A 72,089-nucleotide genomic window follows, 5' to 3' on the forward strand; every position below is an offset into this window, starting at 1 on the left:
GATAGATACCGTGTTAGAGACGCTTTCTAAGTGGGAAGAGAAAGAGAAGGCGCAGCAGTGTAACGATAGGGAGGAGCTACAAAATACTGAATTGTCAGGTGAAGAAGCAGAAGAAATTCATGCTTATATTTACGATGAGGATGATGTGCTCTTATCTAAAGTGCTTGTGCAGGATGTTGATAATGTACTAATAGATTTAGGGCAGGAAGTAAGTTAGAATGTAGAGGGTAGCTGTTGGGGGTCGATGAACCCAGTAGCTGTGACCAGTTGTCCCTTGAGAAGGAAACCGACGATAATGGTGAAAGTGGTTTAGCTGTAACTAGTGTTATGCCCGGTCTGGAGGCACAGAATCGCTCATACTACAGTAATTTGGGTTATCTTCAGCGAACTAAATGTAATGAAGTCGTGCGGTGCTTCGATTTGAAATTAATAGACCGACTGGAAAAGGCAGCTGAAAATGTAATTCAGGAAACCCCTACACACTGTGACCTAAATGTAATGAAGACAGATGTCGATCACTTTAGTTGGAGACAAATCCAAAAGGAACTATTGGATGAGTTTGAGGAACCACCTGTACAACCTAGAATAAGCCACCCTTTAATAATAGTGAATGTGTTGGGTATCAATGTACGTTGTCTCTTAGACAGTGGAAGTGAGGTGAGTGCGATATCTCAGTCCTTCTTTGATGCATTACCTGGTAAAGACAAGCTTACAGTAATGAGGGTATCAGGACTAAGAATAATTGGTGCTACTGGCAAGGTGTCAAAAACGGTAAAGCAAGAAGCTTTGCTGCCCTTTAACCTTAATGGTAATTTAATTGATCATCCATGTTTAATTGTAAACAATCTAAGTATTGAAGTTTTAATTGGCATCGATTTCTTGTCGAAATATCAGAGTGTTGTTGACTTTGAAGGAAGCCAGTTAAAAATGGTCTTGCCAATAACCGGCGTAATTACAGTACCTTTTAGTGATAAACATGTAGTAACTAATGATGAAACTTGGGAGCTGCCTATACGAGTTCTGAAAAATAGGAGATATTGGGACGAAGGTGTTAATCTTAGTACAAGTAAGCTACAGAAGAATAAGAAGCAATTATTTTGAACAAAATAGAAGCTAAATTGCAGGAAATCGATAAAATTTCAGCTTATCAGAAGGAAGAACTGAGACAGGTTTTAAAAAGGCATCATAAGGTATTTTCAGATCGACGTGGCGTGGTCAAAGGTTATGAATGAATGCTGTAGGGAGGAGGTTGTTCTGTAACCTCTACACAGTGTGGCAGCTGTGCAGTCCCAGCTGTGTGAGACCTTCTTTCCCTTTCAGGTCTCACTCATTCTTCATCTTTCCTATCCACCTAAAATTTCGACCTCTTCTTTCCAACACATTAAATTTTCCGTTATGGTTACCAAGCCAATAATAAACTAATGAATGCTGTAGGGAGGAGGTTGTTCTGTAACCTCTACACAGTGTGGCAGCTGTGCAGTCCCAGCTGTGTGAGATCTTCTTTCCTTTTCAGGTCTCATTCACTCTTCATCTTTCCTGTCCCCAAAAATTTCGACCTATTCTTTCCAACGCATTAAATTTTCCGTTATGGTTATCAAGCCAGCATTAAACAATGAATGCTGTAGGGAGGAGGTTGTTCTATAACCTCTACACAGTGTGGCAGCTGTGCAGTCCCAGCTGTGTGAGATCTTCTTTCCCGTTTGAGGTCTCACTCACTCTTCATCTTTCCTATCCACCTAAAATTTCGACCTCTTCTTTCCAAATACTAAAATTTTCCGTCATGACTATTAAGCCATGAGTTCTGGAACCATTCTATCCACCGATTAGTGAAGAAAAATACCTAATGTGACAAACCTAACAGTGACGTAAACAATAGAGGAGTATGACGTAATTAAGATATAAATGTATTTGAGTAACAATTATGTTTAGAACCCTAGTAATATTATAAGTAGATAGTGTTGTGTTATTGGAAATGGTCCACCAACAATATTTAAAAAAGATATACAAATTAATGTACAAGCAGGATCTGAAGTGGTAGTGAAACCTAGTGTACGCATTAGAGCTAACTAAATAATAGTAAAAGGAATTGCTTAGTGTTACGAAAAATATGCAGACAAGTTGTAAGAATAAACTCACCTTGTGTAGCAAGGAATGGCAGTGTAATAGAATCGAACAGTGTTTGTGGTTGAGACGTGAAGGACACGTCCCTGAAGTATTTATAAGGTTGGAGCTGGCCATTATTTTGGTGTACTGTGTGACAGGACACACCTACATGTATTGAGGTTATGAGTTGGAGGCGTGAATGCGACCATAGGTACCCTTATGTTAGATGAGACAGAGCAGCTCATGGTGTCCTATAGGTTTAAGGAATTTAGCATTACGCTCGTCCATAATTACTTAATGCACTTTAGTGGTAGGTCGAGAGAGACTACCTGTGGTTTCAGCGTCCGATCGAGTGGAAATGGATTGCCACATGAGCAAACTAATCAGCTGCAATACACTAAAGATATGAAGTAAATGTGCTATCCTATGCTTTAAATATTAATAGAGTGAGTGTTAAATAAGTACATACACTAGCAACATAATTGAATAACATAATGACAGATGTGAAATATTATTTATAGCTCAGCATAAATACACTTCAAAGTAAGTAAGTACATAATTGCAGATGTGGAACTGACACAGCAGCAGAGGACCAATAAGTGGATTTAGTAGTCAACTAAACGTAGTGTGTTTTGAACACTCAGAACTGTACTATTACCACAAGTTACTCACATGTACAAAGAAGCTGAGAAAACTACTAATCAAATATACTCATACTATCTCTAAGAATAAGGTAATCAAAGAAGAGTCAGCTAAGTGAATAAAATACAAATGTATCAAGAATGTACCGAGCATTGGTTCAGTGTTCCGGCCCAGAAATGATAAATTGAAAGTAAATAGGATTCATGATTGTATGCCTTGAGCATAAATTTTCTCTAGTAAGTGACTAACGGCGATTTGAGACATTTGTTTACCGATTTTATGACAGTCAAGTAACCACGAGAGTAAAATTGAAAAAGTTCTGTTAACTTTGTTCCAGAAAAATATTGAAGGATAAAATGTATATATCCCCATTTCATTGTGACCCACCCATAGATATTAAGTGAACAGAGTCTGAGGCACTCTTTTTGTTTGTTCTACAGGACAAACCAGATAATGGCAGCCTGGTAGCTGCGTGAAAGCGTGGAGTGACTTGGACACAACTCACAGTGACCCCTCCCCTTTCCCCATGTCATTTAGAGTGGACTTGAAGGACGCACACCATAGCAACTCCCCCTCCTCTACCCTTGTAAATGGAAGTGTAGGACGCCAGCCAAAGCGGCTACAACCACATGTGTAAAAAATTATTTGTGAAATTTCCTTTCAGGTTTAGAAAAGACTGCTAAGATATAATCATCTGTTCATGTATCATGTTATTTTCTTTGAATTTGTGTATGTAAAAATGTATTTAATGGATTTAAGATTTTCATAATTTTACATATTTTTATGTGTTTGTTGTCTAAGGCAATATGTATGCCAAAGTGTTTCATTGACTTTGCTTAAATTTTGAGTAATAATGTTGCTTAAGAGGCAGTGAATATGCCCGCAATTTAAATAATTAATGTAGGTAATCAGTTTTCTTTTAATATTTCTACATGTTTACTATTCAATTTTAATTTTCATAGGAAGTTAAGTTGTACTCTTGCTTCCCTTTTTGTAATTAAATTTTTTTCATTCATTAACATTTAAAAACAAAAAATTTAAGTAGAGGGTGATGTAGGGAAGCAGCCTACTCACGCCGTAGTAAATTCACATCAGTCTTTCCATTGTGTGCCAGCCAGTCCGCTGCAACTAGCTCTGACGTCATAAATGTTGCGCAATACTTTAAAAATCAAGCAAATAACCTAAAACATTTCTAGCATGTCAGGAGTAATACTAAATTAATGTGTGTTGAATATCAGTTCGATAACTTTAGCCATTTTCGAAATTTGGACGTTTTTCTGTAAAAATCATTGGCGCAACAGAAAAGAGCTAGAGAGTTAAAAATTTATAATTGGAATCATTTTTCATAATTATTTAATAAAAACAGACTTCTGGATCTCACAATTTAAGATTTTAGTGGAAATTCATGATTTTCTGGTTTTTGTCTTAAAACTTAAGGAAGCAAGGTAGATTAAGTAGGCTAATAAATAAGGCTAGGATGTTATATTTAAGTAGGTTGGAGACCCGCTATAACTATGAAGATGTGGGAAGTTTCATTTGAATACCTATAAAACTATAGCGATAGCGTATCTCCAAAGGGCCAGTTCAGAGCTCGTCTACTGCGTGCAATGTAATTAAATTAATTCTATCGCCCAAAATATTTAACTTAGCCACGTCAAAATTTTATTATCAATACTTACCTGCGTGCTGAATGCACATTTAAATTGAGAGCTTCATCGGCCATCAGCAAGAGAAGCTATGATTTATTCAATGACTTAAAGTGGTGCATTACTAGCCCAGCGGCTAGTCGGGAGAGCCGATTTGATCAGGCGTTCCCTTAGCTGTCCGCACCGCGGCTTTATATATAAGAACGCTGCGCGAGGAAGAAAGGCCCCAGTTCTCTCCAGACGCTGAATAGCACGTCATCTGTGTCGGGAGTCGCGTCGCGTTGCGTCGCGTCGCTTCGGTATCATTGCTGCAAACAGCCTCGGATGCCGTATTAAGTTACTCGAGATACGCGTAACATGAAATCATTTTCGAGTGAGGTGTTAATTCTGGGATGACTTTAATTATCGATCTTCAGTTTGCGTATTGTCGTATTTTCACGTGCCGCCGCGGGACAGACATTCTACCAATTATTTAGCGTGGCATTTGATGAAACTAATCATCAAATTATGGCGAGCATTCATTTAAACATTTAATTTGGACATTTATAGTTGCATCAGCGCATTAGACTCTGAACTGGTCTGTTAGTTAGATTGGGTGGATTCTTTTGTTTTCTTCTGTGACTTTCAGAATACAGAACGTTTTTTTTTTTCACGACCGTTTTTGATTATAAATCCCGGACAATCTCCTAATTCCTCAGAGCTCTAAGCTGTAACTATAAGTGTATTCTCAGATGAAGTGGGCACTAGGAATTCTAATTACAGGCTTCACGTTTTGCTAATCACTTTCTGGTAGCCAATATTGTAGTTAGAGAGCCAGTGTTGAAAACGGCGAAAGACAGCATAAACAACAGCATAAATAATAGGAACATTTTTAACAACAATAATTCCACCCGCCGCCCCACATATGGTGCATCGGCCGGGAAAGTAAACTGAGTAAAAGTGAAAGTGATTTTTAACTATTCGGATTCACGAGTGAAATGCGACACGCAACTGAGCATAGAACAGTGAATGTGTTACGTGTGCATGTGGACGACGCAATTGGATTAACAACGCATCTGGATTGACGGAGCTGGCACTGAGTCTAGCGGCGCTGCCGGCATCGAGAGAAGCCAGTTTCGCCTCACCGCAGTCGTCCGCTGGAGCAGCCGGAGCCGCGCCTGCAGTTGCGGGCCACGCAAACACACAACAGCCATCGGCGTGCCGTCGGCAGTTCAGCGCGCTGTGTCGCATCAGTAATCCCGGTACGCCGCGCAGACAACGCCATATGTCGTGCAGAAGGAACTAAGTTAAGTGATAAGCTGTTAAAAATTGTACTAACCTGCACTAAAAGACTGGTGGAAATGGAACTGCCAGAAGAAACTGAGGTTAAACTTAGATCAGAACCTATGTCTATTGAGGGAACTGTAAATCCAGACAACGGTTCAAGTGTAAATATGCATGAAAGTGTTTCTACATTCTACAGAATTTTTATACAGCAAACATATTTTTTCTACCTGCCGCCCCACATATGGTGCATCGGCCGGGAAATGAAATGTTTCAACATTCAAACAGATTATAATATAACAACGTACTTTTCTACCTGCCGCCCCACAGGTGGAAACAAAACGACGCTTTCCGTCGACACTGGAAGTCGCATGAAAGACGTGATGAGCGATATTTATCTGGGCTGACTCCAGCTATACAGCGCAAAAACGAATGTGCAAATATCTGCTGAAACACCAGAGAAAATGTGCCTGACGACTCTAAGAGAGTCACTCATCTGACTCTGAAATCAACATGTTTGAAATGTTTTGAACATTCTTCCAGGTAAACAGCGATCTATTAATATTATAGCTTATTTCAATACGCACAGTAGTGATGGGATTTAAATAGTGTGTTACGGATATAATTGCAGATATTGTGATCATTGGTTCCTTAATACGTAACTGAGCCGTGGTAAAAATCGCTATTTTGAAGAGCGCGCCGCAGCGCGTAGTGTGAAGCAGTCGCCCTCCGTTTCTGGCGGTGGCGCCGCTGTGGCAATCGCAGCTTTGGTGTCTCCCTCTGGTGGGAAAGGTAGTCTGCTCACGTGCACTTAAGGGGCGCTATGAGCTCGCTAGGCGGAGAGTCTGTTCAGTTGGTCAGCCGGGTCAGTGCGGGGCATTCAGTGTCTGTCTGTCTGTCGTCCGGAGTGCTAGTATGTGTTAGGCCACCAGTCTCCTCGAGTTTGTTCAGACAATGGTCATTGGCGGTTGGATCGATCGGTTGGACGGTCGCGCACTGAGAGACAAGATGACTTGTCCGTCTTGAGCGTCGGCGCATGTGAGGTCGCCACGTCAGTTCAGTGGGCCGCGCCTCATAGCGAGGGGTAGTGGTTTCGCGGCCGACACGAGAGCAACAGGAGTCAACCCACGACATCGGTCTGGCCGGTGCGAGCTGCGACGCCGTGAGACGGGAGATCGGCGCGCCTTCCTGCTTCCGTTGAAGCGGCTGGCAGCGGACGGTTCGGGAGAGCGTTTTGGGGGTGCTGCGCCAGGTCTTGGCCAGAAATCGCAGTTATTAGAAGTGATTCATGATATGTTGTTTCAGTTACTTGTTAAATTCTACTTTTTTTCTTGGTCAGTCTCTCGTCCCCAGCTTGCTCGTCTGTCTCTCGTCCGCATTTGTTAGGCAGTTAGTGTTTGTCTGTCTGTCTGTCGGTCTGCCGTACGTTAATAGCTGCCTCTGTCATTCGGTGTTAACGAATTTATTGCTTGAAGTGTAACGGCGAATTCCTGAGATATGTTTTTAACCAGCCTATTATCTTGAGAGGCGGTATATGTGTAATGTAGAGCATATTTGTATATTTTATGTAAGACGGCATTTCATGGGTTTTTATTTAAAAGGTCATTTTAGTATATAAAGTTGCCACCCTTTCAACGTAAGAGTTCTTTTTATTTTTAAATCAAGTTGCACCTTCAGTGGCATGTTAATTTTTTTAATGTTAGTGTTTTGTACCATTTCCATCCATCCTACAGGGTGCATAGTTTATGTGCTTGTGTGAGTTGTTAAAATTTTTAGTTTAAAGTAATCTGGTGTGTTGCAGATTTGCACCAGTGTAGTTTTTTTAGAGGTTGTTGTGAGCGGTCGTGACTTCGGCCGTGTCAAAAGGGAGCGGCAAGGTTCTCAGTCCGAAAGCTCATACTGTCAATATTTGTTCTTTCTGCCTCTGAATAAATTGTAACTTGATATTTAAAGGGTGCTTTCTGATTATAATTTTAAATCTGTTTTAAAAAAGGGCTTTTAGGAATAAAATTTCCATTTGTTGAAAGAAATTTGTTTTCATCAGTTACCCACTAGCAACTACTTCTACGCTCACATAGTGTGATTAAATGTGTTAATGTTCTTGATGAATCGCTAGTAAATAAAGTAAATTCTTAAGAAAAGGTTTTGAAAGTAAATTCCCTGTTCAGTACCCACTTTAGTGGGTTATTTGTTTCTTCATTGCGTCTAACAATCTCCTCCCTATCACGCCACATATTTTACTCCTGGTGTTTTCTGCACAGTTGTAAGTGGACTGTCAGTATAGACGAACCGTTTTGGATCTACGTCATCACACTTCAACACCTGACCTGCTGCCATTAATCAATCATGACCTACTCTTGTCACATGTACTTGGTTGTAGTAATCAACCCCAAAACATACTACTCCTCATAGCTGTAATTATCAGTAGTGATGTAATGTTGTTCTGTATATTTTCTTCGATCCGGACACTCAAGGGTTTGTAAATGGTATAATGTCTGCTAAGGGTCTGGAGAAAATGATTAAGAAATTCGAGACGACAGGTTCTTTTGAAGCACAATGTGGCAGAGGGAGGAAAACAATCGATCCAACAGTAGTAGAAGATGTGACCACAGCAATTCACTAGGGGTCGAGCGGTGGTGTACAAACATGCAGAGCACGGGAATTACCGGGACTATGGACATGCACGTGAGCACGGTGCAAAAAATTCTGCGAAACATCCTGCATTGCTGTCCATACAAAGTTACTCATATTCAGGATTTGCTTCATGTTGACTTGCCAATAAGACAGGCGCTTGTTGTAGAACTTCCGGTTCGCATGGAAGTGGAAAATGAATGCCCATTTCCATCACCAAGGAGATGTCAATAAACAGGACTCCAGAATATGGGCAACGGAAAATCCGCTCCTACATCAGCCGGTACCGCTTCATTCTGCGAAGATAATTGTGTGGTGCGGGTTCACGGCATCGTTTACAGTAGCGCCATATTTTTTCGAAGAGATGGGTGTTGAGCATCCTGTTACCAGCACCGTCACTGGTAATCGTATAAGAGCCATTTGCGCACTACGTTCAAAAATGGTTCAAATGGCTCTGAGCACTATGGGACTCAACTGCTGAGGTCATTAGTCCCCTAGAACTTAGAACTAGTTAAATCTAACTAACCTAAGGACATCACAAACATCCATGCCCGAGGCAGGATTCGAACCTGCGACCGTAGCGGTCTTGCGGTTCCAGACTGCAGCGCCTTTAACCGCACGGCCACTTCGGCCGGCTGCGCACTACGTCATTCCAACCGTCCAACAGCGTGGATACTTGGATAGGATCATTTTTATGCAAGATCGCGCTCCTCCACACATTGTAGATCCAGTGAAGGCAGCTGCTGCAGAGGCGCAACACATTCTGAGCTCGACCGCTGAGATACTCCGATGTGGGGTGTGGAACATGCTGTTTCTCGATTTCAGTTTGTGGTAGAGAACGGTGGACAGCATACTGAACACTTCTTTCGCCACTCTAATGGGCTTATCTAACTAACAGTGCCACAAATGTTGAATGTCAAACTTGTGCGGTCATGCACATGGCACAGTACACTTGATTTAATGTGCAACTCACGCCCTGGTCATCTTATGGTGTTTCACCTATCGATTGTAGCCGAACCCATTTATGTTATGACGTTTACAGAGACATCTAATGGGAAAATTTTAGTTAATTTTTGTCTTTTACTAATGTTTCCCTCCTCTTATAAAATATTACATTCAAATTGGAAATTGTTCTGAGCAACGGTTCTCTGCTGAGTTTTGAAACTGGAACATTAAATTGTTCCTAGATACGCGACCATGTTGTACCCTGGAACATTGTTTCACAGTTGAAAAACACTTCTCAGATTAATTTTTTTAATTTAAGAAAAAGACTGCAGCACACGAAAAGTGGAATCCATAAGTTCAAAATGGGATAAGAAAGAACATTAAGCTTCTACCACAGGGCTGTCTTGAGGTATAGGTCTGAAAAGTATTCCAACACTCTCCCCTATGCATCAGTCTGTCTGTGTTAAGTCTCTTGCAGGTTACTACAGAATTTGTTTTAGGTAACGGTTTTCTCTTCGTTGGCTGTAAAACTACCTCAAATTTTCCAATTGCGGTGGTTGTTATGGCTCAACTATTCTTCGTTTTTATTCTGACGATTCTCACAGAGACATTGATATTGGTATGCTCATTCCTTTTTAAGTTCGGTGAGCACAAAGTATTCCTCAGAAAATATTTTCGTTACATCCTGATCAGTTCTGAACACGACACGTCGACCGAGCCTCTAGAGATGGGGCTTGCACGCGAGGTGCAATCAGAGCCTGACTGCAACACAAATCGCTGCAAGTTTTCCAGCACCTTGTGCCACGCGCGACGCCCTAGAAGGGCGTCTGGCACGGAAGACGGCGAGTCTAACAGGGATCCGCTCTCCGTAGCATAAGTGCTACTAAGAGCACATCTTCCGTAACGGTGCTGCTTGCAGTCATTGAAAAAAATGGTTCAAATGGCTCTCAGCACTATGGGACTCAACATCTTAGGTCGTAAGTCCCCTAGAACTTAGAACTACTTAAACCTAACTAACCTAAGGACATGACACACACCCATGCCCGAGGCAGGATTCGAACCTGCGACCGTAGCAGTCCCGCGGTTCCGGACTGCAGCGCCAGAACCGCACGGCCACCGCGGCCGGCGCAGTCATTGACTTAGACTTTCTTGGGCTTACCCTTAGAGTAGGATTTTTCCCGCATCTTTGACAATATAGACTTTGGTATCTGGACTTGAGTCTACTGACAATCGAGGAATGTTTTACTGCACGTACGACATTTATCCAGTTTGAACTATCTATTCTTAGCACCACTGTCAGTGTGTTTCATATCTCAAGAAATTCGTTTGAGAGAGCGACGAAAGAATTTTGGTATATCTTTTGCTTTATCCGCATATCGTTTTGGATACCAAACGATTATCAAAGTTCCTTGTAGGAGCGGGATGCAAATCAATGTTTTTTGAGATCGTATTTAAGTTATTTCTCCAAAACACTGAAAGAGCATGACGCAGCCAGTTTCACATCTTCGTCTGTGAGAGCTACATCCACAGTCCTAGTGACCTAATGTCTATTGGTTCAAATGGCTATGAGCACTATGGGACTTAACATCTGAGGTCATCAGTTCCCAAGAACTTAGAACTACCTAAACCTAACTAACCTAAGGACATCACACACATCCATGCCCGAGGCAGGATTCGAACCTGCGACCGTAGCAGTCACCCGGTTCCGGACTGAAGCGTCTAGAACTGCTCGGTTACCGCGGCCGGCTGTCTATTGGTAATTTTATGTTTTGCTCATCCTCATCTTTCAGTTTCAGTAACACCCGTCTCCACTCCGCGTTCGTTCAATAACTACGATGATTCCTTATCGATAGTTGCTCCTTTGCGTGTCTGTCTGAACTACCAAACTCTTACTTCTTTGTCCTCTATCCTAGCGACCTATGTAAAAGACATATTACTCATATAATATTCGCTATATTTCTTTCTTTAATTGTTGTGTAGAAGTTTTTATTTACTAACCTGTTTCTCTATACGTGCCTGTCTCATGGTCATATTTCTAGATTTATTTCTACTTGACCCCATTGAGCAATAGGTCATGTAGAAAAAACACATCACATCTCTGATAATTTCTAAGTTGTCTCATTTTATTGTTCCTTTCTCACAGTTGTTTTGTAATTGACCTACTTTTTTTGATTGGTGCTTTGTGATCAGACACTTATCTACAACCCACTTCGTTAGCCGAGATCACTAACGCACACCTACTCGGTCGCTCTCCACTCAGGTGTATCTGGTTCTTAGTGGTGGAAGAAATTTACACCACCGGTATTTGGCAGGCAAGCGGTGGAGGGTTGGTGCCGTGAAGGTTACGATTATGAGACTACTTTGCACCAGTGTCCCGGATTAAATTCGAAACCTCTCCACCTCATGTAGTGAGGGCATGTGGCACAGTTGATGATGATCTATATGTAGTATGGAGACATTAAGCCCAAGCGTCCATTAGGTGGTATTCAAAAGAAGTATGCTATACAATGGCACCTGCTTTCACCCACGCCCTTCTGTCGTCATCAAACCAAATTATACGTTCACCTATTACAGTCACCTAAGTTCAGCAAATACACTTAAAATATAATTATCAAACACCGCCTGGCAGAGGAAGTTGTTTATGTAGCTGGAATACCATATTCATTTAGGCCTACCCCTCGCTGTCTCCCAGGAAACAAAGCTATACCACTCTTTTTTTCCTTACTATTGGTAGAGTTACATATTGCTGTAGTAACTGTAATTATTTAATGCTATAACTGATCTTCTTCCGTATATCTTTCGAATTATGTGCTGAAACCTGTGACAAATCTTTTTCTTTTCTTCTCACCCAAATGCGCCTTCCGTGACTGCAAGTGTTTAGCTCTCTTTAGTAATTTAGACAACGTGGGAGCTCGAAACACCGAGCGAGTACATCGGTTAATTCACTGAACTCGAATTCAGTAAAAGTAAATTGAGAACCCCCTCATTCCATAAGCGCAGCCGAACATACGAATGAGTGTAGCAATATATGGCACGGGAAACTTTGTTTTCCATCCGTATCTGATCACGCGCAGAAACTCCATTGAAGTCGGTACCGTCGAGAGGTTCAGTTCTCACCTAAGTCCCTGTGTTGCACAGTTGCCGATTCCAGCAGAATATCCTTGTATCGCCCGAATGTTGACCAGAGCCTGAGAAATTACACTATGAGCGTCTGCCTCTGTTTCTAGCGACTTGAAAGTTTCCGGAAGAATCTGGAGAACAATATTCTCAGTCGTTTCAAAAAGTATTCCAAGCCACAAAAATAGGCGTGGAGAGGGGTGGGGGAAACGGCGGGGGTAGTGAGAGTGTGAAGGAACTTGGCCTTTAGCCACGAAAAAGTGAGTCTTCTTCTGGACGCAAGTTTATAAAATGTTTGTGTTTGACCTGACTTCTGGGCGGCAAGCGGCCGCGCAGTGCAAGCGCCGACACTTGGATTATTTTAGGAGTCCAGCTCACTTCTCGATTTAGGATTGTTGCACGTGTGAGGCTACAGAGAAAATTTAGAGCTTCTATTTGGAAGTGTGTTGATGCACGCTGCAGAGTTAACGAAATGATTATTTTTATTCGAGAACGGCGAGGGACACTTTGATGCAGCTTTTGTGAATTTGTCTCTTAGCTTTCGCTGCTTAGAGAACTGTTGCCGCTGCGTCGGAGCTGTGTTTTTAGTGAATATTCTATTGAATTAAAAATAATTGCTTGTGTCGCCTAGTTAATTATATAACCTCAATTTCGGGCCGGCCGAAGTGGCCGTGCGGTTAAAGGCGCTGCAGTCTGGAACCGCAAGACCGCTCCGGTCGCAGGTTCGAATCCTGCCTCGGGCATGGATGTTTGTGATGTCTTTAGGTTAGTTAGGTTTAACTAGTTCTAAGTTCTAGGGGACTAATGACCTCAGAAGTTGAGTCCCATAGTGCTCAGAGCCATTTGACCCATTGAACCTCAATTTCGGCTACATTTATTTACTCGCTGACGAACTCCGCATTCCCCGGGTATTCATTTTTCCATTTATCTATTAGAAAAGAAAACAAGAAATGAATGGTTATTGTAGCTTAATAACGTAAAAATTTCAATTCCATGTGTACGTGAAAAACAACTTTGAAATTATGAAACAGCTGTACAAAGGAAAATGCATAATGTACAAATGTCTAAGTACCGTATCCAGATTAAGAAACATAGTATGCAAAATACAAATTCTCAGTAATGTTCGATCAACTCAGAACCTGATTATAAACAACATTTCTAACTACTTGTTCAGGCAGCTGCATGCAGCTGCTTCACGTATCTGCAAAGGGGTTTTCTAAACGTCTGTATGCCGACGTTTTTTCTTAGCTCCGTAGACAGCTAAAGTGTTCGCCTACAGCCATCTGCACTTCGCAGTAGAAAGTTGTCAAAAGCGTTGCACGTGTCAAATTTCTCCTTAAGTCTACTCGACTGTAGCAGTGTCTTCGTAGTAGAGAATAAATGTATTAAAACTTAATGCGTGATTCGGCATTTTTTCACGCATGACGTCATTTCTCACAAACTATGTGTAAGCACCATGATATATTTTTTTAGGTGCATTTAGCGGCATTTGTGGATCCTATCTGCGAAATTTATTGTAAATATAGTTAGTAGCACAGAAGAAAAAAAATTTAAACTTCATGATTTAGGGAAATTTCTCACGCATCTCATTGATTATGATGTCGTATCTCCTGCTTTATGATAGAGAGGTGGTTGCTACTTCCACAGTGATTGTTGCCAGGCAGTAACAAGATATGTGTACTAAGTTTGGTTCAAATTGGTCCCAGTGGTTTAGGAGGTGATGTGGAAGACACACACACACACACACACACACACACACACACACACACACACACACACACACACTCGGACACACATAAATATATAACTTTTTAGAATATGTATCGATATCGCAGTTACCAAGTCACGAAAGAACTTTATAAGATTATCAATTTTAAAAAGAAGACCTGCTTTACAGCGACGTCTGCTCAGATTGGACAGAACCATTCATGAGTCGAAATCATATGTTAGCCTTCGAAAATACAAATATATTGACTAGAACAGAATGGTAGTCAGCCAGAGGAGATTGCGAAAGCAGTGCCCCTGCCTGCTGGAGGCTGTCAGTGGCAGAGGTAGAGGCAGAGGCAGGCAGCGGCCCTATCGATCAGACAGCTCGTTACCGGCCCAGGAGCGGCTGTCACCGCTGATGAAGTATGACCGCTATCGTCTGCAGGGTCACCGTCCCCGCCGCGAAGAAAGAAAACAGTCGCTCGGCGGCTGCCTCTCTGCAGTCCCACTTACCGGGTGCAGTCACAAACTGCTGCAACTCTCCCTGCTGTACAGCATCAATCAGAAGACTGTGTCTTATTCCAAACCAACTTCGGGGTAGGTGTCATAAACCTAATACAGCCAAAAGTTTTCAAAAAAGATACCCAGTCTATTAATATCAAAACCATTTCTATATCAAGAAAACTTTTCCATCACCTCGGTTCCGAGAGTTCCAGAATCTGTACAGAAAGCTGGAATAGAGATCAACATAAACATCATTTCCGTCCTTTTTATTGATCACGAAAACCACCCATTGCATTTTGTACCACCATACAGCGAAACACCGGTACGTCTAATACCCAGCAGCAAGTCCTTATATATTATGCATGCCTGTATACGTCGTGGCATACCATCCATAAGTTCATCAAGACACTATTGGTCCTGATTGTCCCACTCCTCAACGGCGATTCGGCGTAGATCCCTCAGAGTGGTTGCTGGGTCACGTCGTCCATAAACAGCCCATTTCAATCTGTACCAGGCATGTTCGATAGGGTTCATGTCTGGAGAACATGCTGGCCACTCTAGTCGAGCGATGTCGTTATCCTGAGGGAAGTCATTCACAAGATGTGCACGATGGAGGCGCGAATTGTCGTCCATGAAGACGAATGTCTCGCCAATATGCTGCCCACATGGTTGCACAATCGTTCTGAAGATGATAACGGGTATATTTTCATCGTGTAGAGCTACCCGTACTTAATAAATATTCAAACACGCTCTGAGAATATACTTGAACGGTTTATTAATTGGTATTACAGGAGAAGAAGCACAATTACTATAGGTAACTTGTAAACAACAAAAACAGTAACCAAGGAACAGAATAGACATAAAAACAAAAGTTAAAGCTCCAAGGAGTAGGCAACAACATTATTCAGCGCTCCAAGCGGCGGATTCAAACTTGGCGGTTTACGCCATTCATTTGTTGCCGTGCAGTCACTGAATTCGCGACACAACTGTATCTATGGATGGCGAGAACGGAACTAACGTGTGCGAACACAGCAGTGGACGTGAGTAGCGATCGCTACAGAAGCCCCCTTGGTGGAAGCAGAGCCTGGTGCGTCTTCTCTGAACCTGATGGGGAAGTGGACATGTGGGCGGGTGGTGCATGTAGGTTCTGCATCGACCTGTTGTGGTGGCGGTGGTGGAAGTCGAGGTGTTGCATCCGTCAGGCGTTGAACTCTTGACCATAAGGTGGCTGATGCCTCCCTGTAAGCCGGCTTCGCTCTGCTGAGAGACACGGTGGCCTCTTTGCCATTTACTATGATGACCATCGTGTGTGTGTGTGTCTGCGCAGGACGCGATGGTGTCCAGTATACGGGGCTGCAGTGGTAGCTTGACGCAGTCTGTACGTAACATAACGTGCGAACAACTTTCGATGTTGTTATGCACAAATGTTGTTGGACAACCACACCTGGAGGCCTTTGTGGATTTGATTGGCGTACATGTTCTCTAACTTGAGGCCTGTGTCGACAGATTCTCCTGGTAGGCGCAGAGTCTCGCCATAAATCAATTCAACTGCCGAGGACTCTATATCTGGTTTGAATGTGGCTCGTAGACCCAGCAGGGCTATGGGTAGTGCAGACGTCCAAGATGTCCCATGGCACATTAGCGCAGCCTTCAGCGTTCGATGCCAACGTTCAAGCATGCCATGCTGGTCGGATGATAACTGGTCGTTTTCTGATGGGCGTAGCCACAGATCTTCGCCAACTGTGTGAACAAATCTGACTCGAACTGTCGGCCTCTGTCGGTGGTGATATCGAGCGGACAGCCGAATCACGCCAGCCAGATTGATGTGGAAGCGGTAGCTAGTGTTTCCGAGGAGATGTTGTCCGTAGGTACTGCTTCAGGCAATCGCATATATCTGTCAGTCATTGTGAATATGTACCGCTGGCTATCCGATGGAGGAAGTGGTGCTACCACATCAAGATGAACATGGACGAAGCGTGAAGAAGTGTCCGGGAACTCTCCTATTGGGGGATGAACGTGACGAGTGATTTTGCAAAGTTGCCAAGGCTGGCAAGTTCTCGTTCATTCGCGGCAGTCTCTTTCTATCCCTGGCCACACGAACCTTTGAGACACTAGCCTGAAAGTCGACCGGACTCCTGGGTGGCAAAGATTATGCAAGGAATCGAACACTGGCCTGCGAAATGCAACAAGAACAAAAGGGCGTGATCGTCCATGTGACACTTCACAGTACAATTTCATGTTCTCGCGAGGAATGTCGACTTGCTGTAACTTGAGTGCTGCAGTGTCGTCAAGCAATATGGTGTGTAGCTCGGAATCTTCTTGTTGCGCGCTGGCAAGCGCTATCATGTCCACAGGCTGTGAGACACTGGCCACTCTTGAGAGGCGTTAGTGATGGCTTATATATGGCGCATGTCCGTACTGAACAGGCTAATAAATTCCAATTGGCTGTACTGTCGTGGAGAACAAGTGTTGCTGTTTTTCTTGAAGGCATATGTTAAAGGTTTGTGGCCGGTGTATATCACAAACCCTCGTGCCTCAACCTGTGGTCTAAAGCACTTTATTGCTTGATATATGGCAAAAAGTTCCCAATCATATGAGCTCCATCTTTGTTGTGCAGGTGACAGCTTGTGCGAGAAATAAGCCAGCGGCTGCCAGGCATCGTCCACCCATTGTTGGAGGGCTGCACCAATGGCTAATTGACTGGCATCCACCACTAATGCTAGTGGAGCTTCGAGCTTGGGGTGCGCCAACAGTGCTGCTTGTGCTAGGCGCGGTTTGTTTATTTAGAAAGCCGCATTCATTTCCGCGGTACACTGCACAGAACAGCCAGTGCTGCGATCAACGGCGCCTGTTGTTCGGCAGTGCGCGGTGAATGACGGCGGCAAAAATTGAGCATTCCTAAGTATCTGCGTAGCTCTTTTATTGCAGATGGCTTGGGTAATTGCAATATGGCTTCAATCTTCTCAGTGAGTGGTAATGAGCCTGATGAAGATATTCGATGACCCAGGAAATCGACTTGATGATGGCCAAACACATTTAGCTGTGTTTAACACCACGCCGTACTTCTAGAAAAGCTCAAACACTTCTCTCATGTTCTGGCGATGTTGCTCCTTGGACGATGAATACACTAACACATCGTCGAGATAGGCAAAACAAAAGTTCAACCCACGCAAGAAAGAATCGATGAACCTCTGCCAGGTTTGAGCAGAATTACGCAGGCCTAAAGTCATAAACTTGCTTTCATACAACCCAAATGCCCAAATGGCGTAATAATAGCGGTCTTTGTGATGTCCTCTGTTGCCACGGAAATCTCGGTGTACACTTTTGCGCAGTCTATAACACTGAATACAGTGGCTGCATGTAGTGCGTGGCTATAGTCTTTTAGTGGTGGCACTGGGTAGCGCGAGATGACTGGGTGTTGTGTGATGTCCTTAGGTTAGTTAGGTTTAAGTAGTTCTAAGTTCTAGGGGACCGATGACCATAGATGTTAAGTTCCATAGTGCTCAGAGCCATTTGAACTGGTTAGCGATCAGGCACGGTCCGAGAGTTGAGCGCTCTGTAATCGCCACACGGGCCCCATGCTCCTCCCTTTCTTGGGTACTAAATGCAGTGCAGATGACCATGGACTACTTGAGGGTCGGATGATACCTTCCCGTAACATCGTGTCGAATTCTGTTTCAGCAATGGCGAGGCGTCCTGGAGCCAATCGTCTCGGTCGGCAAGACGCAGACGGCCCCGTCCGTAGTTTTTATGTGGTGGACCGCATCGTGCAAAACTTGATGTGGCGCACCTGGAGCCCTCGTTAAGGTCGGGAACTCATGCAGCAGCGAGCGATACTCCTCGACTTCAACCTCTATAACCTTGATGTTGTATGTTCTGGCATCACGATAGTACCCAGTGGTTGTAAGTCCGGTAACATTGTCTATTAGGCGGGAATTCGCTACATCCGGTAGGAGCTGATAGTAAGCTAATAAATCGGCACCGATTATTGCTTCGGCCAAGTCCGCTACAGTAAAGTCCCATGTGAATTGACTGCTGAGCCCCAAATTCAGTTCTTCACACCGCATGCCATACGTCGCAATTGCTGAATTATTTGCGGCGGACAAGTTAATGCAGTGGGTGGCCTGCAACAGTGCAGTGACGCTCTGGGCAGGATAGTACGGTCTGACCCTGTGTCTGTTAAATACTTCCGGCCTGATACCCTGTCAGTAATGAATAGGCGCCGGGATGTAGTTGAGCATTCGGTGGCGCCTATGTCCGACCATAGGTCGGCCTGCTCACCAAATCTTCTATGGTACCAACAATTGGTCGGACCAGCATCTAATACAGATTGAGTCGAGGAAAGGCTCCTAGATCGTTTGCGGCTACGTCCTCTGTAGGGACAAGGACCTCCTTGTGACAACAGTCTGCCAGTCTGTGCGATCAGTGCATGAACGTTGGCGGACAGAGCATCGTAATCTACGCGTGAAACGGGAAGGGCCACGGACGCGGCACTTCCAGACATTGTCACAACACTAACCTGTTGGTCCAGAGCGATAACATCTTGGATTGGATAGCTCTACACGACGAAAATATACCCGTCAGTGGTGATTCGGTCGTGATCGGCGCTGATAAAACCGTTCCGCGACAAAATTGCTTACAGCATGGAATCGCCTGAAGTATCGAGACTGGCTGTTCGCCTCCCGCCGTTTTGGCCACATAATCCAGTTCTATGGTTCGCTCAGGTTGAGGCCAGCTTTTGCTATGCCGGAATTACAGCCGATGGGACTAATTTTGCATTAGTGGTGAGTCAGCTCGAGCTACGCTACGCTTCCGAAGTTCAAGATATAATCACGTCGGGCTCACCACTGACGGCTATATTGTCATCATGTAGAGCTACCCGTACTTAATAAATATTCAAACACGCACTGAGAATATACTCGAACGGTTTATTACTTGGTATTACAGAAAAAGAAGCACAGTTGCTATAGATAACTTGTAAACAACAAAAACCGTACCAAAGGAACAGAATACACATAAAAAGGAGCAAGGAAACAATGTTATTCAGCTCTCCAGGCGGCGGATTCAAACTTGGCGGTTTACGCCATTCATTTGTTACCGTGCAGTCACTGAATTCGCAAAACAACCGTCACTATGTATGGCGCGAACGGAACTAACGTGTGCGGACACAGCAGTCGACGTGAGTAGCGGTCGCAATAATGGCATTGACGTATCGTACAGCCATTACGGCGCCTTCCATGACCACCAGCGGCGAACGTCAGCTCCACATAATGCCACCCCAAAACAGCAGGGAAACTCCACCTTGCTGCACTCGCTGGTCAGTGTGTCTAAGGCGTTCAGCCTGACCGGGTTGCCTCCAAACAAGTCTCCAATGATTGTCTGGTTGAAGGCATATGCGACACTCATCGGTGAAGAGAACGTAATGCCAATCGTGAGCAGTCCATTCGACATGTTGTTGGGCCCATCTGTACCGCGCTGCATGGTGTCGTGGTTGCAAAGATGGACCTCGCCATGGACATCGGTAGTGAAGCTGCGCATCATGCAGCCTATTGCGTACAGTTTGAGTCGTAACACGACGTCCTGTGGTGCACGAAAAGCATTGTTCAGCATAGTGGCGTTGCTGTCAGGGTTCCTCCAAGCCATAATCCGTAGGTAGCGGTCATCCATTTGCCGTTGTAGCCCTTGGGCGGCCTGAGCGAGGCATGTCATCGACAGTTCCTGTCTCTCTGTGTCTCCTCCATGTCCGAACAACATCGCTTTGGGTCACTCCGAGACGCCTGGACACTTCCCTTTTTGAGAGCCCTTCCTGACACAAAGTAACAATGCGGACGCGATCGAACCGCGGTATTGACCGTCTACGCATTGTTAAACTACAGACAACACGCGCCGCGTGCCTCCTCCCTGGTGGAATGACTGGAACTGATCAGCTGTCGGACCCCTTCGTCCAATAGGCGCTGCTCATGCATGGTTGTTTGCATCTTTGGGCGGGTATAGTGACAGCTCTGAACAGTCAAAGGGACTGTGTCTGTGATACAATATCCACAGTCAACGTCAATCTTCAGGAGTTCTAGGAACCGGTTTGATGCAAAACTTTCTTTGATGTGCATATACACTCCTGGAAATGGAAAAAAGAACACATTGACACCGATGTGTCAGACCCACCATACTTGCTCCGGACACTGCCAGAGGGCTGTACAAGCAATGATCACACGCACGGCACAGCGGACACACCAGGAACCGCAGTGTTGGCCGTCGAATGGCGCTAGCTGCGCAGCATTTGTGCACCGCCGCCGTCAGTGTCAGCCAGTTTGCCGTGGCATACGGAGCTCCATCGCAGTCTTTAACACTGGTAGCATGCCGCGACAGCGTGGACGTGAACCGTATGCGCAGTTGACGGACTTTGAGCGAGGGCGTATAGTGGGCATGCGGGAGGCCGGGTGGACGTACCGCCGAATTGCTCAACACGTGGGGCGTGAGGTCTCCACAGTACATCGAAGTTGTCGCCAGTGGTCGGCGGAAGGTGCACGTGCCCGTCGACCTGGGACCGGACCGCAGCGACGCACGGATGCACGCCAAGACCGTAGGATCCTTCGCAGTGCCGTAGGGGACCGCACCGCCACTTCCCAGCAAATTAGGGACACTGTTGCTCCTGGGGTATCGGCGAGGACCATTCGCAACCGTCTCCATGAAGCTGGGCTACGGTCCCGCACACCGTTAGGCCGTCTTCCGCTCACGCCCCAACATCGTGCAGCCCGCCTCCAGTGGTGTCGCGACAGGCGTGAATGGAGGGACGAATGGAGACGTGTCGTCTTCAGCGATGAGAGTCGCTTCTGCCTTGGTGCCAATGATGGTCGTATGCGTGTTTGGCGCCGTGCAGGTGAGCGCCACAATCAGGACTGCATACGACCGAGGCACACAGGGCCAACACCCGGCATCATGGTGTGGGGAGCGATCTCCTACACTGGCCGTACACCACTGGTGATCGTCGAGGGGACACTGAATAGTGCACGGTACATCCAAACCGTCATCGAACCCATCGTTCTACCATTCCTAGACCGGCAAGGGAACTTGCTGTTCCAACAGGACAATGCACGTCCGCATGTATCCCGTGCCACCCAACGTGCTCTAGAAGGTGTAAGTCAACTACCCTGGCCAGCAAGATCTCCGGATCTGTCCCCCATTGAGCATGTTTGGGACTGGATGAAGCGTCGTCTCATGCGGTCTGCACGTCCAGCACGAACGCTGGTCCAACTGAGGCGCCAGGTGGAAATGGCATGGCAAGCCGTTCCACAGGACTACATCCAGCATCTCTACGATCGTCTCCATGGGAGAATAGCAGCCTGCATTGCTGCGAAAGGTGGATATACGCTGTACTAATGCCGACATTGTGCATGCTCTGTTGCCTGTGTCTATGTGCCTGTGGTTCTGTCAGTGTGATCATGTGTTGTATCTGACCCCAGGAATGTGTCAATAAAGTTTCCCCTTCCTGGGACAATGAATTCACGGTGTTCTTATTTCAATTTCCACGAGTGTGTATGGCTCTTCACGAATTCCTCTCCTGTGCCAACCTCTCTATCTCAGAGTAGCGTTTGCCACCTAGGTTCTCAGTTATTTGCTGGATGTATTCCAATCTCTGCCTTGTTCTACAGTTTTCGCCCTCTGCAGTTCCTCCCTGTACCATGGAAGTCATTTCCTAATATCTTAAGAGACGTCCTATCATCGTGTCCTTTCTCCTTGTCAGGCTTTTCCACATATTCCTTTCCTTTCCAATCTGCGCAGAACCTTCTCATTTCTTACTTTATCATCCCATCTAATTTTCAATATTCATCTATAGCACATCTAAAACTCTTCTATTCGCTTCTGTTCCAGTTTTCCCTCAGTCCATGTTTCACTACCATACTGCTCTACTCCAAACGTACATTCTCAGAAATTTCTTCCTCAGATAAGGGCCTACATTTAATACTAGGAGACTCCTCTTAGCCAGGAATGCCTTTTTGCCTATGCTAATATGCTCTTGATGTTCTCCTTGCTCCATCTGTCATGGTTTATTTTGCTGCCTATGTGGAAGAATTCATTAGCTTCATATACTTCCTGACCATCAATGTTCAGGGTAGTTTCCGCTGTTCTCATTTCTGCCACTTCTTATTACTTTCGAATTTCTTCGATTTACTTGCAATCCATATTCTGTACTCATTAGACTGTTCGTTCCATCCAACAGACCATGTAATTCTTCTTCACTCTCACTCACGATAGCAAAGTCATCAGCGAATCGTATCACTGATACCCTTGCACCTTGAATTTTACTTACACTCGTGAACCTTTCTTTATTTCTATCATTGCTTCTATCATTGCTTCATGTACAGATCGAACAGTAGGGGCCAAAGACTACACCCCTGTTTTCATTCTTGATCGTCCCTTCTTATTATTCCCTCTTGGTTCTTTACATATTGTATGTAACCCGTCTCTCCCTATAGCTTACAGCTATTTTTCTCAGAATTTTTAACATATTGCGCCATTTTACAGTTTCGAACGCTTTTTCTAAGTCGACAAATCCTATGATTGTGTCTTGGCGTTTCTTTAGTCTTACTACCATTATCAACCGCAACGTCAGAAATGTCTCTCCTTCTGCCTTTACCTTTTATAAAGCCAAACTGATCGTCATCTAACACATCCTCAGCTTTTTTTCCGTTCTTCTGTATATTGTTCTTGTCAGCAACTTGCATGCATGAGCCGGTAAGCTGACTGTGCGATAATTCTCGCACTTGTCAGCTCTTGCAGTCTTCAGAATTGTGTGGATGATATTTTTCTAAAAGCCAGATGGTGTGTCGCGAGACTCATACATTCTACACACCAAAGTGAATAGTCGTTTTGTTGCCACTTCGACGAATGATTTTAGAAATTCTGATGTCTGTCCCATCTGCCTTACTTGTTCTTATGCCCTCCAAAGCTCGCTTAAATTCCGATTCTAATACCAGATCCCCTTTCTCTTCTGTATCGTTTCCTGTTTCTTCTTATGTCACATGAGCCAAATCTTCCCCCTCATAGAGGCCTTCAATGTACTCTTTCCATCTATTCGCTCTCTCCTGTGCATTTAACAGTGGAATTCTCGTTACACTCTTAACATTACTACCATTTCTTTTAATTTCACCGAATGTTGACTTTCCTATAGGCTGTCAGTGTTTCCGATAGTCATTTCTCTTTCTATTTCTTCTTATTTTTCATGCAGCCATTTTATCTTAGCTTCCCTGCACTTCCTGTTTCTTTCATTCCTCAGCGATTTGTATTTTTGTATTCCTGAACTGCCCTGAACATTTTTCTACTTCCTTCTTTCATCGATTAACCGAAGTATCTCTTCAGTTACTGTGGTTTTTTCGCAGTTACCTTCTTTGTATCTATGTTTTACTCTCCAAATTCTGCGATTGTCCTTTTTTGAGACGTCCCTTCCTCTTCAATTGTACTTCCTACTGAGCTACTCCTTATTGATGTAACTATAGCCTTAGAGAACTTCAAGCGTATCTCGTCATGTATTAATTTTTCCGTATCCCACTTATCTGAGTGTTGATTCTTGCTGATTAGTTTCTTAAACTTCAGCCTACACTTCATCACTACTAGATTGTGATCTGATCTATATCTGCTACTGGGTATGCCTTACAATCTAGTATCTGATTTCGGAATTTCTGTCTGTCCACGATGTAATCTAAGTGAAACATTAACGTATCGCTCGGCCTTTTCCAAGTATACCTCGCCCTCTTCTGATTCTTGAAGATTCGTTACTACTAGTTGAAATTTATTACAGAACTCAATTAGTCTTTCTCTTCTCTCATTTCTTGTTCCAAGCCTATATTCTTCTGTAACTATTTCTTCTACTCCTTCCCCTAAAAGTGCATTCTCATTCACACTGACTATTACATTTTCATCTCCCTTTACAACTGATTTTCCTTTCAATATCCTCATATATTTTCTCTGTCTTCAGCTTGCAACGTCGGCATGTTGTACCTGAACTGTCGCTGTCGGTGTTGGTTTGCAGTCGATTCTGACGAGAACTACTCTAACACACTGCCTGCCCTACCTCCTATTCATAACGAATCCTACTCCCAAAATACCATTTTCTGCTGCTATTGACTTTATCCTATAGTGATCTGACCATAAATCTTTATCTTCATTACATTTAGCTTCACTAACCGCTGCTATACCTCGATGGACCCTTTGCATTTCCCTTTTCAGATTTCTTAGCTTCCCTACTTCATTCAAGCTTCTGACATTCCGACAACCGACTCGTAGAATGTTATCCTTTGGCAGTTCCCCTCCAGAGATCCGAATTGGGGACTATTCCGGAATCTTTTGAGAATGTAGATATACATATATATACGAGAGAGTACGGCTCTGGGCACTCTTAGTGCGAATGCTCCACATCAGAGCCCCGGGAACACTGCGGAACGTATCGAATGTTACGAGCAGTGGTGTAATGGAATGCGGTGCTACTTCCACGTCACATTTCGTGAATCTGGGTTAGGCAGGATGCGTGTCCTGGTGGCAGTGGCGGTTAAGGCAACGGTTCTAGAGAAGCGGAGCATCCGAGTGTGTCCCGCTCCGACACAAATTTTCAGCCTTAGCCATTGATTTATTTTGATACCCATAGGTGGCTGAAGTCCTGATTTATAGAAATATACACTACTGGCCATTAAAATTGCTACACCACAAAGATGACGTGCTACATGCGAAATTTAACCGACAGGAAGTAGATGCTGTGATATGCAAATGATTAGCTATTCAGAGCATTCACACAAGGTTGGCGCCGGTGGCGACACCTACAACGTGCTGAGGAAAGTTTCCAATCGATTTCTCATACACAAACAGCAGTTGACTGGCGTTGCCTGGTGAAACGTTGTTGTGATGCCTCGTGTATGGAGGAGAAATGCGTACCATCACGTTTCCGACTTTGATCGTATCGCGACATTGCTGCTCGCGTTGGTCGAGATCCAATGACTGTTAGCAGAACATGGAATCGGTGGATTCAGGAGGGTAATACGGAACGCCGTGCTGGATCCCAACGACCTCGTATCACTAGCATTCGAGATGACAGGCATCTTATCCGCATGACTGTAACGGATCGTGCAGCCACGTCTCGATCCCTGAGTCAACAGATGGGGACGTTTGCAAGACAATAACCATCTGCACGAACAGTTCGACGACGTTTGCAGCAGCATGGACTATCAGCTCTGAGACCATGGCTGCGGTTACCCTTGACGCGGCATCACAGACAGGAGCGCCTGCGATGGTGTACTCAACGACGAACCTGGGTGCACGAATGGCAAAACGTTATTTTTTCGGACGAATCCAGGTTCTGTTGTACAATATCATGATGGTCGCATCCGTGTTTGGCGACATCGGAGTGAAAGCACATTGGAAGCGTGTATTCGTCATCGCCATACTGGCGAATCACCCGGCGTGATGGTATGGGGTGCCATTGGTTACACGTCTCGGTCACCTCTTGTTCGCATTAACGGCACTTTCAACAGTGGACGTTACATTTCAGATGTGTTACGACCCGTGGCTCTACCCTTCATTCGATCCAGGCGAAACCCTACATTTCAGCAGGATAATGCACGACCGCATGTTGCAGGTCCTGTACGAGCCTTTCTGGATACAGAAAATGTTCGACTGTTGCTCTGGCCAGCACATTGTCCAGATCTCTCACCAATTGAAAACGTCTGGTCAAAGGTGGCCGAGCATCTGGCTCGTCACAATGCGTCAGTCACTACTCGTGATGAACTGTGGTATCGTGTTGAAGCCGCTTGGGCAGCTGTTCCTGTACACGCCATCCAAGCTTTGTTTGACTCAATGCCCAGGCTTATCAAGGCCGTTATTACGGCCAGAGGTGGTTGTTCTGGGTACAGAATTCTCAGGATCTATGCACCCAAACTGCGTGAAAATGTAATCACATTTCAGTTCTAGTATAATATATTTGTCCAATGAATACCCGTTCTTCATCTGCATTTCTTCTTGGTGTAGCAATTTTAATGGCCAGTAGTGTAGTATGTACCGTTGGTAATGCTGACGTGTACGATTAGTTACTCATAATTTGTTTTTCCGTTGGAAACTTCACTTTGAAGGTAAATAATAAGTTTTACAGACAGCCCTCTCAGACTGAAAATAAATGTGCGCAAAGGGTTGGAACATTTCCCACATTTACGCAAATATTGATTATGTAACTAACAAATTTGTCTTACATATAGAGAAAAATCATGTTCTATCTGCGACAATACTTATTAACGTCAAATTACGTCGACATAATTATTAAGTAATGAATATAAACCTCAAATATGATACGATGCTCCATTCCAAAATTTGATGCAATTTGCTTCCGGAAAGTGATCCACTGTCGTCTGCAACACAGCCACCAGCCGTACAGCGGTGTAGTGCGAGTTGCCCCCCTTCCTATATCCCAACAGTGCAGCCGTAGGAGACTACACTCCCAGCACAAATCTCAATAACAAAAGAAAAAGCCTCTAGACAAAACACAAGCAGACCAAAACAGGAGAAACAGAAAGCTGTACCCGTTTACAAAGCTGTGGCAAGTACAAAAAACAGGAAGGAAACTGATGAGACTGATTTTGATTCCACACCTGTTTTGAAAAGTGGCGAAAGTCTGGATGATGCCGACACCTTCGGAGAGTCCACGCCAGATCCAATTGAGCGCATATAGCTAGAGGAGATTATATCTAGACTAAATTTATAGGAGGAAAGAGGCATTCATTCATCTAAGGATATGTCTGCACCACACAAAAAGTATTGGAAAATGACCTAGAAGTTGTAGTTCTACAGTCTGTGTCTAAGAAAAGAATAGCTTTTTAATTCATTGAAAAAGATATTTGTGTTACTAATAAGGGTGATCCTCCTCCCATGAACCATGGACCTTGCCGTTGGTGGGGAGGCTTGCGTGCCTCAACGATACAGGTAGCCGTACCGTAGGTGCAACCACAATGGAGGGGTATCTGTTGAGAGGACCGACAAACGTGTGGTTGTTGAAGAGGGGAAGCAGCCTTTTTAGTAGTTGCAGGGGCAACAATTTGGATGGTTGACTGATCTGGCCTTATAACACTAATCGAAACGGCCTTGCTGTTCTGGTACTGCGAACGGCTGAAAGCAAGGGGAAACTACGGCCGTAATTTTTCCCGAGGGCATGCAGCTTTACTGTATGATTAAATGATGTTGGCGTCCTCTTGGGTATTATATTCAGGAGGTAAAATAGTCCCCCATTCGGATCTCCGGGCGCGGACTACTCAAGAGTACGTCGTTATCAGGAGAAAGAAAACTGGCGTTCTACGCATCGGAGCGTGGAATGTCAGATCCATTAATCGGGCAGGAAGGGTAGAAAATTTTAAAAGGGAAATGGATAGGTTAAAGTTAGATATAGTAGGAATTAGTGAAGTTCGGTGGCAGGAGGAACAAGACTTTTGGTTAGGAGAATACAGGGTTATATATACAAAATCAAATAGGGGTAATGCAGGAGTAGGTTTAATAATGAATAAAAAAATAGGAGTGCGGGTAAGCTACTACAAACAGCACAGTGAAAGCATTATTGTGGCCAAGATAGACACGAAGCCCAAGCCTACTACAGTAGTACAAGTTTATATGACAACTAGCTCTGCAGGTGACGAAGAAATTGATGAAATGTATGATGAGATAAACGAAATTATTCAGGTAGTGAAGGGAGACGAAAATTTAATAGTCATGGGTGACTGGAATTCAATAGTAGGCAAAGGGAGAGAAGGAAAAATAGTAGGTGGATATGGATTGGGCCTAAGAAATCATAGCTAACACTTGGTTCAAGAATCATGAAAGAAGGTTGTATACATGGAAGAATCCTGGAGATACTAGAAGGTTTCAGATAGATTATATAATGGTAAGACAGAGATTTAGGAACCATGTTTTAAATTGTAAGACATTTCCAGGGGCAGATGTGGACTCTGACCACAATTTATTGGTTATCAACTGTAGATTAAAACTGAAGAAACTGCAAAAAAGTGGGAATTTAAGGAGATGGGACTTGGGTAAACTGACAGAACCTGAGGTCGTAGAGAGTTTCAGGGAGAGCATAAGGGAACGATTGACAGGAATGGAGGAAAGAAATACAGTAGAAGAAGAATGGGTAGCTTTGAGGGATGAAATAGTTAATGCAGCAGAGGACCAAGTAGGTAAAAAGACGAGAGCTAGCAGAAATCCTTGGGTAACAGAAGAAATATTGAATTTAATTGATGAAAGGAGAAAGTATAAAAATGCAATAAATGAAGCAGGCAAAAAGGAATACAAAGGTCTCAAAAATAAGATCGACAGGAAGTGCACAATGGCTAATAAGGGATGGCTAGAGGACAAATGTAAGGGTGTAGAGGCTTATCTCACTAGGGGTAAGATAGATACTGCCTACAGAAAATTAAAGAGACCTTTGGAGAAAAGAGAACCACTTGTATGAATTTCAAGAGCTCAGATGGAAACTCAGTTCTAAGCAAAAAACGGAAAGCAGAAAGGTGGAAGGAGTACATAGAAAATCTATACAAGGGCGATGTACTTGAGGACAATATTATGGAAATGGAAGAGGATGTAGATGAAGATGAAATGGGAGATATGATACTGCGTGAAGAGTTTGACAGAGCACTGAAAGACCTGAGTCGAAACAAGGCCCCGGGAGTAGACAACATTCCATTAGAACTACTGACAGCCTTGGGAGAGCCAGTCCTTCAAAACTGTACCATCTGGTGAGCAAGATGTATGAGACAGGCGAAATTACCTCAGACTTCAAGAAGAATATAATAATCCCAATCCCAAAGAAAGCAGGTGTTGACAGATGTTAAAATTACCGAACTATCAGTTTAATAAGTCACAGCTTCAAAATACTAACACGAATTCTTTACAGACGAATGGAAAAACTGGTAGAAGCCGACCTCGGGGAAGATCAGTTTGGATTCCGTAGAAATGTTGGAACAAGTGAGGCAATACTGACCCTACGACGTATCTTAGAAAATAGATTAAGGAAAGGCAAACCTACGTTTCTAGCATTTGTAGACTTAGAGAAAGCTTTTGACAATGTTGACTGGAATACTCTTTTCCAAATTCTGAAGGTGGCAGGGGTAAAATAGAGGGAGCGAAAGGCTATTTACAATTTGCACAGAAACCAGATGGCAGTTATAAGAGTCGAGGGACATGAAAGAGAAGCAATGGTGTGGAAGGGAGTGAGACAGGCTTGTAGCCTCTCCCCGATGCTATTCAATCTGTATATTGAGCAAGCAGTAAAGGAAACAAAAGAAAAGTTCGGAGTAGGTATTAAAATCCATGGAGAAGAAATAAAAACTTTGAGGTTGGCCGATGACATTGTAATTCTGTCAGAGACAGCAAAGGACTTGGAAGAGCAGTTGGACGGAATCGACAGTGTCTTGAGAGGAGGGTATGAGATGAACATCAACAAAAGCAAAACGAGGATAATGGAATGTAGTCGAATTAAGTCGGGTGATGCTGAGGGAATTATATTAAGAAATGAGGCACTTAAAGTAGTAAAGGAGTTTAACTGATGATGGTCGAAGTAGAGACGATATAAAAAGTAGACTGGCAATGGAAAGGAAAGCGTTTCTGAAGAAGAGAAATTTGTTAACATCAAGTACAGATTTAAATGTCAGAAAGTCGTTTCTGAAAGTATTTGTATGGAGTGTAGGCATGTATGGAAGTGAAACATGGATGACAAATAGTTTGGACAAGAAGAGAATAGAAGCTTTCGAAATTTGGTGCTACAGAAGAATGCTGCAGATTAGATAGGTAGATCACATAACTAATGAGCAGGTATTGTGTAGAATTGGGGAGAAGAGGAGTTTGTGGAACAACTTGACAAGAAGAAGGGATCGGTTGGTAGGACATGTTCTGAGGCATCAAGGGATCACTAATTTAGTATTGGAGGGCAGCGTGGAGGGTAAAAATCGTAGAGGGAGACCCAGAGGTGGATACACTAAGCAGATTCAGAAGGATGTAGGTTGCAATAGGTACTGGGAGATGAAGAAGCTTGCACAGGATAGAGTATCATGGAGAGCTGCATCAAACCAGTCTCAGGACTGAAGACCACAACAACAACAACAACCACAAGAACAACAATAAGGGTGATGCGGTTGGGATATTGAAAATAGCTCATGTTGCTACTAGGTTCGGAAGTATCAAAGGCAGTATTTGTGTTGTGTTCAGCCGCGCGGGATAAGCCGAGCGATCTAAGGCGCTTCAGTCATGGACCGTGCGGCTGATCCCGGCGGAGGTTCGAGTCCTCCCTCGGGCATGTGTGTGTGTGTGTTTGTCCTTAGGATAATTTAGGTTAATTAGTGTGTAAGCTTGGGGACTGATGACCTTAGCAGTTAAGTCCCATAAGATTTCACGCACATTTGAACATTTGAAACATTTTTTGTGTTGTGTTCAACTGTCCTGCCGACATTCGTGTAAAAAAATTAAACAGTGATTCTCTTGCGTATTCTTATTGTTTATTAGATTCAGTATATTAAGTAAATCACAAACATTGCTGGTTGATTTAATTGTATTGAAATATAAAAAAATATAAAGAAATGTCTGTAGGTCACTCTCTCATACGTTTTCGGCCATAAATATACCAGAAATATCCTGCACTGAAAATCCACAGCTACAATTTGTATCGTCTTGTGTGTTCTCTATTTCCTTTGTAAGACCCGTCCTTGTATCTTCAGTGTCCATAACAATATCACCTTTTCGACCAACCTTATCATATTTAAGATACGCAGTTTCTATTTTTTCTATTTTTTCTAGTCTACATTTGTGGCATTAATGAATTACAATGTCATTTTAAAGCAGATTATTCTCTCTAGCATTTACAATATTTTCCTAAGACTTACTCTTTTACTTCCAAAAATACAAACAAGTTCTGTGATTTTGTGTCCTACTTAGGGCACCTTACTCTATTCAGCTGATCCGCGGTACTTGCTGTTGAAAACAGTAATGCTTCCAAGCTGACATTCAGTGCTGCTAGGTTATGAGCCGGGTTTGTTTCTCCGCCAGTATTACTTGTACGTTAACGGTGATGAAACAGCAGTATGAATAGATTTACTGATAAAGAATTGGTCGATATCCAGTTCGTATATGGGTTCAATGAATGCAGTGAAACACTGTGCTGAGGTGCCCCTGCAGCGACGGCAAAACCCATTGCACCACTTTTGCATGCGTACGCACGAGCATACAAGAAACCGTATCCGTCAATATTATAGTGATTGCATATTTCAGTGTTTTGAAAAAATTTTCGCAGAAACGGAGGTAACTGCGGTAACAAACTGAACAATTCACAGTTATACACTGATAGAAAAAAAACCGTAGCACCAAGAAGGAGTTGTACGAAATAAAAGGAAGTTGATAGGCGTGTTTCTACGCCTTAAAAATGATTTCGATTCAGATTTCGCTCCAGTCGCATAGGAGAGGCGCTAGTAGCGTCACTAAGAGGATGCAGATCTGGTTTGATTTAAGTGCGCGCTGTAACTGTCGTTAGCGCTAGTTGCTTTGAGACTGGACGTGACGAATTAATGTTAGCCAAGAATGTCTTTAAGGCGACAAAGACGCCATTGTCACCACCTTACTAAGTTTGAACGTTTTTGTATGTCCATTCTTTTAGCAGGACGTCTCTGGGACGTCGGCCGTTTACTATCGCGGCAAAAAATAAAAACACCTACAGCCGTCCTTATGATTTTATTTTATTTTGTCGCTACCAGTTTCGACGCTTCATTGCGTCATCTTCAGGCTGTTTTGATGCGGTACAGGTTGATACGATCCCCATGCATAACCTATCAGTTGGCAGCATTACTGGATTCGCAGATAATCTGAAACTTACGTGTCAGCCCTCATCGCACCTGAAGCAATCAACCTCGTGCGTGTCTAGTTTATGTTTTACACCTGTACGCTACACCACTACTTGGGACAACACTCTTGGTTTTAAGCTGTAGACTCTTGAGTCTAGAACATCACGCTAATTATTTTTGGTGATTACCTGCAATGTCTTTGCACTTCTGTATATTTCTAGCTATTCTAAGTGCTCAAAATGTTTGATTACAATTGAGTCAAAATAGTTATTTTCCATAAGTCTGATGAAATAGCAGGATTAATAAAACAATGTCTTACAAATTCTTAAACATCTCTCCTTGAAGAAACTGCTCTCTCCATGACATAAAAAATATACTAAGGCGCTAACAGTCTCACTTGACAGAGTACCACCACGTTTAAACAGTCTATTCGTGTTAGACAAGTGACACTCGAAAACCGATATTAGATCGGGTTAGCAAAATAGGTACTGACCCAACATGTAAACACACAGCGAACATTACATCTGGCTTTCGAAATTAGATTTTCGGCTTCGGCAAATTGTGTTGCGTGTAAACGTTGTGATGGAAAGGCAGCCTCTGACACCCGTTCACTCGTAAGAACACTGGAATATACGTCAATATTATTTCCACTTCCCTGCTTTTTGGATGTTAACAGGTCGGTGTAGCCCCCATGGCGAGATTACCACATCGCGAAGCCGAGTAATATTTACTTATGCGGATCTTACTGTATAGCCGGCCGGTGTGGCCGAGCGGTTCTAGGCGCTACAGTCTGGAACCGCGCGACCGCTACGGTCGCAGGTTCGAATCCTGCCTTGGCCATGGATGTGTGTGATGTCCTTAGGTTAGGTAGGTTTAAGTAGTTCTAAGTTCTAGGGGACTGATGACCTTAGAAGTTAAGTCCCATAGTGCTCAGAGCCATTTGAACCATTTGATCTTACTGTTTACCTACAGCTAATGTCTATCAGAGTGATGACCAACATTAGACTACACGAACATACCGATTTTACGTTGTGTTTCTTGCTTACTTGCAGAAAAATTCATTTTTGCTTAAAACATTTCAATTGGTTATTTCTTTAAAAGTACATTATATTTTTATGATTTTACGAGTATTTTATCCAGTTTTACTGGAGAACGCCGCAGCTGTTTTTTGTAAGCCTATGTAAATAAATGTGTCTGTCATCTTGTGTTTAAAAATGGCTCTGAGCACTATGGGACTTAACATCTGAGGTCATCAGTCCCCTAGACTTAGAACTACTTAGCAAAGGACATCAAACACATCCATGCCCGAGGCAGGATTCGAACCTGCGACCGTAGCAGCAGCGCGGTTCCGGACTGAAGCGCCTAGAACCGCTCTGCCACAACGGCCGATTCTTGTGTTTAGTTCAGTTCATTGATCAGTATGGACTGTAGACGCAAATCGACCTCTGTCCTATAATATGTAAAGGAACATTTTTCGGGAAGATACAAACGTAAAACTTGCAAAGAAGTGAACGCTACCATCTAGAGATGACCTCATGCCCGAATCTAATTATGGTATAATATAATCATTTCAAGAAGACTTGTTGCTGGTTGCAGTATTTCCTACAGCGTAACGTTACGAATAGTTTTGAAGTACCTCCATATTTAAGCCGATTTGGAGAAAATTTAAGAAAATATCAGTCTTCGTTGAGCAGCGTGACCGCTAGTAAATTTAGAATTAAATAAATAAATACGTTGCAAGTGTCAGTAGTGGTCACAACGGTGTTCTGTGTTCTGCATAGTTATATCGGAGCCAAGCGAATTCGGACGTGGGCAAATTGTTGGTGCCCGAATTGGGGAGGGGGGTTGGTGCTTCTCTAAGCAAGGTAACCGAAGTGTTTGGTGTTTCAAGAGGCACCAATCGAAGATTTAATCTGCATCCAGGGAAAACGGAGAAACAGCATCCGCTAAGTCACAACGCAGACGGAAATGTGTCTTGAATGATCGTGACAGACGATCGCTGAAGAGGATCGTGACAAAAATAAGAGGACGATTGCTGCATTAGACACTGCAGAACCGAATGTCGTACCCGCAAACCCTGACAGCAGCAAAACAAAACGAAGGGAGCTCCATAATCAGAGAAGTGAAGAGCGAGCTGGAATTCCAAAACCACTCGTCAGTGATGCAAGTGTCCGTAATAGGAATAACACATGGTCTCTGGAGTAATGCAAGAAAGTCATTTGGCCGGATGAGTCTTTCCTCACACAGTTTTTAACTTCTGGCCTACCTTACGTCCCAACGGTGAAACATGGCGGAGGTTCGGTAATGATACGAGCAGCCATGTAGTGGTATTCAGTGGGCGCGACGGGTACTGTGCTAGGTCGCATCTCTGCCAAGGGTTATTTTGGCTGACCAGGTCCTTAACTTGGTACAACATATGCTCCGCAATGACGACGCTGTGTTCCAAGACTACAGGGCCTCTCTCCACACAGCTCACATCGGCAAGGATTGGTTTTGTGAGCACGATTATGAATTGTGGCATCTTCCTGGCCACGACAGTCACAGATTTTACCGTTATTGAGTCTTTGTCATGTACTTTGGAGAGGAAGATGCGTGATCACTATCCACCTCGAGCATCGTTACCTGAACTTGCCACTGTTTCGGAGGAAGAGTGGTACGAGATTTCCTTGAATACTATGAAGTACCTCTATTGATCCATTACGAGTCGAGTGGAAGCTTTTTTGAATGCCAAAGAGTTTCCACACCATGTTGTGATAGTGGTGTTTCCATACTTTGTCCATCAGCTGGATATTTTAGGTAGCAACATGCCTGCGACACTAAAGCTACCAGATTTGGTTGTGATCGTGGTATATTCTGTATGTACTTAATTGTGGGCTTCTGGAAGTTCAACCTAGTTGTTTGCATTTTTTATTGGGTGTAGTTCAGGCAGCGAGGACAATTCGCAACACCCGAAGATGACGACTCGATCGGTCATCGAAATTTTGTGCATAAAATCGAAACAACGGTTTAGTTGAATACATGGAAATACGCCAATAATCATATCGAGAAAACCTGAGAGATTGTATTGACCTGGCTTGAAAGTGCAAATAATTTTTCTTAAACAGAATGTACTAGAAACTTCTGAACGCTCTCTAGCCGTTAATTCTGACAATCTCTATCTTGGTAGAGTACCTAATGGCATGTCCAGTGTGGTGTCACCGCCAGACACCACACTTGCTTGGTGGTAGCTTTTAAACCGGCCGCGGTCCGTTAATATACGTCGGACCCGCGCGTCGCCACTATCAGTGATTGCAGACCGAGCGCCGCCACACAGCAGGTCTAGTCTAGAGAGACTCCCTAGCACTCGCACCAGTTGTACAACCGACTTTGCTAGCGATGGTTCACTTTCTACATACGCTCTCATTTGCCGAGACGACAGTTTAGCATAGCCTTCAGCTACGTCATTTGCTACGACCTAGCAAGGCGCCATATTCAGTTACTATTCTGAACAGATAATATTGCGAATCATGCACCGTCAAGAGCGACGTTCATCATTAATGGATTAAAGTTAAGTATCAAACTAATTACGTCCGCTTTCAGAATACTCATTCCTTGTCATGTTCCAGACTTCACGTCAGTATAGTTCTTCCCTCCTCACGCCAGCCTGCGTGAGCTAAACGCGTGCATTTCGGCCTCCTCTCGTAACACGGTGTTGGCTCTTCTGCCAACACAAAATCCAATACTTTTCGAAAAAAAAAACGTAGCAGTAGTTAGAGAACTTTTACTGCCATTATTAACATTACATTCATAACACAGCCAGTTGTTGTAATTTATAAACGAAAGCCGCGTTTGACAAACACATTTTGTCAAGCAGCTATAAAAGAAGTTTTCTTGAAACTTTCTCTATTTCTTAGAAAAGAACAAGGAAAAATAAAAACTGCCAAGAGATATATTTTTTGTAACTACCAGTTTATAAACTTTCGGGTTTTTTCACGTCGGTAAGTTCTAATTTCATCCCCAGACGCCGTCTCACTTTATACTACTTCACCTTCCGAATGAGAGCCTACATTTTATAGAAACGCCCAGTCTCACGGCAGATTTTTACAACTTTCAATATTTCTGTTTCGTTTGCTTTCAAGTAGAATGTTGTTAATAGCGTTTTGAACAAGAAGTATCCTATTCAAACGTTTGTTGTCATAGAACAAGTATCCGAGTCATTACTTCTACGGTCAAAAGCTGCCATGTAGATATGTATCTTAGTGTACGATTCCTCCCTGCCCGGGCCTCTAAAGCATGAATACCATTTGGAAACGAAGGTTTCGGTCGGTTTTAGTGTCAGAGAGGTTGCGCTGATGTTCCGTGACATCGCCATCCGTCCCTGGACACGAGCGGACACCAGCATACCAACGCACACTCACTCAACTCACTCACTCACACGCACACACGCACACACACACACACACATAAACACACACACAAATGGTTCAAATGGCCTTGAGCACTCTGGGACTTAACATCTGAGGTCATCTGAGGTCATCTGAGGTCCCCTAGAACTTAGAACTACTTAAACCTAACTAACCTAAGGACATCACACACATTCATGCCCGAGGCAGGATTCGAACCTGCGACCGTAGCGGTCGCGCGGTTCCAGACTGAAGCGCCTAGAACCGCTCGGCCACATCGGCCGTCCCACACACACAAAACCGCGCGATAAGGTACCCACGGCACTGCCACTACTGTAGTGCATTACAATGTTATACATCAATAATATTCCATAGAGACAAGTTAAAGATACATCTCGGTAATGCTAGTCAAAGCTGTGCGGTTTGTTTAATAGGTTCTTACAAACGTGCTAAGAAAAAGTATTTGTAAGACATTTGGAAATGGAAATGTACAGGATAAATTACTAAGTCTGTTAGGGTGTGGGTTTCTAAATTCAGTATGTGGTATACAAATATTCCTGCACAGCTTCTTCGACACATTTGTAAACCCTGCAGAGAATACTTAATAAATTAAACTTCACATAGAAAGAAATGATCGAAAACGAATCGCTTCTGTGTTAAAAGGGATACAAAGTGGGCACAACTTTGTAATTCTCAAATTTATATTGGTTCTTACGTAGTTTTCCAGTATGGCAAGCTATCCACATGACAAGATCACCCAGTCGTCATTTTACAAGTTACCACACGATCGGAAGATATTCGATTGTTAACAAAGATGTTTCAGTGCTGCATTTAGTATCCTTGAGCATAATGACATGTGCGAAAGGACCAATCAAAGTGTCACGTAAAGCTGTCTAAGGTAATAACGATCTGTTTTGTGGAATACTTCGGGTAACGGGAGACTAACACAATCGCAGCTCTATTTTCTTGGCACTAACTAGTATCTTGATAATTGTGCAAGTACTGTCTTATACCCAAGTCATGAAGCCAGAGAGGCGATGTCATCTTACCAGGGCAAGTCCCTTGTAATGGGTGACGTGACTAGGTGTTGGGTCTTAGTGAAACAAACGCGTACCAGAGGTATGTAAATAAGTCCGTAATTTCATCGCCAGAAACCAGCAGCACCACCACGACTCCAGAACTACGTCAGACAGTGAGATGACGGAGCACCACTAGTAGCAGCCAGAGTTCGAGACCGAGCTCCGGCTCCGCCAGCAGAAAGTTCTTCACGAGACTTGGTGCCTCAGCCCCATCGATCAGCCATCCATGCTTGCTGCCTCCGACGTTGAGGTTGTAGCGGGACTTGACCCAGGGCAGTGAGTCACACAAAGCGCACATCCATCTAAGAACGCTGTTGCGGTCACGCGTACGGAGCGAAGTGTCTGCAGGGTCCACGCCACTGTGAAAAAAGCGTGTCCCTGACGTCACTGATCACGGGACTTCTGTCAGCATTGCCGCGTGCCGGCGCAGCATGTATACGTATTGTCATATCGCTGGCTTAGTTGTGGAGTATCTTTGCGGGCAGACGTGTCTGTAGAGTCGAGTGCGGAACACGGAACTGTTATGTTGTGTTGTGTGTAGCTCTGCACGTGAGAGGCATTGTTAGTATGGAACTTGAAGTGTTGCTACAAGTGCTATTACAGTAAAGTGATCAAATATGCAAATGATTCAGAGGAAAGTGCGTCAAGAAGTAATTTAAAAATGAGCAGTGCTGCTGATAAAGTATATGTGTATCCTCTCGTTGCATGTCGTACCGTACAGTATGAGTCATCCGCGCCGTGTTCGGTCTCTCAGAATGAACTGGCGTGCATCGGCAAAAATTAGTTACTATAAAAGAGTGCAAACAAGTGCCAGTGTCTTGTAGCGAGCGTGAGGACGTGCGTTCGGTCATCGCGTTTCCGCATCATTAACATTCAGCCACGCCGCGACGGTTACGCGCGCGTTCGCACAACTGAGAACTGTGAACTGTAAATTTAACTTTGTGAACAGTGTTAAAATTTATTACTAGTGTTAAGGAGGACTGGTACCAAAAGAAATCTGAGTATGCGTGGCGAGCGTAAGAACTTTCGTACGATCAATCGGCTTCCGCATCATCAACAATCAGCCGCGTCGTGTCGGTTATGCGTACGCTCGTCTGAGTGATGTTGTGGACTGTTAATCATCCATTAATTGGGATAAACACTTATGAATTAGAATGTAAACAGTGCAACCTGCGACTTTCTTTGTATCGTCTCAGAATATAGTTGTTCATACCTGACGTAGATCAGTGTTGTGTTCTGACGTTGAGTGCCTCCCCTGACACGCTTACATATTTCGATAGATAATTTCAGGCAACCCAGCAGCAGTGTGGAGCAGAACAGTATTACCACCGCGGGATTACCAGGTACGTAGTATGGACAGGGCGCACTATCGAAACCACAACCAGTATAAGGTATCCCCACCCATTTGTACCCCCGGGCGTGTAACAAGCAGCCAGGACAGAAGCCGCTAGTCATACATAAGCGATGGCCAGGGTCAACAAGAGAGGCATGGTTGCCTCACTACTTCATGTATACTGAAATCATTAGAAGACATTCTTGACTGTCAACAGTGTTTCCATTGGGCCTGACGGCCCACCACTAATCACCATGCACTTAACTCCCATAGTGTTCAGAGCCATTTGAACCTTTTTTTTCTGATCATCTGTTTGATAAGCGCCCACTTTGACACATGTTAAAGGTGTACACTACATATGAGGAAAACAAATATACAAAAATTTGTAACAGTTTGCCATATTTATTGTGGCTTTTGCCTGTGCTTTTATATGTAAACTAATTCTGCAAATTTTTCCCATTTTTTCAGCGTAGTTAATGCCAAGTAATTGAGATGCTCGGGGGAACACAATGGTTCAAATGGTTCTGATCACTATGGCACTTAACATCTGTGGTCATCAGTTCCCTAGAACTTAGAACTACTTAAACCTAACTAACCTAAGGATATCACACACATACATGCCCGTGGCAGGATTCGAACCTGCGACCGCAGCGGTCACGCGGTTCCAGACTGAAGCGGCTAGAACCGCACGGCCACACCGGCCGGCAACACAATGGTAAGCGCCATCGCCGTGTATTTTGCGGTAGATGGCTAACGACACCACCTGTGGGCTGCACAATGCAGTAAACTTACGAGTAGTTCCAAATTCACTCAACAGATGTCAGGGCGGAGCTTAATGGTAAGCGCCACTGTCCGTCTGTTGCGGAAACATAATGGTAAGTGACAGAGAGAATTGCGGCACGTAAAAAGATCTCTGAGGTTATGGCAATAGTGAACATGGCAGAAGACGAGGAATATACTTCCAATGATACTAATATCTTCGAGAGGGATCCAGAATACATTCATAACGATTCAGATGACTCAGAGGTATGTTATTTTGTAAACATACTGTCTTTAGTACGTTTCACGAACATAATGGTAAGTGCATGTACATACTATTATGTTCCTGAAGTACGTTAATTTTGAGATTATTTTAGAATGGCTACATTTTTTTGGCTAAGTGAAATGTGAATGCGCATTTCTCATTTATATTGTTACATGTAATAATAATAATAATGGTAACGGTAATAGTAGTTTTTGTTGTTATATAGGTTAACAGCGAATCAGATCATATTGCCCAAAACAACGAACAGTGTATCGCTCCTACAGAAACCATTCAGGAAGGGGCCCTCGAACAGACAAAGAGGTCGTCTCGGAAAAGGCTGAGAGTCGATTCTCAACGCAAAATTAAACAGAAGAGGCGTAATTTGGGGGAAGAGTATGTTTCTCGTACAGGAGCAACTGTAATTAAAACAACCATGGGACCTAATTGCCAGTGCCCTCGTAAATGTTTCGAAAAAGTAGGAGATTTGAATGTGATGAAACTGTTCAAAACATTTTGGGAAGTAGGTGATTTTAACATTCAAAATGCATACTTATTTGGTGCAATGAAGTCTAATACTGTTGCACGTCGCCGAAAAGCAGCTGGAGAAAATTCCCGGAGAAACGGTACTATTTCCTACAGCGTAAAAGTTAGTGGCAGTGATATAAAAGTATGCAAGAAAGCTTTTCTTGCCATTCATGGTCTACGTAACAATCGCGGTCGTGTCGAAAATATACTGAAGAAAATCGCATCCCGATCGACCACGCCACCCCAGGACAAACGGGGCAAGCAAGCTTACTCTGAAACTAGTGTTAACCATGTCAGGGAACACATCGACAATATACCGAAATACGAGAGTCATTACAGACGCTCAAACAGTCGTGCCAGATTGTACCTGGGCACAGATGCAACAATCGCCTCCTGTTACGAGTGCTATAAGTTTGTTTTCTTCAAGATGTCCTACGAGCCTGTATCTGCAGACAAGTACAGGCGAATTTTCACTGAAGAGTATAACATGGGAGTAAAGTCACCAAAGAATGATAAGTGTAAGACTTGGGACATGCTAAAAGTGCAAATTGAGAGCACTGATGCCCCCCAACTGAAAATAAGTCTGGAGCATCAGCTGGAATTACACCAACGTCGAGCAGGAGCAGGGCAAGCTAACATTGCCATCCTGACAAAACGAGCAGAAGCAGACAGTAATTTACGCGTTGTGACTTTTGACTTGCACCAGACTCTCCCAGTTCCTACGTTAAGTTGTGGCCCAGCTTTTTACAAAAGGAAGATTTGGTTGTATAATCTCAATGTTCATGATTGTGTCAAGAAGAAAGGACACTGCTTTTTGTGGAATGAGACTACTGCTACCCGTGGGTCAGAGGAAATTTTGAGCTGCCTTTTACGTTACTTTGAGGAAAACGACATAAAAGGAGAGACTCTCATTGCGATATCTGATAACAGCTGTGGCCAAAATAAGAACTGGAACATGGTACTGTTTTGGAAATATCTAATTTCAACTGGTAGATTTCGTGTGATTGAACACCACTTCCCCGTGAGCGGGCACACAATGTTGCCGTCCGAAAGAGATTTCGCGATTATTGAAAATTACGTTCGCCGACAAGTACAAGATGTGTACAGTCCAGATCAGTGGTGCAAGATCATCAAGAAGTCGGCTAAGAAGAATCCATTGCTTGTATATAATATGAAAAGAGAGGATTTCTATCAAATACGACACTCTAAAGAAGCGTTTGTCTTCAGAAAGAAGACAGTTGATGGTCGAGATGTCAACCTAAGGAAAGTATGTAGGTGGAAGGTGACCTCCGTATATCCATCGTCTTTATTCATCAGCGAGACATTTTGTCATGACATTTGGCATGAAATAAGCTTCAGGAAACGTGGAAGGCAAGGACCAGTTCCTACGCATCGACTTAAATACAATGGGCTTATTGAAAAGAAGAAAGTTGCTGAAGTCCTGTTGCCCCTAAATTACATACCTCCTGTCCACCATGGATTTTTTCCTGTCACTAAAACCAACAGTTTTGGCTGAAAAAGACATTAGTAATTAGAGTGATGAATGATTTTGCAGTTTCAGTAACGTGTTGAAGACTTACTGTAAAATTTAATATGTAATGTTCTATCACTATGTCTTGTTAATGGTGTATGGTAATGTAGTAATTTTTGTATATTTCATTTGTTTTAGTCAGTTCTGAGTTTCATTTATGTCTGTATAGTAGAGGATAGATGTTAGAATCACTAGAGAATAAAAGGACTGTTCAAAAAAAATTATTCAGATTTGCAGATCAATTGAAACTTTAGATGCGCTGTGATTTTGGCGCTTACCATTTTGTTTCCCCGAGCAGTTCAATTTTTTGCGGTCATTTTCTACAACGAGACTGTGCTAAATCTGTTTCTGAGAAGTTAGTACACTCAAGTAGCATATTTTTATACACTTGGACGAGCATTACATTGTTTTGCTATTTCACGTATTACAGTTTCGCATGTGACTGTCTGCTGGTGTTTTGGCAACTAGTTGTGTCGCTTTCTGCCAGTTTCATTTCTTATGTTTGCACTGTGGTATCAAATGGACCGTATCATTCACATTCACTTTGTAGTCTCCGGTGTGCACAGATACTTTTGTGTGTGGATGAAGAATATTTAATATATAAGTCCAGAGGATATGTGGCAGAGAGATTTGACTGGAGTTGTATTTAATATGATTCTGCCCTTCGATTGCTACTCTTGGTGCAGCTATCATGATTTCTCTATAATTAATTGTATATGATCATATATTACTTTCTTTTTCCGTCAAGGGTCTTTATAAACTTGGTGATTGTCTTTTGTTAACAGGAATGCTTTGTTTTGGTTGTTTATTCTCATCGTATTGATTTCCCCTTCATTGATCTTCGAGTAAAGGCTGTATCTTTTATTAAATGTTCAGTGAATGTTGATTCAAATCCGCCTTAAGCCATCCACATTTAAGTTTTCCTTGATTTCCCTAAATCGCTCCAGGCAAATTCCTCACGTCGATGGGACTTTAAATCATGGTTTCCTTTTTTCCAGCCAACGTTGAATGATGCTAAATCTACATCTACATCTACATTTATACTCCGCAAGCCACCCAACGGTGTGTGGCGCAGGGCACTTTACGTGCCACTGTCATTACCTCCCTTTCCTGTTCCAGTCGCGTATGGTTCGTTGAAAGAACGACTGCCGGAAAGCCTCCGTGTGCGCTCGAATCTCTCTAATTTTACATTCTTGATCTCCTCGGGAGGTATAAGTAAGGGAAGCAATATATTCGATACCTCATCCAGAAACAGCCGGCCGGTGTGGCCGAGTAGTTCTAGGCACTTCAGCCTGAAACCGCGCGACCGCTACGGTCGCAGGTTCGAATCCTGCCTCGGGCATGGATGTGTGGGATGTCATTAGGTTAGTTAGGTTTAAGTAGTTCTAAGTTCTAGGGGACTGATGACCTCAGATGTTAAGTCCCATAGTGCTCAGAGCCATTTGAACCATTTTCATCCAGAAACGCACCCTCTCGAAACCTGGACAGCAAGCTACACCGCGATGCAGAGCGCCTCTCTTGCAGAGTCTGCCACTTGAGTTTGCTAAGCATCTCCGTAACGCTATCACGCTTACCAAATAACCCTGTGACGAAACGCGCCGCTCTTCTTTGGATCTCCTCTATCTCCTCTGTCAACCCGACCTGGTACGGATCCCACACTGATGAGCAATACTCAAGTATAGGTCGAACGAGTGTTTTGTAAGCCACCTCCTTTGTTGATGGACTACATTTTCTAAGGACTCTCCCAATGAATCTCAACCTGGCACTCGCCTTACCAACAGTTAATTTTATATGATCATTCCACTTCAAATCGTTCCGCACGCATACTCCCAGATATTTTACAGAAGTAACTGCTACCAGTGTTTGTTCCGCTATAATATAATCATACAATAAAGGATCCGTCTTTCTACGTATTCGCAATACATTACATTTGTCTATGTTAAGGGTCAGTTGCCACTCCCTGCACCAAGTGCCTATCCGCTGCAGATCTTCCTGCATTTCGCTGCAATTTTCTAATGCTGCAACTTCTCTGTATACTACAGCATCATCCGCGAAAAGCCGCATGCTCCTGCACCTCAACACACTTCGCGACCGTTGTGCAACTGTTTGAAATGTTTCCTCGGGTTCTGCCTATAGTCGAATCCTATCTGGTAATCAGTAAATGCTATTATTGGTTCCACGCATTTATCGACAATTTATTAGACGTTGAATGTTTCCTCCGTACAAGATCTTCGCAGTGAAACTAATTTTCACCTTTTGCCAACTTTGTTTCTGTAATTAATGCTCTTCGAGATGGCGCATTGCACTTGCGTTTGTGAGGAGCGCGGTGTAGATGTCCGTAGTGCTCTCCGGGCTCTGATATCCGGTGAATTTCCTAAACTTAACAAGGCACATGCCGCGACTTGTCATTTAAAAAGTACGTGGCCGAATTGTTTTCGCATCCTTGTCATATCTGGGTGTATGCCTTGTCTCCAAAGGCATCGTCGTTTACGGGACGTTAAACAATAAATTTTAATTCTTTCTTCAGAAATTATTTTTAGCTCCCAGTTCAATAAAGTGGATAAATGTGTAAAATATTACTTCCTCTTTAATTCGGGCAGTTTTGTCGCCTTTATTAAAAACACACATTACTGTTGCTTCTTTCCAGATAGGCAGAACTCCTCACTGTTCTCAAAATGCGTTATAAACAATGAATAGTATTTGTTAAAGTGTGATCTGTTGTGATTGAATAATTCAGCGGTTAATCCATTTAATGCCTTAGCTATATCGCTCATCGCTTTAGAAATGTAATCCTTCTGTTCTTCCTTATCCGATTGATTAGTATACTCCTCTGCACCATGTAGCTCTCCCATATAGAAGATCACATTCTGCTAGCGTCAACGAAACCTATCTTTCTGTATTTTACTTCCCAAATTTAATTCTATACACCTTTCCACGCGATTGGATGGAGGTATTTATATCTATTAATATTTTTTATTTCTCTTCCCTGCATGCGATTTCACATTAAACAAAACTGTCACTATCCAGTGGTAACTATCTTCCAGTACTCACTGTGTCGCATGCAAAGTGCATTAACTTCGCGGTGGTCACGCATTCGCTTTGAGCCCGTGGTGCCTGCGTTACGTAAGAACTGGGCTCCGCGCCTGATTACCATCAACAGTGGCTTAGCGCCGCTACCGGTGGACCTGCATTCCTGGTAAAATTATTTTACAAACGCTCTGACCTGTAGCACCGATCTCTCATCAATCGTTGACTTCTCGGTAGGCCCGCTGCTGCTTAATCAGCTTATGGGAGTTCACCGGACTTTGTAGTCTTTTACGCAGGAAAACGGATTCACAGTCCTGGTTGTCAGTTTCTATCGTTTCATTACGAAAGATAACAATGATATTCGTTTTTCGTATGAATGATTTATAGCGACACACAGCAATAGTAAGATACTCCTCCGAGTATGTAATGGAACGATCCACTTGGCAATGCGCTTCATAGTTTCTTCGTCAAGCCATTGCCTGTTACCGGTCTGAAGACTCCTCTCTTCTTCGTTACTCGTAAGGCAGGAGGGCTTCCCAGCTCTGATTATGCTTGTGTTCTATGGGTCCAGGTAGCGGCAGCAACAGAGAGCGCTGATCGCTTCTACCTACCGCTATCTGAAATTTTCTGTAAAGTTAGTCGTTTCCATACCTAAAGAAACTCACATGACACCTTTATCGTTCCGTCGATAATGACCCGTTTGTTAATTCCAATTCGGATATTGTTATCCGACTGAATGTCCTAGAAGTCGATATGATTCCAGTCTTCAGCTTCCATAGGGACAAATTAGCCAGAAATTATTTTTGCCGAATTAGATTATCCTGTCCCATCACTTCTCATCACCATTACCACCTTTGCCTTCATTTTCTATCCATTCGCACGCTACACTTAACTTTCTTCTGACTTCTCTGTCTTGATATAGTTCTCACTTTTTCGACTGATCTGACGTTTGGTTCTCTCTTATTATATCTATCTTTAATTTCACGATCCAATCGCATTATTGTTACCACATGTCAAAATCCTGAATAACCAACTTCTGCAAAGCGTGCCGTTACGAGATGTGCAGAAAGAGAGTCAGTGGGGTTCTGGAAGGTCCCGAAATGGATGCGGATCCAGCCTACTCCAGTTGTAAAAAATTAGCCTGTTCGTATGTTGGCAGCGCTATAGACTGTATTAATATCGCTGGCAGCGCTCTGCGTCCTCGGCAAGAGATTCTGTGGTTGGACGGACTACCAGCTAGCGAGTGGATAGAGAAATCTATGGACATGTTTTTTCTTAATGGAGACTCTGCGCTGGTAGGACATGTATTGTAAAGACAGATGTAAGGTAATGTAGGATGATGGATGTTGCTGATAATATTTGTGCAGTGGAATTATTGACAACTATATAATTTTTGGAACTGGATGTCACACGAATAAGGTAAAATTTTCTTAATACATTGTTTGCTCTTCAACAAATCTTCCTTTTGCTAACCATATCCCTCCTAGAAATTAGACTATAGTAGTCAGAATCTTTTTATTTAGCTGGTTGTTGTTGCTACTTGCTTTAGTTGCTGTAGTTAGCGTTATGAAGATTTTCTGTGAGGTAAGTGACTTACGAAAAAGAATGGGTTATTGTTAGAATTTCTTGAAATACAGGGACATTCTTTTGTGTTAATTATTGGCAGTCATGTTGTCAATGTACAGCAGTCAAATTGCGGTGGGCTTGTACACACATCAAAAAAAGTTTTGCCTCACCCCAGTTCCCAGAACTCCTGAATATAGACGTTGACTGTGGATATTGTATCACAGACACAGTCCCTTTGACTCACTAAAGCCGCCCAAAGATGTAAACAAAAATGCATGAGCAGCACCCATTGGACGGAGGGGTCCGACAGCCTATCAATTCCAGTCATTCCACCAGAAAAGAGGTACGTGGCTCGTGTTGTCTGCAGTTCAACAATGCCTAGACAGTCAATACGCCGGTTCGATCGCGTCCGCATTGTTACTTTGTGCCAGGAAGGGCTCTCAACAAGGGAAGTGTCCAGGCGTCTCGGAGTGAACCAAAGCGATGTTGTTCGGACATGGAGAAGATACAGAGAGACAGGCTTGGTTGATTACATACCTAGCTCAGGCCGCCCAAGAGCTACTACTGCAGAGGATGTCCGCTACCTACGGATTGTGGCTCGGAGGAACACTGACAGCAAAGCCACCATGTTGAATAATGCTTTTCGTGCAGCCACAGGACGCCGTGTTACAACTCAAACTGTGCGCAATAGGTTGCATGATGCGCAACTTTACTCCCAACGTCAATGGCGAGGTCCATCTTTGCAACCACGACACTATGCACCGCAGTACAGATGGGCCCAACAACATGCTGAATACACCGCTCAGGATTGGCATCACTTTCTCTTCACCGATTAGTGTTGCATATGCCTCCAGCCAGACGATCGTTGCAGATGTGTCTGGAGGCAACCTGGTCAGGCTGAACTCCTTAGACCAGCGAATGCAGCAAGGTGGAGGTTCTCTGCTGTTTTGGGGTGGCATTATGTGGAACCCACGTACGCCGCTGGTGGTCATGGAAGGCACCGTAACGGCTGTACGATACATGAATGGCATCGTCCGACCGATAGTGCAACCATATCGGAAGCATATTCACGAGGCATTAATCTTCATGGACGACAATTCGCGCCCCCATCGTGCAAATCTTGTGAATGACTTCCTTCAGGATAACGATATCGCTCGACTAGAGTGGCCAGCATGTTGTCCAGACATGAATACTATCGAAGATGCCTGGGATGGATTGAAAAGGGCTGTTTATAGACGATGTGATCCACCAACCACTTTGAGGGATCCACGCCAACTCGCCGTTGAGGAATGGGACAATCTGGACCAACAGTAACTTGATGAACTTGTGGATAGTATGCCACGACGATTACAGGCATGCATCAATGCAACAGGACGTGCTACTGGATGTTAGAGGTACCGGTGTGTACAGCAATCTGGACCACCACCTCTGAAGGTCTCGCAGTATGGTGGTACAACAAGCAATGTGTGGTTTTCATGAGCAATGAAAAGGGCGTAAATGATGTTTATGTTGATCTCCATTCCAATTTTCTGTACAGGTTCCGGAACTGTCGGAACCGAGGCGGTGCAAAACTTTTTTTGATGTGTGTATATTGTGAGTGATAAATGAATTGGTTAAGTTTGAGTTGTCTTTGACAGGGACAATTCTGTAGGTTAGTGTTGAAATGTAAAAAAAAAAATTAAAAACTTAGTATCACAATGCTGTGGCCAGTTGCGTGCGCTAGATTTCTCGGTTGAGGATCCATGGCGCGAACAGCCCAATCGAAGCGGTTCCACAGATTCTCGATTGGGTTTAAAGTCGAGGATTTGGTGCCTACGGGAGTACAGTATACTCACCCTGGTGCACTTAGAACGACACACGTGAACTGCGAACTGTGTGACACATTACATTGTGCTGCTGGTAGATGCCATCATGCTGAAGAAAAACGAACTGCAATGGACATGGTCTACATGGATAGATGAATAGTTGATTCATTGTGCCTTTCAGTATGACCATATCATCCAGCGAAAACATTCCCCAGACCTTATCGCTCCCTGCTGCGCCCTGGTCTCTGCCAACGTTTTTTGCAGTGTGTTTGGTTTCGGACAAACACGTCAACGGTTATCCGAAACTGTCACCTGTCACCACTCAGTAGAGGTCCAGTTGCGTTATTGGTTTGTAAATTACAGTCTTGGACGCCGATGAACAGCAGTCAGCATGTATACATGAATCAGGCGCCTCTGCGGAGGTCCATACGCAGCGACGTTCACTGCACGCTATTTGCGTTCTCAGTTCCTCAACAGTTGCACACCTATTCGCCAGTACACTACGCCGCTGTGGTCGTTCACCGCTGTCATGTGTGGCCCGTGGTGCACCAGAGTTGTCTCGGTGCCGGTTTTGGCTGGCGCCACTTTGCCATTCATTGCGGCACGTGAACGATTTACAAACTACGCCGTTTCGGAAATGCTTCCGCCCTTGGCGTGAAAGCCAATGATCATGATCTTCTGCACGTCAGATAAATCGCATTAAAACTACATCACTGCTTTCCGCGTCCCCCTGACACGTTTTATATAACAAACTATTTTTCTGGTCAACTGCAGTTGTTGAAAGGTATGAAAGAGTTTTCTTTTATATGTCTAAAAATTTCCACTTCCTCTAATATATTCAAAATACGGCCTCTTTCTTTTTTATGAAGTATAAGTGCTCTGTTAATGCGATTTTCATCAACAAGGCACTTACTCGATGAGGGCCAGAGCATCACAGGCCTTTACAAAATTTAAAAATGTTTCACAAAAAAGAAAAAAGCAATTATTTCAATATATTAGAGGAAGTGGAAATCTTTAAACTTATTAACCTCAATTCACGCTGAATAACTATTTGGAATTAAAGCACATAACATTATGGCTAATTTTGATTGTTTGTATGATTAGGCGCTAGTATGTAATAAAATTCTGTGCTGTTCTCGTTTGTGAAGGTAGCCACGCAGCCCTCCTAGTCATCTGACACTGTTCAAATGGGTAGCTTCCGTTCCGCCAGCCTGCAAGTCTCTCTTTGTCGTTCGTGCCTGACGCTTTTGCCTTGTCCTTGGTAAGACACTGCCACTTGACCAAGCGAGGTGACGCTGTGGTTAGCACACTGGACTCGCATTCAGGATTCCCGGGTTCGATTCCCGGCGGGGTCAGGGATTTTCTCTGCCTCGTCATGGCTGGGTGTTGTGTGATGTCCTTAGGTTAGTTAGGTTTAAGTAGTTCTAAGTTCTAGAGGACTGATGACCATAGATGTTAAGTCCCATAGTGCTCAGAGCCGTTTTTAGAGCCGTTCGCATTCAGGAAGACGACGGTTCAATCCCGCGTCCGGCCATCCTGATTTAGATTTTCCGAGATTTCCCTAAATCGCTCCAGTCAAATGCCGGGATGGTTCCTTTGAAAGGACACGGCCGACTTCCTTCCCCGTCCTTCGCTAATCCGATGAGACCGATGACCTCGCTGTCTAGTCTCCTCCCTCAAAACAACCCCAACCCAACTGCCACCTGATTCTGTCCACATATTAATGTGCTTGTGCTGCGACTAATTGTATTAGCAGTGACTATTCATATCGCCAGTCGCGCCTCTTTTTTTGAAAAAAAAAATATTTTTTTGAAAAATTTCTGGGATTTATCCAGACACAAGGCAAGGAAGGAGAATAGAATCGACGGTGATCATGTTGCTTTATTCGCATAAAACTTTAGAAGGAAGCAGCGGGTAAACTATCTCGCAGCTTCCATGGTGATGGAAAACAGCGGGGTTACTAGTTAAAAAAGAATTCACGGAGGAAAAATAAATATTTTTGATACCCCCTATCCCATTTTTTTTACTCAGATGTGTTTATTGATTTACGTATTGTCTATTTCTGAGAAAAAGGGCTCCATCTTCATGCACCATAAAAGGACGCAAGAATTAATTAATATCTGAAATCAATGTATTCTCTTAAGATACGACATGAAGAAACTGTTTTTCATATGTCAACAATCTGGCTTTCGCACTGTGTCATTTCTCTTCTGTCAACGAATATTATAATTCAGGGACACCATATGAATACGAGGCAAGTGACGACTGCAACGGAAACCGTTCTAGTGAGTTAAGTAACTTGGACGCACGCATATATCGGCAACCGTTACCCATTTTGTAATGAGGCTGTTTAAATCATAACTCCGTGATGAGTAGAACTTAGAATTAGATTTTAATGCGAATGAAATATTTATTACGACGAACGATTCTCGATGAGGAACACGTACGAAGAATGTAAAATGCTCGTACATGCATGGGATTGGAAAAGGTGTTTTAAAATTTCACAATGGAACAAAATTTTATTTAATTGGTGTCATGTAGTAAACTGTGTTTTGTACAACTCAAGAAACTGACAGTGAAGCAGACATTGGCAGGGAGGGGACGGTAGTCTTATGTAATTTATAAAATAAAAACTTTTTAATTTAAACTATTTTTAATGCCTAATGACTAATGCAGTTGGCCATTCGCCTTCTTCATTTCCGTCGTCTTGCGAGGTTATAGATTACAAGCTGGCTCGCTGATGATGAAGTTTGTAACTAAATAATGTCATAAAGATGGTAGTTTTTACTGCGTATTCACTGCTTCTTTACGGTTTGGACTCTCTTTAAGATGGTTGTAGGAAACAAGTGAAACTAGATATTGTGCTAAAAAATGCGGTCTAGTCATTAAAAGTTCTTTAATTTTTTTTCACAAATGTAGATAAAAATCATAATTTTCAACTTCAGTCCCATTCAGGAGATAGACGCTATGCGCCACATGTTACCTCTATTCTGCAGTGTAGCTTTGCCTTCACCAAGATCAAATTAAATTTACTTGATCGATGTCGTTGACAGTTTCGTAAATATGTTGTTTAACGTAAAACGGTTCAAATGGCTCTGAGCACTATGGGAATTAACATTTAAGGTCATCAGTCCCCTAGACTTAGAACTACTTAAACCTAACTGCCAGAGGCAGGATTCGAACCTGTGACCGAAGCAGCAGCGCGGTTCCGGACTGAAGCGCCTAGAACGGCTCGGGCACAGCGGCCGGCTTGTTTAACATAACACGAGCTAAAAATCTAGAAGATAATAAGGAAACATGGCAAAAAAAGTCCAGGGAACCTGTAGCTTCAGCCACACCTTACTCCAAGAGACGGAAGAGAAGCAGACACAATGGTGATAATCGTATAAATCGAAAAAAAAATCCAAAAGCAAGCGCATTCAGCATTTTGTGATTTGTCTTCATTTGATAATGTGACTATGCTGGTAGTCCTCTGGAGACAGGTCCATGGTGAAATAATGGGATAAACGTAGCACTTGGTCTACACTGGTCGATTTTGTGTTACTGATCAATATTACACCTCTACACAGTGTTGTTATGCCACTTTTGTATTATTATAGTAGTGGACGATATTCGCGTTCTGTATGTCCACACTGCAAGATGCTGATAAGAGACGCATATTCGTCTCCAAATTCTGATATGTGAAGACACGAAGCTACAGGAAGCCGATTTCTTTATTGACTCCATAGGTGCACACCTGCCAACTGATATCATAAACAGAAACTGTCCATCCTTACTTTATAACTGATTATTTGTGCTTGTGTAAATCTCCAGGGCCTATAGTTATGTATTTCCAATGACGATGCTACAAACTTAGTACGCGAGAAATACGACTGTCAGTTATTGACATCCTGAACATCAGTGAGTTATATCAGATAATACAGAAAGAATAATAGTAACAATAACAAGAAATTTTGTATGTCTGTGTTATTTGGATTAATAATATGTAAATAATAAAAAAGGAGGGAATGTATCGAAACTTCGCTGCAAACGTAACAAGTGAATATGTAATTTGCAGACATATTCAATAACGCTGGAAACTAGAGACCAAATAAATAGAATTTAAAAATGTTATTTTATTCTAATGTATCTCCTTAAATTTGCACCTGACCTTTGTTACCTGCAATATATGTAAAACAATTTTGTATGTTAGTAATTCAGACAAATGAAAGATATCAATTTTACATTGATTGAATAATAAGTTACCGTAAAGTTGAAAAGTATATTTTAAAATATCCTATGTTACACAGTTGTTATTGACGGCAAATATTAAGTGCAGAGCTAGCTTCTAGAAAATAGTACAATATTTCGTCCCAGTATTTGACTCCCGAAGCTTCAACTACTGTTGATAAAGGCAAACGAATTTTACGTCAGACCTACCGTAAAATGAGTTGTTGAAATGAGGTTTCGCGCTGTTACGAATTTCCCAGTAGCCGAGATTGCAAATGAAGATTAATAGAAGACTCAGGCAACGAAAGGAAAGTCAAACAGAACGTACGCGAAATGACGTGACGGTGCGCTTTGTGGCAGAGAAAGACCCTTTATCCGTACTGGCCTCGGATCTGAAAGCAATTGCAGCGGGCAAATCGACCAGCAAAATATGCTAAAAGCCGAGCGCGCCCGCACAAAGATACGACTTTGATGTCGGCATCCGGCGAAAAAAGCGAGGCTTTTAATCTCGGCAAAACAAGCGGCGCCCAACTTATCAGAGCGGGCGGGGCAGCGTTTACACAGGCGGCTCACCTAATGAGGGCGGCGCGTCTCCAGCATACGTGGGAGGCGGGGGCGGCGGGTCTTTGACTCGGCGGGCTCTCGCGGGGACCAGGCCCGCCACAGCCTGACAGCTCGGAGCGGCCGGCTCGCTATCTGGCGGCGTGGCCGGATTAGCGACGGGCTGCTCTGCCGCCGGCACAGTTGCCGGCGCTAAGCGTCCGCTGCCCCACGCCCTCTCTTTCTCTCCGCCTCCTCTTAGAAGAGAGCGCACACTCACTCACTCACTCACTCACTCACACACAAGCGCGCGCACACACACACACACACACACACACACACATACACACACACACACAAACTTTCTTAATCCTTTATAATGCTATTAACCCATACGTATTATAAATATGGATGTATGTATGAGTATGTACGTATGTTCCGCATCTCCTACATCACTGGACCGATTTCAACCAGACTTCGTACACATATCTCCTCCTAGCAGGCAACAATCGCTGTCAGGGTAAGAACGACGTACCTGTTATGTTTTCAGAGATATGACATCATAAACACTGATATGCGTGATAAACTGCCACACCATGCACGGCATTTAAATTTGTTACTTATTTGTTACAACTATATTCGCAACATTTTTCACACACATTGTTCTACGAGATTATGGAATAGGAGGCAAACTTTTGCAAGCAATTACATAGAAAAAAAAATGGTTCAAATGGCTCTGAGCACTATGGAACTTAACATCTGAGGTCATCAGTCCCCTAGAACTTAGAACTACTTAATCCTAACTAACCAAAGGCCATCACACACATCCATGCCCGAAGCACGATTCGAACCTGCGACCGTAGTGGTCGCGCAGTTCCGGGCTGTAGCGCATAGAACCGCTCGGTAACTCCGGCCGACTATTGTTTATGGATCATATGTTGAAAACAATAGACTGATTGGGTGAGATTAAGATATGTGAACACAAAGTAAGCAGTCTCGCATATGCGGATGACTTAGTTGTGATGGAAGATTCGATTGAAAGTTTGCAAAGTAATATTTCAGAGCTAGATCAGAAATGTAAGGACTATGCTATGAAGATTAGCAGCTCCAAAACGAAAGTAATGTCAGTGGGAAAGAGATATAAACGGATTGAGTGCCAAATAGGAGGAACAAAGTTAGACCAGGTGGACGGTTTCAAGTACTTAGGATGCATATTCTCACAGGATGGCAACAAAGTGAAAGAACTGGAAGCGGGTTGTAGCAAAGCTAATGCAGTGAGCGCTCAGCTACGATCTACTCTCTCCTGCAAGAAGGAAGTCAGTACCAAGACTAAGTTATCTGTGCACCGTTCAATCTTTTGACCAACTTTGTTGTATGGTAGCGAAAGCTGGGTGGATTCAGGTTGCCTTATCAATAAGGTTGAGGTTACGGATATGAAAGTAGCTAGGACGATTGCAGGTACTAGTAGATGGGAACAGTGGCAGGAGTGTGTCCACAATGAGGAAATCAAAGAAAAACTGGGAATGAACTCTATAGATGTAGCAGTCAGGGCGAACAGACTTAGATGCTGGGGTCATGTTACACGCATGGGAGAAGCAAGGTCACCCAAGAGACTCATGGGTTCAGCAGTAGAGGGTAGGAGGAGTCGGGGTAGACCAAGGAGAAGGTCCTGGATTCGGTTAAGAATGATTTTGAAGTAATAGGCTTAACATCAGAAGAGGCACCAATGTTAGCACTGAATAGGGGATCAAATGGTTCAAATGGCTCTGAGCACTATGGGACTCAACATCTTAGGTCATAAGTCCCCTAGAACTTAGAACTAGTTAAACCTAACTAACCTAAGGACATCACAAACATCCATGCCCGAGGCAGGATTCGAACCTGCGACCGTAGCAGTCCCGCGGTTCCGGACTGCAGCGCCAGAACCGCTAGACCACCGCGGCCGGCTTAGGGGATCATGGAGGAATTTTATAAGGGGGGACTATGCTCCAGACTGAACGCTGAAAGGCATAATCAGTCTTAAATGATGATGATGGTGATGATGATGATTATTGACATATCTACAAAATTATATCATTGTATGGATCGGGAGTTATCACATCGTAAACACTGACATGCGTGAATAATTGCCGCATCATGCATGACGTTTAAATTTATTTCTTCTTTGATACTAACTGTTCCGACATATTTCGCGGACAGTATCAACATATGCCGCTAAATTTACATACACAAATATATCATTTTACGATACATATTTCAAATGTCGTAAACACTGAGATGCCTGAAAGAATGTCGCATCATGCACGAAGTTTAAATACATTTATTCTTTACTACTGAGGCAATCCTACAGTCGAGTTAACTTAACGAAATCCCTGACACCTGGTAGCGGTTTCGATAGGTTTCAACTGCGAAGCGCAGACGGCTGTAGGCGAAAACAGTAGGTGGAGCTATGAAGAGGCGTTGCCATAGAAACGTTTGCAAAATCGCCTTTTCGACTCGTGTAGCAGCTGTACTTCCATATTTTGTGCATTATGCGTATTTTTCCTCTACGACAGTTTCTCAATTTCAAAGGTGTTTTACGAATACATGGAAACGAATTTTTTGTTTCCGTTTCTCATAGAAAATTGGCAAAATAAATACCGGGGCAATAACGGCCTTATCACCTAGTGCTCGACGAATGAAAAACTTAGAAACAACCAACACACTTTCAGAGGAGTTGCTGACCCGTAAGAAGAGTTTGACAACGCAAAATGGTTTCAATACCACAGAAAAAAAATTTCTATGAAGAGAAGGTTAATAAACAACTTGTACAGAACCCAGAGGAAACAATAATAATGGAGCACCAAGAGATACAGCGTTCAGGACCTTCGGTATAAATACTACTCTAAGAAGGAAAGATTGGTATACGAGAGAAAATCGCAGCACACCATGCCCACCAGGCAGAAAACTGACGCGAAGACACTGACGTCTCGAAAAAAATAATTATTTCGCTATGGGCCTTCCTACATGTTTTCTAAAGCCATTCACCCATATACTCAGCTGGTATTTGCTCACAGTAGTGGGCTTTTGTTGCTCTGGTTTCATGTACTGATTGAATAATCAATCGATAACAAGTTGATGAGACCATTTTTACAAAACACATCAAGACGAGCCTGCATACTAAGATATCCTTGCAAGAAATTTAATTTCGATAGTTTCCTCTGAGTGCAAGGTTATCAATTAAGAGCATTGACCAACAGTCCCAAAGCCCTTGCCTCGTTGTTTCTTGTCAGATCGTCGATATTAACAACACCGACCGTGGCCAGCACTTGGGTGGGTAATTGGCTAGGCACGCCCTGTGCTGTTGGAGGAGGGGTGCTGGCGTAATGTTCCTGTTCACCCGACTTTGCTCCAAAATTATCAGACACGATTTTCTCGAAAATGGTTGAGAGTTGCGCCTTACTGTTTACATATATTGGAGTCCCAGTCGTGCCCTACACACACTGTCAATAGGAACGAAATCAGTGAGATGATATTCATACAGACGCCTTGTGAGCACTAGAGTTTAGATGAAAATGTAAATTACAATATGTTTTTTTCTTCATGTTCCTATTTTTATGAAATAAAGTCTGTATATTGCTCCTAGCTGCTCTCAAGTCACGTGCGAAAATTCCACGAAAATTTGTCCAGTAATTTTGGAGATCAGCGTGTTCAAAAAAACAACAAGGCAGGACAGTTTTACAGTTTTACTGTTAGTGTAGACATGCACTGAGGTAAAAAAGAGTCATGGGATTGCAATGTGCACATATAAAGATGGCGGTAGTTTGGCGTACATAAGCTGTGAAAGGGCGGTGCATTGGTGGAGCTATCATTTGTGCGGAGGTGATTCACCTAGAAAGTTTTCCGACGTGATTATGGCGCACGACGCGAATCAAACAACTTTGATCGAGGAATGGTTGTTGGAGCTAGACGCATGAGACATTCCATTTTTGAAATAACTGGTGAATTCAGTATTCCTATATAGCAAGTTTCAGGCATTAGTCCTAATCACAGACAATACTATGGCCGAGAGCAGCAGCGTTTGCGTAGAGCTGTCAGTGCTAAAAGGCAAGCAACGCTGCGTGCAGTAGCAACAAAAATTAACACGGAACGTACGACGAACGTATCCGTTAGGACAGTGCGGCGAAATGTGGCGTTAATGGGCTGTGGCAGCAGATGACCGACACGAATGCCTTTGCTAACAGCACGACATCGGCTGCAGCGTCTCTCCTGAGTTCGTGACCAAAGTGTCTGGTCGCCAAACGACTAGAGGACGGTGGTCTTGTCAGATGAGTCCCATTACAGCTCTTAAGAGCTGATTTTAGGGTTCGTGTGTGGCGCAGACCTCATCAAACTAAGGATCCAGTTTGTAAACAAAGCACTGTGCAAGGTGGAGGTTGCTCCATAATGGTGTGGGCTGTGTTTGCATGGAACGGACTGGATCCTCTTGTCCAACTGTAACAATTATTGACAGGAAATGGTTATGGTCGGCTGCTTGCAGACCACTTGCAGCCTTTCTTGGATTTCATGTTCCCAAACAACGATGAACATTTTATGGATGACAATGCGCCATGTCACCAGGCCACAGCTGTTGGTGATTGGTTTGTAGAACATTCTGGACAGTTAGAGCCAATGGTTTGGACACGCCGATCGCCAGAAACGAATCACATCGAACATTTATGGGACATAACTGATAGGCCAGTTCGCGCACAACATTCTGCGCTGGCAACCTTTTCTCAATTATGGACGGCTATGGAGGCAAAATGGCTCATTATTCCTATAGGGGACTTCCAAAGACTTGTTGAGTCCATGCCGTGTCGAGTTGCTGCACTACGCCGGCCAAAGGGAGGTCCGACACGGTACTAGGAGGTATCCCATGACTTTTGCCAGTTAAGTGTAGATACTGGTAAGCGGTCGTGGTCAGGCACAAAACATTGACAGCGTGAAGCTTTCCAATCTCTCTCACTTCAGAATTAAGGTCTCGAGCGAAGAAGTGATTTTTGAGCAGTAAGTGTAGTGCACTGATTTTAGTTTGCGAGATCTGAAATGCGGATGCAAGGTACGGGTAAACCATGTGTCACTAAGGATAGAAGTTGTACAGAGGAAGTATGTTTTGTTCAAAATGGTTAAAACGGCTATAAGCACTACGAGACGTAACATCTGAGGTCATCAGTCCCCTAGACATAGAAATACTTAAACCTAACTAACCTAAGGACATCACACACATCCATGCCCGAGGCAGGATTTGAATCAGCGACCGTAGCAGCAGTGCGGTTCCGGACTGTGGCTCCTAGAACCGTTAGGCCACAGCGACCGGCAGCATGTGTTTTAACATGTGTATACTTAATGTGGATAGTTAGCTTTATTTTCCCAGAAGGAGCTTTTGGTAGCTCTCACGACGATCTGAGAATCGTTTCATTGCTCTAAAAAAGTTTGTGGTTTAATAAAACACCTACAAAATCTAAAAATTATTTATCTATCATTGTCTTAAAAAATGATAGCTTTCAAAGAACGATTTTTTCATTGTGGATTAGCTAGGCTGTAATATAGATGATGCTAGTGCTCGCGCTGCGGTACTAGATATTACCTGATTACATTCAGAGGTAACTGTCTCAGAAAGCTTAAGAACGACTGCGACAGGGAAACGTTGTTAGCAAAAACAGATATCATACATATGTCATTTTTAAGAGAAACATTGAAAGTTTTTTTCATGTATACTGCCACAGCGTAGTTTTGTAATTTGCCGATTGTCAACGCTAGTCGCAAACATGGCGATTTTAGGTGCGGAGCGAGCTTTCTGTGTGTTGGCGTTCGACAAAAACAAGTGTACTACAGCTGTTCAAAGGATGTTTAGAACCAAGTATGGTAAGAAGCCACCAACAAGGAACGCCATTTACCACTGGCACAACAAATTCGCTACGACGGGTTGCTTGCGCCCGGCAAAGAGAAGCGGACGTCTTAGTGTGAGTGAAGTGAATGTGGAGCGCATACCAGAGACATTCATAAGGAGTCCAAAGAAATAGGTGAGTCGTGCATCCCGTGAACACGAAATGGCTCCAATGACAGTGTGGAAAGTCCTGCAACTGAAACTCTCTATGAAACCATTGAAATTGGACCTGGTGCAGAAGCTCAATGACGACGACGAAGACAAGCGTTTTGAGTTTTGTTCGCAGTTGCAACAATTCAATGAGGATGGGGATGGCATTGTTGATCGCTTAATTTTTAGTGACGAAGCCACTTTTCACACTAATGGGAAAGTGAACAGGCATAATTGTCGAATCTGGGATACAAAGCATCCACACTAATGCATTGAATTTGAGTGTGATTCCCCAAAGGTAAATTTTTTTTGTGCCTTGTCACGTCGAAAACTGTACAGGCCATTCTTCTTCGCCGTGAGCACTGTCATTAGATATTCCTACTTGGACATGTTGCAGCACTGGATGATGCTTCAAATGCAAACGGACTCTCAGTTTATCTTTCAGTAGGATGGGGCTCCACCCCATTTCATCGTGAAGTTCGTGGGTACCCCATCGATGGATCGGCCATGCTACAGAAGGGGACAGCTGTTTCATGAAATGGCCTCCCCGATCACCAGGTCTCGCTCCGTGTGACTTTTTTCTGTGGGGACACATGAAAGATCTGGCGTATGTACCGCCTCTACCAGGTGATGTAGCAGAGTTCCAGGAGCGAATACGGGAAGCGACTGCCACTGTCGACGATGCCATGCTGGGACGGGTATGGCAAAGATTCGATTACCGCATTGGCGTCTGCCGGGTCACCCATGGTTCGCACATCGAATGTTTGTAAAAAAAGGACTTTCAGAATTTCTCTTCAAAATGGAATATGTATGACATCTCTACAATGTTTAGTTCTTCTGAAATAAATAATTGAAAGTGTTCTGGGACTTTATGTGCAACCTGTACTTCACCAATTTACTTCAAATTCTTATATGATATGCTAATAAGCATCCAGTCGGGTATCGGCTGCAATTTTTAACCAAAAAAGCACATGTTTTCTTGGAAAACCTACTCCGAGCAAGGAACATAGTACAGACAAGAATACGTTCCTTTGTTTTCTTTCTGTAGGGAAGTTAAATTTACGGCTAGCTATGTGTTGCTACTCGTTTACCGATCTATCTCTCATAGCTCGTATACTAACAACCCAAACCGACAGACCCATTCATTTTAAGAGACTTCTGCTCCCATTCAAGGTTTTGTTTGCAAAAACAGTAAACAAGGCTCAAGGTCACAGGGAGGGAGGGGGAAAGAGAAGATGGACAGAAAGAGGGAGGAAGAGAAGATAAAGGGGTAGGAGGAAATGGTCAGAGACACGGGAAGAGAAGGATGTTAGGAACTGTATCGAATTCCCACACATACTTTACAACGAGGAAGCATTGTCGGATTCGCTAGTATTGTATATTACCTTACTTCCCCTATGGCGTGTAATTACTTATCGAGAACTTTGCATTACTTTATACACCATCGAATGCTTTTTGCCGGTGAAAATCTCTTACAAATGAATTTTAATTTTTGTAATTCTCGCTTCCATTATGAAGGATAGATGGTAACGCAGGGAAAAATTTAGAGAAGGTCTGTATCCAACAGTGGATTTCAAATGTATGCTGATGATAATGGTGATGAAACCGTTCGGAAAAATGCAAGCATCACAGCTAAGTAATCTATATTATATAAAAAAGACAGTAGAAAAATTGTACGAGTTCTGCCCTGCGGGTTTAGCGGGCGTCTCACTGGTAGCAGAGCGTGGTTACGTTCGTGCTTATCAGCCCCTAGTTGCGGTCAGTTTCACTCTTGTTTCTATTGTGTCTGCGGTATCGTATTGTTTGGCTTGTTACTGTTTCATGTGTTACGGTAATAGCATTCAGACAGAGTCTGGGGATCGGCCTGTTAAGAAGCCCATCTAGTTACCGGGTTGTCAATAAGGCGCCAACCGACTAAGGGCACTGCTCCATGATTGGTAGCACGTTCGAGCGCTGTCATGCTGCAGCCGGTTGATGTCACGCCGGAGGTGGTCGACGAGACAGGAGAGGAAATTCGGTTTCCTTTAAGGCTATTGAATACCTTGAAGACACTATTTGTCTTCTAGAGGGAATCCAACCTGGTGACAGTCAGCGGGACTGAGTGCGGGCACTGATAATCCGTTAAGTTCAGACACTTCCTTCTGGTCTTAAAGTTCTGGTAGCTCTCTGGTTGTCAGCTTCGAATAGTCCCTTCAATTTCGATCATCTTCTGAGGCTTAGCTCGGTGTCTTATACTGTGTAGGGATGTCAGTTGCCTATGTCATGTTTCCTCTGCATCGTTGAAGTCCGAGCGGATATCTCGCTATTTTCGTTGCTGGCTTAGCAATGGCCCTGAATTGGTCGTCTTGCCGGACTTAGGTCGGTCTCTCCCTGGGGTAGGGATGCCGGGTAGCCAGGGGGCGTGTTTCCTTTGCAGGGGTGGGTCCGACCGAGTGTTTGGCGTGCGGCCTTTCTCGGCCACTGTCTTGTGCCTTTTTAGAAGCTGCTAGTTAGTTTATTTCGGAATATCAGCCATGGGTTTTGGTTTGAGGGGTGGAGGTTGAGCCTTATTGCCAACCCGTAAACAAGATGGGCTTCTTAGCAGGCAGATCCCCGGACTCTGTCTGACTGCCGTTATCGTAACACCTGAAACAATAACAAGCCAAACAATACGATGCCACAGACACAATAGAAACAAGAGTGAAACTGACCGCAACTAGGGGTTGATAAGCACGCTCCGCTACCAGCGAGACGCCCGCTAAACCCGCTGGGCAGAACAGGTAATAGGATTCTGGAAAGGGCCAAGGGTTGTAGTCAGTTTCTGCTTCTAATTGTCATTTATTGTAATTTAGCAACTCTTTCACGGCTGAAGGCCTCAAACAAGAAATTTTAACAAGATAAAAATCCAATTAAGGTAGCAATAAAATAATTCAAAAAACAACATATGCAAAGTGCAATACAAATGGCTGAGGGCCACAATTAAATTGCAAAATTTTAGAATATATTACCACAGACCTTTAAAGGCAGAAGACCAACAAGAGATCTTAAAAAAAATCAAAATTCAATTAAATAGCAAAAAAATGATTAAAAACCCAAAAGGCAACATATACAAGGTGCAACACAAATGGCTGAGGGCCACAATTAAATTCAAAACTTCAGAATGTATTATGATAGACCTTTAAAGACAGAAGGCCAGCATGTTTAACAACAAGAAATCTTAATAATCAACAAGATTAAAATCCAGTTAAGATAGCGTAGCATTAACAAAAAACTGGTGGAAAATATTTCTATTATAGTGGGTGCCGATGAAACTGAAAAGTATGTGGCACGTCTGAAGACTAAATTTTTTGTAAAATTTTTGATAAACGCACTCTAATTCCTATGAAACCTTCTGCACCTAAACTAAGGGCGACCATTAATATCCACAATGATAATTTCCCTGCCCCTCCAATTGTGAATACTCGTAATGGTGTTGGTTACGAGTCAGAAAGACTCTTGGCTCGATATATTAATATATACTTCAAGCGCCACTCTCAGACCGTAATCCGAAGTAGAAAATACTGAATTTATGAACCTTCACAGATAAGTATACAAGTATGGTGTGGCTTGATGACAGAAATATGTATTCGACCATCTTTACAAAACTTGTTCAGGAAACCGTAGCCAGGAATTTACGTGCATTTAGTGAACATTCAGAGGATGACTTGGAAGAAGTTTTACAGTTGTGAAACATTTTTCTGAAATTCAGTTATTTTCAGTTTTGAGATTGTACATACACTCAAGAGAGTGGACTCGCAATGGGTTTGCCTAATTGTCTTTCCAACGTCTACCTGACGCACTTTGAATATCAATAATTTCAGCAGTCCCAAGAGCATAACGATAGGATTATTTTGTGGTTGTGATATGTAGATGATCTATTTATGCCTAACAGAGGTTCAAACTATGATGTAACCAGTTTGTACATCCTCTGAACTCTCTGTAGGATGAAATTCCGTTTTCAATCTAACATAGTGTGGATAAATTCTTACCGTATTTGGATCTACGTGCAAGTATGGAAGGAGCTACTTTCACTTTTGATGCTTTTCGGAATCTTACTACTACCAGCACAACCATCCACAAGTTCTCCAATCATACTCTGAAGGTAGAGCCAGCTTACAGCACACTGTTCCACCGTTTACATAGCATACCGCTTAAAAGGAAGTCTTTCAACAAGAATACCGCTCTATTCAGTAGATAGCGGCATCGAATGGTTACGACAGAGATTTGGTGGACAAGATCAATAAAAAAGTCCTGAGCAAGTAAAGATCCGCTTGGTTAGTCCATTCGGCAAGCTGTATTGGTTCAACCATATCGTTACTTCCATCAGGCCAGAATAGTGCCAGACCAAGTCAATATTTCGGAAGTGTATCGGAATATGTTGGCAGAAAGCTAAATAAAGAAAAATATCCGTCCAGTATTTTTTATTCCGATGGATGTTGGTTGCAGATATAAGCACAACGGTAAGACCGAATACAATAAATGTAAGGGTTCTAGGGTTCATGAGATTGCAGGCAGTAACTGCTACCTGAAATATGTAGGTCAGACTAGGCGCAGTTTCAATATACAGTTTAAAGAACACTTAAACTTCTCCTGTCCCAAATCATCCATCGCAATCCATCTAAAAGAAACGGGTCACTATTTCCATCATCGAAAAGAATATGCGTGTTGTATTTAAGGAAACAAAAGGAAACCTTTTAAATGTGTTGGAAGAAAGACATACGAAGGTATTATAACGAGCCTCAGGTTGAACTTTGAATAATCAAATCAAACTGAGACATTACAATTCCTATTGAATTCTAATTATCTGAATTGTCACTGTAACTAGTTGGATGATTTTCAAGGTAATTTATAAATTGTATAACACTCACATAATTTTACAATTTTGAGGTACTGATGGGAAGCAAATTTTGTCTTTTTTTGATTTTATTTTTGCAATAAACTACCGATTTCTTAGAGTTATATAATGCAGTTAGCTGGGCCTTCATAATTGTCCTTATAGATTATCGAAGTACAGGTTGATTCAAAAAGAACTTCACAACTTTGAGAACTCATATAAAGTAATTCATAGTACCAACAGAGGTGATTGTAGTGTTAATATGTAGGGAAATACATCAAGTTTTGTCTCGCGTAGTTCGCTAGTGCCGAATCTCACCGTGAGGAGCGCAAGCGACAGTTGAGTTAAAGATGGCTGCCTTCACAGGACCCGGGCGTGCTAGCTGTGTGTTTTGGTTTGAAGAATCGAAGTCGGCGACCACTGTTAAGCGTAATTTCCGTACCAAGTACGCTAAAGATCCCCCTAGTAGGCCTACAATTTATGAGTGGCATAAATGTTCTGTAGAAACAGGGTGCTCGGTAACACATGGGAAATATCTTGCATGGCCCCCACGTTTCCCAGACCTGACAGCACTTGATTTTTTTAATGGTGATTCATCAAGGGTATCGTGTTTGTACCTCCTGTGCCGGCTTCTCTACCTGAAGTTAGAGCAAGAATTTACGCCGCCACTTAGCAAGCTACACCTGCAATGCTACAGCGAGTTTGGGAAGAATTTACTTCCCGATGGGCTGTGTGCAGAAGAACCAACAGAAGCCACATATAACATCTTTAGATTAAGGTAAAGAAACATGATGGGTTTCCCTACAAAATAACACTAAACGCAGCTTTATATATTCGTTCAATAAATTTAAATGAATTTTTGAATCTGTAAAGTCTTTTTTGAAACACTCTGTGTAACCGTTGTGAGTACTTATTACTGCTTTTTGTTGGATGCCAACTCTATGGCTCTGAATGTCTACTATTTAAAAAACATGTTTCGAGCCGCCGTTCACGTCGATGACGGCGTTTGTGGAGACGACCATCGACCTAGTGTAGCAAAAATGTGATTCACCAGAAGAGCCGACACGTATCCATTGATCGACGATCGAATCCTGCTGGTCCCGTGCCCACTGCAATGGTAATTGACACGTCGTTGAGTCAACATGTGAACTCGTAGGGGTGGTCTGCTGCTGAGCTCCATGTTCAACAGTGCACGATGAACGGTGTGCTCCAAAACACTTGTGCATGCACCAGCATTGTGTTATTTCGGCAGAGATGCCACGGGTCGCCATCTATCCTACTTTACAGAGCAGATTTGCCTCCCAACACTACGTTATGTGAAGAGTCCTGGACGTCCTACCATTTAGCGCCTAGTGGCAGTTTCATTGTCCGACATCTTTCCTTAGATGCTCTGCTCAAATTGCAGGTTTTTTTAGTTCAGGAAATGATTCAGGTATAACATCTAATGCCAAGTACTTCTGGAAACAAGGAATGAAATTTATTTGGCGAAAAGTGCCAGGTATTGTCTCAATAAACAAAGAACAAATGACCTTAATTGTAACTGCAATAGATGTTTCGAAGAGAGGGTTGAGATCTAAGAAGGATGAAACTGAAGGTATTATGCTCAGCTGAATTTGGAGTTATGTGTGTGGTGCTCCATCTTAGTACCTGTGATTAGACTTATAATATTGATGATTGAGCACACTGATTCACGTACAGTAAAAGGTTTTTCTTTTTAGCGGGCCTAATAAAGCACCTAAGAAAACTTTAGATCATCGTATTTGTTTCTGGATGGTCGAAGCTTCATGGTGATTTTGCAATATTGATCACAAATGGAATGATAGCCGACAGTTGTGATGGAAGTATACGGGGGTCATTTTATCACCACATCGGTGCTAACTTTGACCACCTGTACTTTAATCCATTACTTCCTCCGCTTTTTAGAAAATGTAGAGCGCCCAGCCTACCAGACCGGTTAAGGTGTCGCCGCATCTCGCCAGCGAACGGCTGACGCAGCCCGACAGCTGCAGGCTTCGGCCACAGTTGGCTAAACGCGCGCTCGAGCGCGCGTAGAACCACACTTCACTAATAATCTTTATAAAATCAGTAACAGACTGTACAGTGATAGTGATTGCTGTTTTTATAACCACGAAAGAGAACTTTAAAACTAATCCAAGGTTTCTTTTATAAGTTTATCCTGGGCTGAGAAAAAAATAGTTCAGAAGGATGACAAGAAATTTTTACTTGCGATTGGAAAATTCAGTAGCTTTAGATTTACACTATAAATATACTTGCCTGTAACATACAAAAAAACTCGTCAACAGCAGATCAGTACGTATGAATATATGAAGTTTTAAAGAGACCGCTTCCTAGAGAAGACGTCGAAAACTCGGATCGTCTACTGTTCCGTGTGGCAGCGAGTGTTTCTTAGAAATTGCACGTATTTTATTGCAAGATGTGCAGGGTAATACATGGCTTTTCCCTCTACATCTATTTGTGTCATGTGTACATTGCATATTAGGAAATCAAATTACAATTACTTGGCCGTGCGAGCCATTCTTTGTTCCACGCGGCCGCCAGAGCTTCAGAGAAAGAGCGAGTATCTGCTGCATCCTTCTCCTTTCGTAACATCCAATACGTCAATTCATTAGGATAATTCATGCCCTGCAGATTATACAGGGCGAACATTAGTAAAATAGACAAACTGCAGTGATGGATTTCTGACTGGAAATTGAGGAAAAAAGTCATTTGAATATGTGTGGAAGAGCGTCGTTGCAACGGTGGATGGCGCTGACGATTGACAGTTTCTCTGACCACGTGCCAAGTTTTCCTTGTGTGTTGCAGGCTGTGTGACTGAGGCAGCACATTGTACGCAGTAGATCTATCCGGTATTCATGTTAAGAATAAACCGACTTGATGTTTGTGGACGACGAAGCAAATGGAAACGGCGGAGACGGAGCTTGGCTTTACCAAAAGCAGGTACAACATTTCAGCCCCTTTTTGGGCGTTTATGTAATCGTGGGACAGAAGAACGTGCAGGCAAGTGAAGGACTGTGAGTACAGGAAATTTGGAGGACTGGGTTCTAAGGATATTGAGACGAACCATAGTACAAGTTCCAGGCCAGTGGCTTGCCAACACGGTGTAAGCCAAATTACTATTATGTGTATCCTGCATAGCAGCTGCTACTGTCCATATCACCTGCAGTCCTATGGTAGCCAGTTTGAACATCTGTTGTGATGTGGATGCGATGCAGATCCTTACAGTGTTTCAGGACGATTTGTTATTGTTGCACACACGCTGTCCATTTCCAGACACACGTTCACAGGTCTGTTTTCCCTCTATTTCCACTCAGAAATCCGGCCCTGACGTTTGTTGATTTTATTAATCTTTTGTGTAATTTTTCTTGTGCGCGTTACGAAAGCAAACTGCATCTGCTCGATCGACTTGTGTGCAGAAAGGATCCTGTAGCAGGTTAAAGCTGTAGGGCTTTCCGACATTACAGAGAAGAGCAGATACCGATGGCTTTTGGCAGGAATGTTGGAATGTGGACAACAGCGAGTCACCATTCTTTTGTGCACGTTTAGCTACTCCCGTATCTAGCCGTCAGGCCTTCCTGCCTGTCGGGCGTACATGACTGCCCCGAAGCCGTCTGGAAGCTATACCTGCTGGGCATGAGGGAAAAAAATAGTCACGATGATCGCATTTGAATCTTAAAATCGGTCGAAGTATACTTGGTTCACGGTGCCAGTGTGCACAGTTGCGATACTTCATTTCCGGGTGCAGCTGATCAGATGCGCACATGCGCAGAGCTCGCAGGTTGGCTGCACCGACAGCAGGTAGTTGGGGATGCGCGGTTCCTGGCTGGCCTACCAGGAAATGGGCGGCGGCCGTCCGTCAACATGTGCGGCGGCCGGGCAGGTCGCATTATGCAGACCGGCGCCGCCCGCCGCCCCAATTTGCATGTGAAGCGCGCTCTCCACCTGCAGCCTCTAAATGGACCGCCGGCAGCGCGCGCGCCCCCCGCCGTGCTGCGGGCCGTTATCGCGCTCCGCTACGACTGACACATCGCCGAACGGGCGATCGATTTATGCTGCCCAGCTGCCCACGCCGTATCTGCGGTGGTATTTCAAAACTTCGGGGTGGGAGGGGGTGGGTCAGGCCTCTTGCTTCCATTTCCAGATTGCAATCACTCGCCTGATTAATGCTTGACAAAGGCATTATTCGTCGTGTAATTTATCGCGACGCATAATGAGGGACGAATCAAAACGAAAACGGCGATTACGTACTGTCATTACTTTTTAATTCATAGCGCTACATCGAAAAGAATTCAATCTCTACGACAACGTCATACTCTGCAAGCCACCAACGGTTTGTTGGGCATCTCTGTAACGCTCTCGCGGCGACTAAACGATCCCTTCACGAAACACATTGCTCTGTTTTGGATTTTCTCTATCTCTTATCGGTCCTAGATAGTAAGGTTCAAAATGGTTCAAATGGCTCTGAGCACTATGGGACTTAACTGCTATGGTCATTAGTCCCCTAGAACTTAGAACTACTTAAACCTAACTAACCTAAGGACATCACACACATCCATGCCCGAGGCAGGATTCGAACCTGCGACCGTTGCGATCTACATAGTAAGGATCCCATATTAATGGACCATACTCACAAGGGGAGGCCACGACGTTTGGTACGCGGATTTACTGCAAACTTCGTACACTCGTAGTACTCCATTACGACAACTAAATGTGTAAGCAGTAGCGCGTACTTCTCAAGCATTACTGAGAAAATCGCAAGATAATTTCGGTCGTCAAATATATATCTGTGCGTGGCCACTTTTACATTGAAGCGGCGGCAGCCGAGTGGAGCCGGCACAGTAGCCTAGCGTGTTCGGTGAGAGGGTTAGCTGCCCTCTGTAATAAAAAAACTGAGTCAACGGCTCAACACTGAACTTGAACGGGTGTCATGGGACATCCGCACCGAACAAATGCAACGAACAAAATGAGAACAATAAAAAAAAAACGTGGTTAGTGTTCGAGCCCCGTAATCGCTGGATGGAGACCCGTTCGTGAGTTTTTTTTTATTTTTCAACATAGTCATTTCCTTTACTATTTATATTACAATTGATATAATGGAAAAATGGGTGTAATCGGATGAACTTTTATTAAATTTACAATGTTATTTGGCAGTCTAATTCTTTTTTATTATCACAAATAATATAATATTCATAACTATAGAATAGTAAACGACCAAACGCATGAAGTGATACTGAAAATGTATGCTTGTCTGTGATTTGAGAAATCGCTTATGCCTGGAAGGAGACCGAAACGACTTGTTACCTCCAAGATTTGACCGGCACAGACGGCTTTCGAAAGATGTTCAATTAAACGTCGCTTTCGACATTACGAGTACAAGTTGCAGGATGGTATTTTTCGTAAAAACATGGAAAACATTAAGTTAAACGGCACCACATGTATTGAAGAAATGCTATGTTTCCGCATACGCAAGGTCTTTTGAGATTTTCCATGGAAAAACAAACCTCGTTAACATTTTCAAAAACCTCTCTTTCAGCCGATAATTTGGAAGAAAACCGTGCATAACGCAGTATTTCCTTAAATTTCGGCGCTGATGATTGGTCATACAGTATTGAGTGTATTTTAATAGCGTCTTCACGAGAAGCAATTTCCGTTCTCTTTCGATTAAATACGAACAATTTTGAAGACACGGACGAGCATACATTTTCAGTATCACTTTATGCGTTTGGTCATTTAGTAGTCGATAGTTATGAATATCACATTATTTGTCATAGTAAAAATTTGTAGATTGCCAAATAACATTGTAAATTTAATAAAACTTCATTCGATCACGTATTTTTCCCGTTATATCAATTTTAATATAAATAATAAAGAAAATGACTGTGTTGAAAATAAAAAAAAGCTGACGAACAGGACTCGATCCAGCGATTACGAGGCTTGAACGCTAACTATTTTCTTAAATCTCATTTTCGTTCTACACTGTTCGTTGATTTGTTCGTTGCGGACGTCCGATGACAGCCGTTTAGTGTGTTCGTTGATCCGTTCACTCAGTTTTATTTATTTTTTTATTATCACAGAGGGTAGCTTACCCTCTAACCGAACACGCTGAGCTACTGTGGCGGCTGACCGAAATTAACTTACGATTTTCTCAATAACGCTTGAAAAGTACGCGCTACTGCTTACACATTTTGTTGTCCTCATGTGGTACTACGAGTGTGCGAAGTTTGCAGTAAATCCGCGTTCCAAACGTTGTGGCCTCCCCTTTTCAGTACACGGTCGAACTAACGCCTCATAAGCTACTTCCTTCACGGGTTTGGCCCATTTTCTTAAGATTCTTCTTACAAATCTCAGTCCGACATCTGCTTTTTCTTCTGTTTGCTTTATGTGGTCGTCCCATCGAGGTCGCTCTGGCTTAGAATGTAAAAGGAAGTTCAATATTTCGATCTTACGTACCTGCTGCCAATCGGAAGGCGTTCCATGAGTGGTGTTGCGCAAGTGAAAAGCTGATCTTTGATGCGAAAGAGAAACTATTGGCACGTCTCATGTATAAGGAGAAATTGTTGAAAGAATTCACCTTTCATCTGAAAGTAGCCCCCGAAATAAACCCATCAACCCATTAAGGAGCTGCAATTGCGCAAACTGTTTGGCGTATTCCCAACAGGAAGCGTAGTTCCGGTTTTACAGGAATTGTCACGGGAAGGCTGCGTCAAACGTACGAACTACGGTGTGCTCTGCTCTCGGCCACCTACATCTCCAGACGTGACTGAAACCTGAAGGCAGGATTAGGTTACGATTGTGGACGGGGACGTAATCAGTTATTACTGGTTGCCTTCTACAGTTACACACATTTATTTTTAAAGCAGTAATTCCAGACTCAACAATATATAAAAAAATACCACACGTTATTAATGAAGGAATAAACAACTGTGTAAATAACAGTGCTTCAGTGCGTTACAATTTAGCAAATCACCATAAAATACAGATACAGACAATAGTTAAAAAAAAAACCAAAAAGAATACCAAAACAAGCCACTGTGATCACAGCTGAAGGCCTTACACGCCAAGAATGGAAATAAAATTAAGAATGTTTAAGAACTCGCTGCAATTATAACTTACAGGTATTGAAATATTAAAGTAAGTGGCCACAAACACAGCATAAGGTATCAGACGCCAGGAATGGCAGTAAATAAGCTTTTAAGGCCTACTGCTAAAATACAAATATCGAATTATTTTTTCAAAGCAAATGACCACAATCACAGCTGAAGGCCTTGCACGCCAGGAATCGCAATTATACCGGGTGATCAAAAAGTCAGTATAAATTTGAAAAATCAATAAATCACGGAATAATGTAGATAGAGAGGTACAAATTGACACACATGCTTGGAATGACATGGGGTTTTAGTAGAACCAAAACAATACAAACGTTCAAAAAATGTCCGACAGATAGCGCTTCATCTGGTCAGAATAGCAATAATTAGCATAACAAAGTAAGACAAACCAAAGATGATGTTCTTTACAGAAAATGCTCAATATGTCCACCATCATTCCTCAACAATAGCTATAGTCGAGGAATAATGTTGTGAACAGCACTGTAAAGCATGTCCGGAGTTATGGTGAGGCATTGGCATCAGATGTTGTGTTTCAGCATCCCTAGATATGTCGGTCGATCACGATACACTTGCGACTTCAGGTAACCCCAAAGACAATAATCGCACGGACTGAAGTCTGGAGACCTGGGAGGC

The sequence above is a fragment of the Schistocerca nitens genome, chromosome 1 (assembly GCF_023898315.1).
Source record: "Schistocerca nitens isolate TAMUIC-IGC-003100 chromosome 1, iqSchNite1.1, whole genome shotgun sequence".
NCBI classification, from domain to species: Eukaryota; Metazoa; Arthropoda; class Insecta; order Orthoptera; family Acrididae; genus Schistocerca; species Schistocerca nitens.